Below are 65,378 nucleotides of genomic sequence, written 5' to 3'. Positions count from 1 at the left end.
AAAGGGTTGGCTGATCGAACAGCATCCCTGATCGAGCGGCTGCCCGATCGAACAGCCTGTTCGATCGGCTAGCCTGTTCGATCAGGTTGCCCTGTTCGATCGGCTTGCCTGGTTTTGAGTGTTTCGCGTCGATTTTTGATATTTCGAGTTCGATAATTGAGGAGTAGAGTAGGATAGAGTTCCTATTCAAATTACTTTCAGTCCCAACTACTATATCTAACATACAAGCATCCTCACAACCTATTTTCAAAGTCGGTTTCGATTGAGTTTGATTATCCTTCGATTCTTGATTGATTTTGATTGATTCACCACACACTTTAACATAAAGTAAGCATGCACAAGTAACACGTAAGGCACACACACACGTATAAAAGCATTAAAATTATCCACACTTGAGTTCGATGATTGATTTGATTAGCTTGATTATTGATTGACTAGCTTTATTGCATTGTTACTTCCTATCATTCACAGTCGGTCGTTGATTCACAGTTCGATTATCGGCCGATTAGTTTGATTATACAACACTTACTCCAAATAATATGAAAATCAAAATGAAACTAAAAATGAAATTAATCTTTATTGATCTTTAATTCCAATAACAGTCAACTCTTGACTTTGACTTTGACTTTGACTTTTGGAAAAACACGGGGTGTTACAGTCTCCCCTCCTTTAGGGAATTTCGTCCCGAAATTAGGCCGAGAACCGTACATCGCCGTGTGCTTTTACCAATTTGATGCTTCAGATCTATTTGAACAACTGCGGGTACTTGGCCTTCATGTCACTTTCGAGTTCCCAAGTGAACTCCGCGCCTCGTTTGCCTTCCCATCGTACTTTTACAATAGGAATGCGAGAGCGTCTGAGTTGCTTGGTCTGTCGGTCCATGATTTCGACAGGCTTTTCCACGAAGTGTAGCGACTCATTGACCTGAAGATCGTCGAGTGGTATTATTGCGTCGTGGTCGGCTACGCATTTTCGAAGGTTTGAAATATGGAAAGTCGGGTGGACATTGCTGAGTTCCTCCGGTAATTCGAGTTTGTAGGCAACTTTACCGATCCTTTCCAGAATCTTAAAAGGTCCAACAAATCGAGGCGCAAGTTTCCCTCTCTTGCCGAATCGGACTACTCCCTTCCAAGGTGATACCTTTAGGAGTACGTAGTCGCCAACTGCAAATTCGCGGGGCTTGCGTCGTTTATCGGCGTACATCTTTTGTCTGTCCCGGGCCTTCACCAAGTTTTCCCTTATCTGGTGGATCTTGTCAGTCGTTTCTTGCAGAATCTCGGGCCCAGTCAATTGTGAATGACCGACCTCGTGCCATACAATAGGCGAGCGACATCTCCTACCATACAAGGCTTCGAAAGGTGCCATTTCGATGCTGGAGTGATAGCTATTATTGTACGAAAATTCGATCAACGGTAGGTGTTTGCTCCAACTACCACCAAAATCGATAACACACGCACGGAGCATGTCTTCAATAGTACGAATCGTTCTCTCAGTCTGCCCGTCGGTTTGCGGGTGGAATGCGGTACTCAAATTCAGCGTCGTACCAAGAGCTGCTTGAAAAGTTTCCCACAATCTCGATGTAAACCGAGCATCGCGATCAGAAATGATGTCTCGAGGCGTACCATGATTCTTAATGATCTCGTCGGTGTAGATTTGGGCTAACTTGGCCACCTTGTAGTCTTCTCGTATTGGCAAAAAGTGGGCTGATTTGGTTAGACGGTCGACTATAACCCAAATACTGTCGTGACCTGATGGCGTGGTCGGAAGCTTAGTTATGAAATCCATAGCTATGCTTTCCCACTTCCATACGGGTATCGGCGGTTGTTCGAGTAAGCCTGAAGGTCTTTGGTGTTCAGCCTTGACTCTTGCACAAGTTAAACAGTTACCAACATATAGAGCAATATCCCTTTTCATCCCAGGCCACCAGTACTTGTAGCGAAGGTCCTGGTACATTTTGTCCGCACCGGGATGAATGGAATATCGGGATTTGTGGGCTTCGTTCATGATGATCTTTCGCAAATCTGTCCTCCTCGGAACCCAGATTCGGTCCAGATAATAGAATATCCCGTTGGCTTGCTCACGAGCTGAGTTCCATCGTGATAGATTCGTTCTTTCTTCAATGTACGCTCGTTAAAGCAAGCGTGTTGTGCTTCGCGGATGAGAGCTTCGAGGTTATACTGAGCCTGGATGTTTCGAACACCTATCACGTAATTCTTTCTGCTGAGGGCGTCTGCAACTACATTCGCCTTGCCTGGGTGATAACGGATCTCACAGTCGTAATCGTTGAGAAGTTCTACCCATCGGCGTTGACGCATATTGAGTTCTCTCTGGTTAAAGATATGTTGTAGGCTCTTGTGATCGGTGAAGATCGTACACCTTGTACCATACAGGTAGTGTCGCCAAATCTTTAAGGCAAAGACAACTGCGCCTAGCTCAAGGTCATGGGTTGTATAGTTCTTCTCGTGGATTTTGAGCTGTCGAGATGCGTAAGCTATAACCTTGTCTCGTTGCATGAGAACACAGCCAAGTCCAAGGTTTGAAGCATCACAATAGACAACGAAGTCATCGCTTCCGTCCGGCAGTGTAAGAACTGGTGCATGGCACAGCATGTGTTTGAGGGTTTGGAAAGCAGTCTCCTGCGCGGTTCCCCACACAAAAGGCTTGTCTTTATGAGTAAGGGAGGTAAGCGGTACAGCAATCTTTGAGAACCCTTCGATGAATCGCCGGTAGTACCCAGCTAATCCGAGAAAAGAGCGAACTTCTGACGGATTCTTTGGCGTAACCCATCCCTTGACTGCCTCAATCTTTGCAGGATCAACGTGTATACCCTGACTATTCACAATGTGACCCAGAAATTGAACCTCCTCCAACCAGAACTCACACTTGGAGAACTTGGCGTAGAGTTGGTTTCCCTGAAGCAACTCGAGAACCAATCGCAAATGCTGCGCATGTTCGGCCCTCGATCTGGAATAAATCAGGACATCGTCGATAAATACAATGACGAAACGATCTAAGAACGGTTTACACACGCGATTCATCAGATCCATAAAGACCGCGGGTGCGTTAGTCAAACCAAAAGGCATGACAACAAATTCGTAGTGGCCGTATCGGGTTCGAAAAGCGGTTTTGGGTATGTCTTCCTCTTGAATCCGCAACTGATGGTAGCCTGAACGTAGATCAATCTTGGAGAAACACTGAGCACCTTGTAATTGGTCAAACAGATCATCGATTCTTGGTAAGGGGTATCGGTTCTTGATGGTCAGCTTGTTCAATTCCCGGTAATCGATGCACATTCGGAACGACCCGTCCTTCTTTTTGACGAAAAGGACTGGTGCGCCCCATGGAGAAGTGCTCGGGCGAATGAAGCCTTTTTCAAGTAACTCTTGGAGTTGGTTTGAGAGTTCTCGCATCTCAGATGGAGCGAGTCGATACGGAGCTTTGGCCACTGGGTTGGCTCCTGGAATAAGGTCGATTCGAAAGTCGATATCACGACTTGGAGGTAATCCAGGAAGATCATCAGGGAACACCTGAGGAAATTCTCGGACGACGGGAACATCCTTGACTTCAACTTTCCTTTTCTTGTCCGTCTCTGCTACAACAATGTTGGCCAAGAAGGCTCGATATTCCTTGCGGAGATATTTGCGAGCTTGAAGACATGACATGAGTTTGAGATCTTTTGCAGTAGTTTCACCATAAACACATAGAATATCACCACTAGCTAGCACAAAACGAATCATCTTATCGGAACACACAACTTCAGCACGGTTTTCACGAAGAAAGTCCATGCCTACTATGACATCGAAACTTCCGAGCTGCATTGGAATAAGGTTAATCGGGAATATATGATTGTTGAGCTCGAGAGTACAATCACGGAGCACAGAGTTGACAGCAATGGTTCTTCCGGTAGCGACTTCTACTTCGAAGGGTGACGAAAGATAAGAGCGCTTACGTCTAAGAAGCTTCTCAAATTCAAATGACACAAAGCAGTTATCGGCTCCAGTATCAAACAAACATGATGCATATATACCATTCACAAGGAACGTACCATTGACCACGTTGTTATCAGCTTGAGCCTGGCGTGCGTTGATGTTGAAAGTTCTGGCGTGAGCGGCTTGTTGTTGAGGCTGTTGTTGTTGTTGCTGGGGTTGTTGGGCTTCTTGTTTCACCACTCTGTTCGGGCACCGGTTTGCGAAGTGGTTAGGGTCACCACATGCAAAGCAGGTCCGAACATTGTTTGCCGGGGCCTGTGCAGCTTGAGGAGCTTGAGGAGCAGTTAGCAGGGCTTGGTTAACAGCGGCTTGAGCTTGCGTTTGACGAGGACCATAGCGGCAATTCGCAGTGAAATGCCCGTAAACGTTGCAGTGGGCACAGTAACGGCAGGCCACACCCACCGGGTGATGATAAGAACATGTAGCACAGAGTGGGTGGGGGCCGGTGTACGCACGCTTAGCCGGCGGCGCATTCATCACTGGCGCAGTGCGCTGTGGTTGTTGTTGTTGTGGCGGTACTGACTGAAGAGGAGCAGCATTGGTTGCGGCGGCGCAACTCTTGTTCTTCTTTCTTCTTCTCGAGGACTTGGAGGCTTGAGCAGTAGGGTTGTCGGTTGATGTGGCAGTAACTTGATGCAACGACTTGGATGGCTTATCCCAGACACCAGCCTTAACTCGCTTGTCGTTAATCTCGGCAGCGAGTAGGTAGGTTTCCTCGATTGATGCGGGTTTGGCGGCGAACACAAAATCTGCAACACAATCCGGAAGAGCACGGATGTATTTCTTGATGGTCATCTCGGGAGTCTTGACCTGGTCTGGACAGATAATGCTCAGTTGTTTGAAACGGGCGGTGAGACCAGCGTTGTCGCCCTCCTTCTGCTTGATGGTCCAGAACTCATCCTCCAACTTTTGGCGTTCGTGGGGAGGACAGAACTCGTCCAGCATGATAGCCTTCAGTTCCTCCCACGTCAGCTCGTAGGCAGCGTCGTTCCCGCGCTTATTCCTTTCGGCTGTCCACCAGTCCAATGCCCGTGACTGGAAGACACCGGTAGCATTGAGAGTTCGAAGATGATCCGGGCATCCGCTTTGACGAAGGGTAACTTCCACAGAGTCAAACCAGTGAAATAAGCCTGTAGGGCCCTCTTCACCGGTGAACTCCTTCGGTCCACACGCCTTAAATTGCTTGAAACTGAACGGAGCTTTGCTGGATTCAGTGAGGGTTCGGGATTCTTCAGACGACTTGCTGGTGTTTTCGTACACCTCACTGACAGCTTTCGCTACCGACCTTGAGATGAGCTTGGCGAGACGTCGGTCTCTCTTTTCCTGACGGGAAAGGTTTTGGCGAGTTCTTGATGACGACGACATGGTCTGCAATAGACATCGCCATAGGGCTCAACACAACGAATTCGAATCTCGCACGTCTTAGTTTACTAAAGCTTAGAATCACGTCGCATCTCACGTCACGTAACACATATAAACACATAAGCACATAATCATAGAGGCACATAAGCACAGAAGCAATTAGGGCACATAAGCAATTAAGCAAATAGAGCACTTAATTTCCTAAACACATACGCACTTTTATCACAGAGGCTGTCAGAAAACAGAAACCTATAATCACAAGTCGAGTGTCGTTCGTTTTGCATATCGGGTAGCATCACATTGTATCGTTTAACTTAGTCGCATAGCGTAGCATAGCACACTGGTTTCGCTTAGATCACATCAACAGGGGTTTGAATCGAGGTAGGATAGCAACAAAAGTCACGCAGATTGATAACAAATGGAGCAATCAACGAATCTTAAAACACGTAAACAGGTAAATCATATAAAATCATCGAAGCAACACTCAAAATCGGAAAATGGATTGTCTGCGGCCACTAGACTTTGACTAACCATGGCAATTTAACTATTCACAGTTGACTTGTCGTCACTTTCGACTCTAGGGGACATGTTTCTGCCTCGATTCTTGGGCATTATGCATGCGCATTCTAGGCCATACTCGTGAGTTCAGGTCGTTGGAGTCCGTCAATTGCCTTGGCGAGATAAAATAAAGTCGGAATAGCTGCCAAGGTTAGGGTTTCACCCCTAGCTCAGCAATTTCTTCCTTGTTTTAAGAAAATTTAGAGGAAAGTTTTCATCAAATTACGGGTTTCAGCCCTAATTTGGTATAATTCTCCCCCGTTTGTTGATAGAAAATCGCACAAAATAATTGGCAAAATTTGTAATTTAGGCAGGAATTCGCGGGTTTCACTCCTAATCCCGTCCAAACTACAAAATTTGGCTCGGAGTTCGGATGTAATGATAGAATAGAAGGAAACAACGTAAAATAAGCACATAAACTTGGTCTCTTGGTTCCTAGCTATAGTCTAGGTCTCTAAGACAGCGATCCGGACTAGATCGTGTCTAACCTAATTCCCTATAGTTATGGCTCTGATACCAATCTGTCACACCCCAACCGATGGCGGAATCATCGGGGCGCGGCACTGAGCGAAACAGATTGTTCAGAAGTTTCCATAACAACTATCATACAATTCAGTTATATAACACGTCCCATACCGTGTCCCAAATAATAACAAGTTATCATAGAAATCAACTAAACAATATGGGAACTGTTCCGACAACTCAAATTCTTAATTATTACAGACCGAATTAAATATTGTTTTAAGACTTCTAGACGGCTAACGGTAGATCTTACTGACTACAGGTGCCAGTACAAGATCTACAGATAATTATGGCCCTGGAGCAGGTATGTGGACACTGTCCTAAGGTCACAGGCTCTTAGAAGCTTATTATTGCCTCGCTTCCCTAGCACGCTAGTAGCTTAAACACCTGTCACATACGTTAAAATAAAAGTCAATACATATAATGTAAAGGTGAGTACACAAGTTTGATATAGCATATAAAGTTCGAAAAGTTTACGCATAACCAAGCACGTACACAAGGGCAAACGATGCATGTAAATTATCAACATGGGACCATCGATACCAACGACTTCGAGTTGACTGTCCGAGACAGTTCGCAATACATGATTACCACTGTAATCCATGCAAGTAATTGTCCTTAGCAACCCCCGTGTGAACGGGTGCTGAGTCCAAACTATAGTACTACGTTGCTAAAGCAGGCAGATAGCACTCCACGTGTAAACATAATAAACAGCAATCATTTAGACAAGTAATACATGCAAGTAGGTTAGCGTTCAAATAGTTTGTGTTGTTTGTGAATTTGATAGATTACGTATGTAACACCCAAAAGTGCTGAAAGCAAAAAGGGATCGAGTATACTCACAGTGGTTGGCTGTGGATTGAAAGGAGCACAGGGAATAGGTTAGCCTGAATAGTTCGATAACACAACGATGAGTAACGCGGAAAAAAGTAAACAATGTACTTGGATCGAGTAGGCCATTCGATCGGACGGCAGTTCGATCGAGTGGGCTGTTCGATTGGTTTGAAAGTCCGTTCGAACATCCATTCGATCGGCCGGCTGGCTCGATCGGCTGGTTCCTTCAAGTGGATTGTTTCTTCCTTGGATGAGAAAGATGTGTTTGTGTATGATGGTTTGAACTTTTGAAGTTCTTGCAGCATTACCTTTCAAGTTGGCCGATCGAACGGGCTGTTCGATCGGTTAGCCCAACCGATCGGTTAGCAGCTGAGGGTTGGCAAAGTGTCACTCGATCGGGTGGCATGCTCGATCGGGTGACATTCCAATGTTTCGAAAAGGTTAAGTGTTGAAGTATAGTATCTCATGATTCGAGCAGTAATGTTCAATCGAGTGGCGTAGTCGATCGAACAGTACCTCGTCAATACTACACTTTTGTGAGTTGGTGGGTCCAGGTGCTAGTCGATCGGTTAGCCTAGCCGATCGGCTGGCGTAGTCGTTCGGTTGGGCTGTTCGATCGAACAGCCTAGCCGTTCGGCCAGCTTCTCGATTCGGTTAATCTATCACTTAACACTTGGTTATTCCCGTTAATTGTTGATGTTTTAGAGATATTTTGACTACGAGTTGAACCACAAGGCTGAAGTCCCTACTTAGTCTACTGACTCGAGCAGGAATCACCCAAGCTCGGTCAGAGACGGTTTGGAACCTAAGTTTAACGTTTAACCCGAAATCGGTATATCTCTCGGTAGAACCCGAGTCTTGAACCATGTGTTTGTTTAGATTGATTTATAAATCGGTTCAAGTCTCGTTTTCACCGTTTTGAGTGTAAAAGAGTTGAAAGATAGATGAAAACCCATCTTCCAATCCTTTTCCACCGTGAAATGTTAAGATCTTTGGTAGATTTTAGGTTATTTATGTGGAAATCGGTTAGATCTAAGCTATTCATGGTGGAATGATGTCAAAACTTAGTGTTCTTGAAGAACACCATGATGACATCATCCAAGAACACCTAGATCTTGGTGATTTCGCGGTTGAAATCCAAGTTTTGAAAGATAGAAAGATGGAGAATCGATTAATGAACAAAAACGTACAAGGATTAGAGCGAAATACTTACCGGTTTGAGAGAAATCTGAGAAATGGCGAGAATAGAAGGCTGGTCGGTCAGAGCTTTTCCAAAAGTGGAAAGCTTGACAAGGACAGCCCTATTTATAGGCTTCCAAAAGTGGAAAGGGTTGGCTGATCGAACAGCATCCCTGATCGAGCGGCTGCCCGATCGAACAGCCTGTTCGATCGGCTAGCCTGTTCGATCAGGTTGCCCTGTTCGATCGGCTTGCCTGGTTTTGAGTGTTTCGCGTCGATTTTTGATATTTCGAGTTCGATAATTGAGGAGTAGAGTAGGATAGAGTTCCTATTCAAATTACTTTCAGTCCCAACTACTATATCTAACATACAAGCATCCTCACAACCTATTTTCAAAGTCGGTTTCGATTGAGTTTGATTATCCTTCGATTCTTGATTGATTTTGATTGATTCACCACACACTTTAACATAAAGTAAGCATGCACAAGTAACACGTAAGGCACACACACACGTATAAAAGCATTAAAATTATCCACACTTGAGTTCGATGATTGATTTGATTAGCTTGATTATTGATTGACTAGCTTTATTGCATTGTTACTTCCTATCATTCACAGTCGGTCGTTGATTCACAGTTCGATTATCGGCCGATTAGTTTGATTATACAACACTTACTCCAAATAATATGAAAATCAAAATGAAACTAAAAATGAAATTAATCTTTATTGATCTTTAATTCCAATAACAGTCAACTCTTGACTTTGACTTTGACTTTTGGAAAAACACGGGGTGTTACAAATGCGTTCTGAGATTGGTGCCTTACATGCCAACCAGACTTGTCGTCTGGTTCCGTCTCCCACTGATGCCAACATTGTTGGTTGTAAGTGGGTTTATAGGATTAAGCTCAATCCTGATGGTTCTGTGAGTCGATACAAAGCCCGGCTTGTTGCCAAGGGCTTTCATCAGACTGAGGGCATTGATTATACTGAGACATTTAGCCCAGTGGTTAAACCCACTACTATTCGTCTTGTTCTTTCTGTTGTTTTTTCCCGCGGATGGGTCATCAGGCAGGTAGATGTCAACAATGCCTTTCTTCATGGAGATTTATCAGAGATTGTGTATATGTCACAGCCACCAGGTTTTGTTGATACTTCTCGACCACATCATGTTTGCCTACTGCAGAAGGCTCTTTATGGCCTGAAGCAGGCTCCCAGGGCTTGGTTTTCCAAGCTATCCTCTGCTCTTACTACTGCTGGATTTTCACAGTGTTTATCCGACGTTTCTCTATTCATCTACAGTAGAGACTTTATTATCTGCTATGTTCTGGTGTATGTGGATGATATCATTATTACTTGGAGTTCTTCAGATTTTGTTACTAGGTTGATTGAGCGCTTACATTCTCAGTTTGCGCTCAAGGATTTGGGGGAGTTATCCTATTTCTTGGGAGTTCAGGCTACCTTTTCAGGAGACATCTTACATTTATCTCAGCAACGCTACTTACTTGACTTATTACAGCTTACTGGGCTTGCTGAGTGTCGATCGTTATCTACACCGGTTTCTTCGGGTCGACAGTTGTCTCGTCATTCAGGTGATCCTTTGTCTGATCCTACACTATATCGGAGTACAGTTGGAGCATTGCAGTATCTTGTTTTGACTCGCCCTGAGATTGCTTATGCGGTTAGTAAGGTGTCTCAGTTTCTTCAAACACCTACTGATCGTCACTAGGTTGCAGTCAAGCGTATTTTGCGGTACCTCAAGGGTACCATATCTCATGGATTATGTATTCGTCGATCTAATTGTCTAGATTTACATGCTTATTCTGATGCTGATTGGGCTGGATGCCCGGATGATCGACGATCGACTACTGGTTATTGTGTTTTTCTTGGGCCCAATCTTATTAGTTGGAGTTCCAAGAAACAACACACTGTTGCTCGTTCTAGTACAGAGGCTGAGTATCGTGCACTTGCTCATACAGCTGCTGAGATTCGATGGATTATGTCTTTGTTGCAGGAGCTACATATTTCTTTATCTTGTCCACCAAGTCTTTGGTGCGACAACATTGGGGCCACTTATCTTGCAGTAAATCCCGTGTTTCATCAGCGTACAAAACACATAGAGATTGATCTGCATTTTGTTCGTGATATGGTGATAGCTCGGACTCTATGTATTCGTTATGTGCCCACTACACTTCAGGTTGATGATCTTTTGACCAAAGGGCTGTCTATGGATCGTTTTGACACTCTTAGGTCCAAGCTTCACGTTGCTGCGCCACGTTTGGCTTGAGGGGGCATATTAGAGTATATATACAGTTTGTATGTATATAACAGTTAGTGATGGTTGTTATAGTTTGTTGATAGTTGTTAGTGAGTAGTTAGTCTACTATGTATAGACAATCTTGTATCATAATCAGTAATGAGATTAATAGTTGTTCTTGATACCTCTCTTTATGGAATATGACAAATGTCACTCCTAAATTTCATTTTGTTGTCAAGGACAGTCTCAATAGAAAATTACCTTTGTTTGCTCATTTTTTATCCTAATTAGAATGTTGTAACTTATTTTGAAACAAGATAAATAAAAATCAAGGGCATATAGAGCCATTTCTTCATAGAGTGAGACTCTACTTGACTAAGGAAGTGATGAAGTATTATCAACAAATACGTAATAGTTTTGATTATAAAAATTCAAATTGCAATAATACTTTATCAACTAATCGACATCATGTATCAAACATCTCACATATTTTTTGAATGACAATTTTATTAACCTTAAATACCATCTAATCTTGCATTTAAAAGAATTTAAACTTATGCCACCTTTATAAGACGCAAACACAATATTACTAGATTGTAGAGATGCACAAAACGGTTTTTCCAGAGTCTAAACAGTTTTTTGACTGGTTTTATGAATTACATAACCTAACCCAATATTAATAAAAAACAGAGTTAGGTACTAATAGTTTAAAATCACTTTCTAGGGTATTAACTTTTCATTTTGTAATGTTTGGAGGTATTAACTTCTAGGGTATTAACATAGTTAGTCCCTGTGGTTTGCACAAAATAACATACTTAGGTACTAATAGAATATGATTTTAAACCTACAAATAACGTTAATACCTCCAAATGTTACAAAATGAAAAGTTAATACCCTAGAATGTGATTTTAAACTATTAGTACCTAAGTATGTTACTTTGTGCAAACCACAAGACTAACTATATAATTAACTCTAAAAAACAAAGCAAAAACATCCAAACAATTATATAACCTAACCCATCTATTTATACTAAACTAATTACTTGCTAAACATCATCATCATCATCATCATCATACTCAGTAAATCCCACCAATAACAAAGCTAAGGTAGGGTCTGGGGAGGGTAAGATGTAGACAACCTTATCTTTATCTCGTAGGAATAGAGAGACTGCTTCTGGTGAGACCACCAGCTCGATAGTACTTTTGCATCAAGCCTTGGACATAAGGCACATAACACTTAATAATCAGAACAAAGGCCAATTAGTGCATGTACCATTTTGTCTTTCGGCTATCAACGCCACCACATGATGCATAATTAACCATCCGCCGCTTTTTAACGTTATTTTCACGAAATTAGTAAAATAACATTAAAATTAGTGCAATTTCACTTTTACCCCCCCCCCCCCCCCGGGGCCACACATATCTACATTATATGTGCACATCGCAAGCGGAACGTTAATTACTTGCTAAACAAACTATCCTAAACCAATACAAAATCTAATACTTAATCAACCAATATAAACTCTAATACTTAATTAATCAATAAATAAAATAACTAGATAAACATATTAATTTAAACTAATAATTATATTTATGTTTTTTGTTAGCTCACTTATCTCTATCCTTTCGTTTACAATTATATGATTGGAATTAACTCTATTTACTTGGTGTGTGATTTTTTTATCAAGGAAGTGCACATGTTTCATAGATATTTCAAAACAAATTTCCCACATCACTGCCGACATAATCGGCCACAATGAACTCACATTCCTACGAGTAGATAACATGATAAATACTTCCTCTGCCCTCAACCACTTATTTTTCTCATCAAAAATAAAATAAAATATTATTTATCCGGTAAAAGCTCCGGTCTTTTCATTAAAAATAAAATAAAATATAATTTTCCCGGTAAAAGCTCCGGTCTTTAACATACATACGCCTCCTCAATTTCACATATAAAAGGGTTGCGTCCCATAATCCCACACTCAACCTCCACATCTATCTCTATATACACACACAATCTATCTCTATATTCCACCAATTCCCCAATAACCAACAAACAAAGATGACTGCTTGCATCCACAGATCATGTACACAAGTTCTTGAATTTGAATCTAACCACAACTACACCAAATTCTGCAGATCAGATTACCCTGATCAGCTATCTTGCAAACCCATCTCCAACATCACAACAACACACAAACACCAAGAACATGATGAAGAAGAAGATCTATGGCTGAAGATGAAAGATGAAGCTAAATCAGACGTTGATCAAGAACCCATCTTGTCAAGTTATTATTTCAGCTTAATCTTGTCTCATTCTTCACTTGAAAGTGCTCTAGCTAACCATATTGCAATGAAGTTGAGTAACTCTAGTTTACCTAGTGCCACACTATACGATCTTTTCATGGGTGTGCTCACAGAGGATCAAGAGATTGTTAAATCTGTTAAAGATGATTTAAAGGCTGTTAAAGAAAGGGACCCAGCTTGCATAAGTTATGTGCACTGTTTTTTAAACTTTAAAGGGTTTCTTGCTTGTCAAAGTCATAGGATAGCACATAACTTGTGGTTACAAGATAGAAAGATTTTGGCACTTTTGATTCAGAATAGGGTGTCTGAGGTCTTTGCATTGGATATACATCCTGGAGCAAGAATTGGTAGTGGGGTTATGCTTGATCACGCAACCGGAGTGGTGATCGGTGAGACCGCGGTGATAGGGAACAATGTGTCTATTTTGCATAATGTGACATTGGGTGGGACTGGAAAGAGTGGTGGAGATAGGCATCCTAAAATTGGTGATGGGGTTTTGATTGGAGCTGGGACTTGTGTTTTGGGGAATATTCGGATCGGTGATGGCGCGAAAATCGGGGCGGGTTCGGTGGTGTTGAAAGATGTGCCTGCTAGAACTACTGCTGTTGGAAACCCTGCAAAGTTAGTTGGAGGAAAACAGAATCCTGTTAAGCTTGATAAGATTCCTAGTTTTACTATGGATCATGTGCAACATGTGAATGGATGGTCTGACTATGTTATTTAAAATCTAGGTTGATTTATGAAAATTGTCTTTTTAAGGTTTAGTTTTACACTGGATATGATAGGTAGATGTGTAGAAGACCGTATGCACGTGCACTAGGCACGTATCTGTGCCGATGCATGTACGGATTTGTGTAGAAGATAGGATATGCACGTGCAGGAAAAGGGATCGAATATGTTAAAAAGAGATTATATTGTATATACGCGTGCATATTCTAAATTTCTAATCACGAAAATAATTTGAAATAATGATGTTTACTGGGTTTTTCGTCCCATTGAGAGTTAGGACTCTCTTTATATGAATTACTTTGGATATGACATCTTTGTTTTTTTATTATATCTTTGTCTCACCTGTATTGTGGTATTATATATACAATATCGTATGATGCGTTATATAATAGTATGTTGTACACATGTAATTCGGCTCAGCTGTAAATGGCTTCAGCTAGCTCCAGTTTTCAATTTAATCAGGTTGAAACCGAATAATTAACGCCCCTAATTGCCTGCTTAGACTTTTAACTATCTCTTAATATTAGTTTTAATAGAATTGGCTAAAGCCCAAAATTTAGAACATAAAGCTTAAAATATAGGCTAAAGCCCAAAATTTAGAACATAAAGCTCAAAATATATAAAAATCATATATAAGTGGAACTTGGGCTTAATATTAGTTTTAATAGAATTGGCTAAAGCCCAAAATTTAGAACATAAACTTAAAATATAGGCTAAAGCCCAAAATTTAGAACATAAAGCTTAAAATATCTAAAAATCATATATATGTGGAACTTGGGCTTAACGATTTATGATGTAACCAATTGAAAAATGGGTAAAAAAGTCAGAATCAAACCTCTAATTCTCTAAATGTGGAACAACGGCTTAACGATTGGGCCAAAAGGCCCAAGGCGAGTATGTCTTGGATCATATTTGGTAGTGGGATAATGGTTGATCATGCAACCCGTGTTGTGATCGGAAACAATGTCTCCATTTTGCATAATGTGACATTGGGTGGCACTGGAAAGAGTGGCGGAGACATGTAACCTAAAATCGGTGGTGTGATTTTGATTGGTGCAAGGACTTGTTTTTTGGGAAACATCGGGATCATAGCTAAAATCGACACGGGTTCTATAGTTTAGCAACTAATGATGTTACCTATGTAGAAGGTAGTATTAAATAAGATATACACGTTCTTGACCTAAATTTATTATCCTTGAAAATCATTTGCGATGTCGATATTTATCTCTTATAATAAGATGTTACAATACATGTGAGATATAAATCATATCTAGAAAGTGAAAAGGTGGTTCTATAAATATACCTCTTAGTCGAATCAAAAATGTTGGTGTTGATTATTATGATGAATAGAATAATTTGGAATGTTCTTGTTGTTTTGATCTTCTCTTGGGCCTTTGAGGGAAAGGTAGTGTTTGTTTTTTAAGACGTAAAATGTCTGCAGTCTGCAGACCACATCTGTAGAAGAAGAGGTAGACCAAACCTCTGCAGTCTGCAAGAAGAAGACTGTTTGTTTTTTAACGTATGTAGACTTCTAAAATAAACTGGTGGTGGTGTACAGACGGTGGTGGTGGGTGGTGGTGTTGGACGGTGATGGTGGTAGACGGTGGTGGTGGGTGGTGGACGGTGGTGGTGGTGATGGACGGTAGTGGGTGGTGGACGGTGGTAGGTGGTGGACGGTGGATGGTGGTGGTGCTGAACGGTGGCGGGTGGTGGGCGGTGGTGGTGAACGATGATGGTGGTGGTGGTGGTGGTGTTTAACCCTCTGCATACCTTAGCAAATCTTAGAAGTGGTTGTGTCAAGTCTGCACCAAGAAGAGCTCGCGCAGACGTTTTTTAATGAAACGTCTTCGGAAAAACAAACAGTCTGCGCGTGGTCTGCGCGACGCAGACAGAAGAACCTGCGCGGAGCTTTTCAGAAAAAAAAAAAAAAAAAACAAAAAACAAAACAAACAAACAACCAGCACCAAAGTCTATTGCATTGTCTTGCTGGACCATCATTTTACGTTTGATGTTATTAGTTTTAGTAGAATGGTCCAAGCCCAAATTTTTGAACCTATGGTTAAGATACAAAAAATCATAACCGATAGTCCGGTAGGAACCGTAAAATGCAATGGCCCAAGCCCAAATTCTAGAACTCATTGTTATCTATATACTATATATAAGCATTTCCCATGTACACAATTGTAATTTAACACCCATTTTTTTAAGATGGCAGCCTAAAAGTCTGAAATAAAATCTAAATTTTTTTATTTTTCTCCCCATTTTGTCCTCCTCTCCTTACATCCCCCTCCGAATATGTAGTCAATCGAACAAGCAAATGAAACGGTGGGAGCAATTAATTATGGTTAGAATGATTTTGTCACCCTCATCGATGCAGTAGTGAATGCTAATTTTAATTCTCCATTGAATGCAACAATTGAAGCATTTGTGCGTTTCCATCCCACCCACTGAATTTTAGGTATATTTATGTACTTCCCACACATATAAGATGCGATACAGAGATGTATATCAAAAGTTCGATGGTTCAATGGGGTTACGACGACAGCCGAATTCAATAAATGCATAATTAAACCAAAACGGTTTCAGGATTTAATCATAACCATATGATGGGATGGATCAAGAACATTTATATCTTTAGTCTCTGTTGGGTGCGCAAGTTTGGAGTCTGACAGAGGCTGAATTCCAATCGCAGGTTAGTAAGATTCATCACAGTTATCTTGTAAACCAATTACAATCTCTACATTGTGATTATTTAGTTGTTTTATGCATGTTTTTACTGAATTATGAAGAACTGGATATCTAGGGTTCATGTTATGTTTGTATTTTGGTAAATTAATGTGTTTATATTTGGTGTGTACATGGTGTTTTAATGAAGAAATTGGGGATTTTTATCGGTGAAAATGAAATTTCAGGTGAGATGGGAGTGAAGAATGATCTGAGTTGGTGGGCTTCACCTTCAGTCGTTGACCATGTTAGTGAGGCTGGGGGAGGTTATTAAGGAATGCGAGGAGGTTGTGGGTTGAAGAACCCTGGTTTTTAAAGAGCTTATCAAAGATTAGCTTCTTTATATCTCAGGTAAGTTTATAAATCCCGATCCAATCAATCAAATCTTTATTTGCTTTTAGTTAATCGTGTATGGGATGTTAGAATTATTTAGATCATGATTTGCAAGCTTGACTTCTTTTCTTTTTGTGCATTCAGGTTACCCAACATTCATATTTTAAAGTAATTTCATGGTATGTGTATACTCTTCGGTTGTTCTCTACTTTAAATATACTGTAATTGTTTATCTAGAAGCTAGAAGCAAAGTTACAATGCAAGCATGTTGAACAAGAGTTATATAATTAACAGGCTGGTTATAGGAATCGTAGGTTTGAGACCGGTTTATAATCCTCTACACAAAAACGGTTCCTGAGCTGAAACCAAATTTCAACCCGATCTGAAACCGGTTTGTAACCGACAAGCGAAGGAACCTATTTGAGCCGGATGGAAATCATAGGTTTGGGACGGGTTTATAACTTTACTTTGAAACTGGTTTGAACCCGAACTGAACCGGTAAAAAGCTGCTCAAAACTGGTTAAAACCAGTCTACAAACTAACATAATCCGAACCGGTTTCAAACGAAAATTGGTTTTCACTTTTCATTGACCTACCTGAACCAGTTTAGGGTTTGGAACCAATTTGTGCACATCTAGGGTCGTGTGCCTGTTCGAGCTTGATAAGTGAAGCTCAAGCTCGGGCTTGTTCACTCTAGGCTTGAGCTTATTTAAGCTAGGCTCGAATCGAGCTTTTAGCGAGGCGATCTCGAGTAGCTCACAAGCTGTTTGAGATCATTTACACCCCTCTTTTAGTAATGGTGGTTCGTAATCCTCTTTTTTTTTTTAATGTTCTATTGGTTTGATTTTGAAGAAGAAATGCATGAATATATAGATACGGATACAGATGATATTACTTTACGAATATATACCAAAATAAAAAAAAATACTTCTTTGACGAAGTGGTGTTTAATAAAGGGAAGTGCTGCAAATCTATTGCGGATGTTTTGATGTGCAATCTCGCTAAGAATACCAATCTTTGTTAATCTATGGTATTAAGTTATGAACAAGAATAATCTTGATTTTAACTATATGAAAATTCTTCTGCAGTGTTGAACAGAAAAATCGTGTACAATGAGATTGAGATATCTATGGTATGCTCCTCAAATCAGAACCGAAGCATGGAAGCTCACTTTCTGCTAAAGAGGGAAGGTTTTGATGTTTGTTCATATGGAACAGGGACCCATGTTAAAAGGCAAGCAACTTTGGTTTAGTATTTGTTTACAGTAACTATCCTTTATCTCACCTGTAAATAATGTTAAAACCTTTTGAAATTTTGATTTTAGGTAATCCATATGGGTCAAAATGAAGTAAGTTTGACCATGTTGAGAGGGGTATATTATAAGAACATGAAATGGCAAGCTGCCATTAAAGTCGATAAAAAACAAATCTATCCAGGTACAGTTGGCTCCCAACAAGAAGCTGCTTGTTTGTATGAAGGATCAAGGACGGGTTAGTTTTATTCTCTCAGAACATCAGAGACGGGTTAGTTCCCGAATGAAGTTCGAGCATCCGTCACATAACAGCAGTGACCCGCATACGAAGGCGGATCAAGGAGGAAAGAGTTTCTCAGGATCTGAAGATGTTGAGACATTGGGTTCCCGATGATTTAAAACTTTATTATTGGCATTTCTTTTGTTAAAACATTATAATCTTTATATCCATTTTTAACAAGTTTTATGCTATGACGCGCATTTTAGGAGCATACCTAAATGCTTATGTTGTACCATGCAATCGAGACCTGGCAACCGGGTCGGTTTGGGTCGGGTCATGGGTCAAAATGGGTCATTTACAAAAAAGGGTTGTTTTTGTTCGGGTCGAAACGGTTTGGGTCGGAACGGGTTCGGGTTGAAACGGACCCGGGTCAAAATGGGTTTCGGGTCGGTCCGGGTTGGTTAAAAATTGCTTTCTTTAAAAGGGTTGTTTTGATTGTTTGCGTAGGCGTATAATGAGAACCACACCTAATATATTATAATTTTTTTATTGTTTTAAGGTTTAAATTATATTTTTGTCCTGTATTATCGACTCCGCAGCAACGCGCGGGTTTCCCACTAGTAATATAAAAGTATACAAGTAGTATAAGTTGGGATAGTAAATTTTAATACTACATATATACAATACAAAAATAAACATTTCTTTAAGTTAGGTTTTAACTTTTAATGTTTCGCTAGTTTTTATTGGTGTCGCGCGTTGCGGCGAAACGGAGCAAATGATAATGTTAAACAAAGGATATTTGAAAATGAAGAATGTTGTTTCGAAAGACAAACGGTAGAATCGGTTTAGTTTATTATCGTACCGTAAAACGATACCAAATAAATACTCTAGTCTAAATACAACTTCATATTTAACAACACTTGTATCGGAATCTCCCCGGGGGGGGGAGGGGGGGGGGAATAAACACAATTGCATACTTAAGTTTTTTTTAAATTAACAAACGACAGTTATTAAAAAAATATTAAATTAACTGATAAAGGCAATATCAATAAAAATTATGAAAAACAAAAAGTTAATGAAAAAAGGGAATATGGTTTAAAAAAATTAAAAAGAAAAGAAATATGTTAAAAGTAAATATAATAATAAGGTATTATAATATTAAAATAATAAAATATTAAAAAAACTATATATTATTTTAAATTTAAAATTACTATTCATCATCCCTCAACAACAATATATATATAATGTTATACGGGGATGGCCCACATGGTGGTGCACAAAAAAAAAAAAAAAAAACTGTTTCCAAACACGAGATGGCCCACATATTAGTGCACAAAAGAAACCGGTTCCAAACACGAGATGGCCCATATATGGCATATCATATTTCTTTCTTCATCTTCAACATTCAAAACCTAATAACAGTCCTCCTGAAGCTACAGCCACACCTCACCGGAGGAAGAGTATGATCACCTTACCTTCTTTTCTTCTATTTTCTTTCAAATATGACGATAATTAAAGCGTCAAAGTATCACAAACATCATTGTTGGATATTGGTTTAGGGTCATAAACATCATTGTTGGATATTGGTTTAGAGAAAAATTTGCTTCATCGTACCCCCAGTTTAAAAAAACATGTGTCTACAGACGGGCACTGGTCGGAGGTCCTTCCCGCCCACCCAGGGCTGCCACTGGCCAAAGGATAGACGATGCAAGAGTTTAAAACGTAAAGGATGATCCTTGTCAATTAAAAGGTAAAGGACATCCACTGAAATTTGGTATAAACATAAAGAACCAAAAAAGTAATTTTTTTATATTTAATGCTAACTATGTTTAATTTAAATGTTATTTTATTGAAATTATCATTAACATTAAACTTAAACAACTAAAATATAAAGTGGGACTTAAACAATTCAACACTAGTTTTGGTATGCGGATCCAAACGATCTCACTTTTTTTTTTTGTCAAAACAATGTTTAACCGTATGCTTCTTGAGACTTGAGTTTGCCATGGCTTTCAAGAACTTCCCACAATACTTGTAACGAGTCATTTCGGTGTTTTCCGGCATAAGACATATGTCGTAGTGGGCAATGGCGGATCTATGGGTTCCTGGGTTCCTAGGTTACCAAGAACCCCCTTAGTTCCTGAGTTCCCAGGAACCCCCTTGGTTTGTAAAAAAAGGAAAAATATAGTGGAAACCATGATTTGGGAAAATAGTAAGAATTTGTGAGATTCTACCAAAAGGAACTCCCTGGAAAAAAAATCATGGATTCGTCGCTGGTAGTTGATCAAATCTCGGGGTTTCTTTTGGTTTCGAGTACCAAAACAATTTCTTCATTGTTTGCCATCGTTAGTGATAAGAATGCATAAAGGTTTGAGCGTTTTGCGTTTTAGAGTGTGTTTGAGAGTTAGAGAAGTAGTGTAATCAAACGTAAGCATTCAACACCTATTTATACTAAAGTACCAGGGTTAAAATGGTAAATAACTAGTTCCAACGGTTCAAACGACTATATTATCGTTAGGAACCAGTTCCAACGTTAAAATCCATTTTAAACCATACCCGGTTGTACCCAATTTTTGGGTAGGAGTCGACCCAACTTGTACCAGTTCTACATGGTACCCCACTATACCTCTAGTATCCGGTTCCTACAAAGACCAGGTTCTAGCTGTACCTCATTAGGCGTTAACCAATTTCGGCGGAATATCCGGCCCAAGCATCTTTAGGCCCCACCTAACCCATTTAATATATATTTTTCTTAAAAACAAAGGTTGGTGGCCTTTGCCACCAACTGAAACACCCTTGTACTTTCAAAATAGTTATTTTCAGCTCTTATATTTTTTACAAACTTTATAAATTCTCATTTTCACCCCTTTAAGTTCTAACTTTTCAAGTTTACCCCCTTTCATTCTTTAGCTTAAAATGAAATAAACCATTTTCTCACGTGCTTATTTTTATGTACGTGTCGGCATAAATTCATGTTTTGACGTAAATTTTTTCGAAAATGGGTTAGGTCAATTGTATAATTCGTTTTCATGCTTATTTTTATTACGTTTTCAACTGGTTTACGTTTTGATGTAAATTAAAAAAAAACAGTATTTTCCCACGTGCTTATTTTAATGTACATGTCAGTATAAATTCACGCTTCAACGTAAACAATATAAATTCATGTTTCGACTTAATTTTTTTCGGAAACGAGTTTAGTCATATAATACGTTTTCAGGCATATTTTTGCGTACGTTTTCGGTTGGTCTACGTTTTGACATAAACTGTGTTTGGAGATGAGTCCGGTAAAATATAATACATTTTCATTCGGCGGTATAAATTCGAAAAATTGTATATTTTGACGCCGCTAAGTCTCGATGCAAAGGTAAGGGCGGTGTAGTGGCTAGATGGAACCCTCACTAAAAGAACCAACCCGGGTTCGATTTCGTTTCTTTTGTAATCGTAATGCTTATATAGATTACACTGAGTTAGATCGAATACGTCGAGACATGCGTTTTCATGAGGTTAACGTGTCACACAATGTGCCGTCAGCTATAAACAATTAAGACGTCACTGCCGCAACACTCGGCTGATGACTGTCAGAAAGAAGACAAAAATCTATAGTATAGGAGCGAGTGTGTAACATGGTGTCATATATAAACACCGCTCTTGTAAACCCTAAGTGACTTATTTTTCAATCGAATACAAGCCCCTGTTTTTCTCTATACCGCGTGACATGGTATCAGAGCAGTGTTCTGATTCTTGAAACCACATTGCTCATCAACAATCAAACTCGGAAATTAAACAACCCAGACACTCAACCCTAAGAGCGTTCAACAAGATTCAACCTTGAAATCATTCCATCGCACAACCCTAAAACAAGATTCAAACTAGAAAACCCAATCCTAAAATCGTCGCACAGCCGCGATCAGTCAGAAATTCAAATCTGTTTTAATCAATCTTCGAATCTGTTTGTTTCGATCTTCAAAACCTTCAAACCTCTACTTTGTTTCGATCCTGTTGAAGGATTAATACTTCTTCGTCCACGAACCTTTTTGCCAACGAACATTCATTCCCACGAAGAATATCCTTCGTCACATCCAATCTTCGTCACATCCAGTCTTCCTCATTCCTCATCTCCGAACAATTCCTCATCCACGAACATTCCTTATACACGAAACATTCCTCATCTACGAACATTCTTCATCCACGAACATTCCTCACCCACGAACAATTCCTCATCCACGAACAATTCCACATTCCCACGAACATTCCTTTCTCCCGTCGCCGGTGGCTCGACGAAGAAGAGAAGACAGGCTTAGTGTGCAGGGTCGCTATCTCTCCCGGCTTGACCTCTCGCCCTAAGTCGATCTTTCGATCCTTCCATTCGCTTCCGGGATTCGGTTCTGTTCGGCCCTTTGGATCTGTTGCTAGCAGGTTCCTCTTCTCGATTGCTTAGTAGGTCTGATATTGGTCGCGGCTATCGTGATAGTGCAGCTTAACTAATTCGAATCCTATTAACCTTTCATAGAGTTGGTTCCTCAGCTCCTTTCTTCGTCAATTCCTTCTTCACCCACCTATCAGTCTTCCGCAAACTCCACAGAAGCTTCTAACAGCTCCTGTTTCAACCTTTTTTAAAAAAAAATAAAAAGGAAAAAATCAAATTTTTCGAAGATGGTTAATCAGAGGAACTATGAGTTGTTTAATGAATATCCATCAATAAGTGGAGAAGCCTATTTAACAACACAGGAAAGTAGTGATCAAGTCAATCCTTGGATCTTTGATTGTGGAGCCACTGATACGATGACGTACGAACCATCGGACTTCGTCTCTACAAAGAGACCAAACAGAACCCACATCAAAATGGCAAATGGCGAAAATGTCTTAGTAAAGGGATGAGGAACTGTTGAAATATCTCCCAATCTGAGACGGTCAAACTGTTTATATGTTCCTTCGTTAACACACAAGTTGTTATCAATAAGTCATGTTACAAAGGAACTCAACTGCACAGTTCTAATGCACCCTCATTTTTGTATCTTACAGGACATCAGAACTGGAAAGATAATTGGGCGGGGTACTGAACGGCAGGGCTTATACTATGTGGATGAGATAACTCATTCAGGGATGTAACACCCCAAAACCGAATTATTAATTTGCTAGTTTGTTATCATGTTTAACAAAATAAGGTATAATAACTGGGTTAGTAAACCTACTTAAATATCTAGCAAATTAAGTAAAGGAATGAAATTAAAGCCAAATATGATGGTGTCATGAATTTAAGGGGCTAAGGTTGCCAAACTAGAAACTTGAATTGAATAAAAATAAAAAGAAAAATCAAAACTCACACACTTACAGTGTGTGAGTCTGGACGATCGAACAAGGGAGCAGGGCAAGGTGAAACCCTAGTTTCACCAAATCCATCAAATTCAGTAGGGATTTCAAGGAAAATCGAATGCATGAGCCTCTATTCTTGAACATCTAACCTTGTTAATTGATGTGGTAAGTCCAATTTCGTGATTTGATGAATTGTAGGAAATGGGTTTCAACACAATCATGAGTTTGTAATATGATTTGTGTAAATTGGATGTTGGGACTACTCTTAGAACAGAAATCATGTTCGATTTTTAAGTTAGTTGAAATATTTTAGTATAAACCCACTTTATGAGAATATGTTATGAGTAGGAGGATTGAAATTGATATAACTATGTGAAGTTTGAACTATGATGTTTTGAGATACTTGAAATCTTAGACAAATGGGGGTAGGATGAAAGATTTCTATGAATTTGATTGATTGTTAATATGTCACATGAAGAATTAGTAGGAATCATGCTTTAAAAGCTTGTACATAATGTTTCACAAATGCGAAACCCGCCAAATGTTCGATGAAATGCCTAAGAGAACAAATATGTGAAGTTTTATGCAAGTTATAAGCTTATAAGTATAGAAAGTGATTATGATATAATTGTTAGCAAACTAACACGTGAAGTGTGTTTTAGATGGAGTTATGTGGATTTCTAGTAATAATGTATGTCGGGTTCAAGGATAGTGTCTAATTAGTTAATCTTGAATGATGATGTTGTTGTTATAAAGTTATGAGATATGTAGTATCAAAAGAATTGATTATGCTATGTGTGCTTATGTGACCTTATGGTCGTATGTGTGTGTTATACTACGCGAGTAGGAACTGTATAAAATGTCCATAGCATAACTGATTACAATAATGCGAAATGAATGCAATTTTAGAATGTGCGTTATACTAATGATGTGGTAATCGTGATGACATGATAAGTATAGGATCGTGTCAATATGGGGGAAAGCACGGAAGGTTAACGGAACGAGGAAGAGGAAGCATGTACGAAACGGACACTCGAGGTAAGTAAACTCCCGGACTCCATCTTTAATAGTAATGGAATTAATAGTATGATAATCGTTAAAGGTTATGTTGAAATTTGTTATTGAAGATGATATCTAATGAGTATATTAAGTAAGTGATTTCCGTAATCACTTCTTAGTTTGTTTGAGTAATATAATGTTTTAATTAATTAAACATGATGTTTGAGGTCAAATATGTGTTGAAGTCTTTCATCGTAAATGATGGGATTAAAGTTGACTAAAACGCCCTTGATGGGTATATTGGGCAAACGACCTTAAAAGTAGTTTAGAAACAAGCTATTCGATTAGTATAATGTATTGGTCAAGTATGAAAGTGGGGAGTATGGTTTTGTAAGTTATAGACTATTTAATACGCAAACACCTTAACGGGTCGAAATAAGCTTTTCAGCGAAAATGGGTGGAAAAAGGTGTAAGGTAGCCGGGAATGAATCTTTTATGATAGATGACCTTGAAATTATCAAGTTCATATGAAGTTAAGGTCAAACCAACAAGTTATGTTGCTAAATACATGAACGGGTCAAATAATTCGTAAAGGAATAATAAGCCGAAAACGTATAAGTCAAGAATTTCCTTAACTCGGATGTTGGATTTTAAGTTCACATGATAGAATGTTAATTTACAAACATGTAGGAAGAAACGGGATGTTAAACGGGTAAACGGTTTAAAAGTTATGCGAGTTTTAGTGCGTTCGAACGACGAAAACAACACAGCAGGAAAACTGATTTTCGAGAGGCCGTAGCCTACGCCCTAATGGGCCGTCGCCTACGCCCCCTGGAAAGTCAGTTTTTGCTGACGGGTTATTTTGCTGCCTACGGAGGTTTTTGGCTACGTGTAAATGCAAGGGTCGTCGCCTACGCCCCCTAGGGCCGTCACCGACGCCCTCCCCATGTCCAAAATGCTGAAAAATGTTATCTAAGTTGATTTATGGGTCGTGGGCTTCGGTAGGTTAACCGTGGACTACGACGGGCCTCCCAAACATGATTTTTAATCGTTCCTTTGATGATTATGGGTTATAAATCTAATTCTAAGACCCACGTAATTAATGTATGGTTATGTAAGAGGTATGCGAGAACTTGTACGTGTATGTATGGTTAGGTACATCTGTAGATGTGTGTATATATGTATGTATGAAGGTGCGTCTGAGTGTATGTATGTACGTGAAGATGTAGGAAGGTATGTACGTAGGTAGATGTGTATGCATGTATGTAAGAATGTATATATGCATGATTTAGATACGTTGAGTATTGACATTATTAATGGTCCGCCTTGAGAATGAAACGCAATGCAGGTACATGATTGAAGCCTCACCGGGGAATAGATATACAGATGAAATGCTTAAAGTTAGAAAGATAACGGAATGGGAAGTTTACATAGGTGAATCTGATTTATACATAATGTGCACTAATGTTATGAATGTATGTGGTGAGTGCAGGTTATACGAATCACGAATTATCATCACGAGGATTAGTGATCAAAGACCGAGTCACAAGATAGATTGTACGGGAATGTTGGAGTATGTAGTTTGGTAAATACAAGTGATGCTTTTATTTTGTAAAAGAGTTAATTCAAAACGAACTTTCAAGTATGTAAAGAAACTTATAATGAAAAGAAATTTTATGGTACGAATTTTCCGCTGCAACTTTTGTCAAGACGTGTCAGGGTCTTACAAGGGACCGCAATGCTTGCTCACGGTACAAAGAGTAGAGAAGCATGGCTTTGGCATAGATGATTAGGCATCCTTCCGCAGGATATCTGCACCTGTTACTTCCCGAACTCTTCCCGTCCAACATCACATTAGACTGTGAAACCTGTGTCTTAGCCAAAAGCCATAAGAAACCATTCAAACCGAGTAACACCAGAGTTAGTGAACCGTTTTCCCTAATACATTCAGATGTTCGGGGCCCAGCTGAAACTAATGGAGGTCAGAATTTCCGGTTCTTTCTACTATTTGTTGATGATTGTACCCGTATGACATGGGTGTATTTTTTAAAAAACAAATCTGAAGTCTGTGACAAATTCAAACTGTTTTACACCACGGTCCAAACTCAATTCAAAACCAACATTCAGATCTTACGATCTGACAATGGAGGGGAATATGTTAATAACCCTATGAAACAATATATTCAAGAGAAGGGAATGATCCACCAAACCACGTGCCCAAAACACCCAGAACAGAATGGTGTCGTTGAGCGGAAAAATGGCATTCTGGTAGAAATGGCCAGAGCCCTTATGCTTGAATCCAAAGTTCTTAAGTCCTTTTGGCCCGAAGCTATAAACACAGCTGTGTATCTCCTTAACCGTTTACCAACCAAAGCACTTGATCTAAAGACTCCCCTAGATACCTTATCTATATTCACTAAACTACCTCCACAATATACCCTACCACCTCGAGTCTATCGGTGTACAGCCTTTCCCCATATACCCAAAACTGAAGGATCCAAACTTGACCCATGCGCCGAGAAATGTGTCTTTGTTGGTTATGGGGTGAATCAGAAGGGTACAAATGCTATAATCCATTACGACGTCGCGTAATTACCACTGTCCACTGTGATTTTCTTGAAACAGAATATTACTATCAGTCCCATCTCAGTGGTCAGGGGGAGATAGAGCATGAGGACTCACTGAGATGGTTGAAGTGGATTCCATCCACAAGCGAAGACGAGTCATCTTATACATCCACACATACTGAGCCTGTCGAAAGTCTCACCCAAGAATCACCCAGATTGGTGTCCGAGGTAAGTGACTCTCAAAATCTTGGAAATGCGATTGAATGAGACCCTAATAATCATGAAAGTCCTGGGGTAATGGAACAGGTGGAGATCGCTGAGCAAAACAACGCAGCTCAAAGGGAATTCGAATCTAACGAACAACATGATTGAGGCTCTGGAACAACACCGGGAATATATGTTTTACCTTCGAGAGCCAATAGAGGGGTTCCTCCAAAACGGTACTCCCCAGAAAGGGAAACCAGAACTTCAAGGTATCCTGTAGCTAATATGGCTGACGGGAACTTATCTAACAGTGCGAAAGCATTTGTTACCTCTCTATACTCTGAACAAATACCAGTTCCGTAAAGGAAGCCCAAAGTCAGAAGAACTGGAAAGAAGCAATGGAAACGGAGATCATGCTCTTATGAAAAACAACACATGGGAGAAGTGCAGCCTTCCTAAAGGAAAAAAAAAACAGTTGGATGCCGGTGGGTGTATTCAATCAAATATAAATCAGATGGTTCCATTGGGAGATACAAAGCATGGCTTGAAGCCAAGGGTTACACTCAGAAGTATGGGATCGATACTATGAGACTTTTTCTCCAGTTGCAAAAATGGACACCATCAGAGTCCTCTTCTCCGTGGCAGCCAATAAGAACTGGCCTATCCACCAGTTCGATGTTACAAATGCATTTCTCCATGGAGACCTAACGGAAGAAGTCTACATGGAAGCACCCCCAGGTTTTGGAGCGGGTTTTAAAGAAGGAGAAGTCTGTCGGTTGAAAAAGTCTTTATACGGGCTGAAACAGTCTCCTCGGGCATGGTTTGGAAAGTTCACTTTGGCCATGAAAGAATATGGGTATTGTCACACCCCAACCGATGGCGGAAACATCGGGATGAGACGAACAAATTGCTCAAAACAACATAACACTAGATGTGATAATATAAAATTAATCCATTTATTAAAACTAGGGAACAATACAAAGTTTCAAATATCCAAAACATAATCTCAACAAGGTTTATAACTAAAATGTGTTTCTAAAGCCATCCTAGCTTGTTTTCTTGAATTCTTGATAAATCAACCTGCAATATGCATTAAAATAAAGTCAACAAAAACATGTTGGCGAGTATACAAGTTTTCATACATAGCATAGTACGTGTTTAAAATGTTTACTCATATCCAAATGTGAAATACAATATCATGTTAACAGTATATACTCGAAACGATGTTACTCTATGTGCCCAAACCAAAGTTTAACGCAATTAAAGTGTACCCAAACGAATTTGAGTAGGTTGACATAGTTAAACCTAACAATACCTGCTCATAGAACAGGAGGGGCGTTTCTCAACCTATAGCGCTACCATTGTTAGGGGAGGCTTGTACGAAGTTAATGAACACATAGTCATTAGGTGTTTACAGTAGCATAACATGTCTAACATGATTAAAATGTATCACATAGAGTAAGGATAGAGTGTGCATAAAATGTTTAACGTGATTGTGATGTTTGATATAGAATACATATTGCACCCAAAAGTGGAAAATAGAAAATGGGTCATGTATACTCACATTGATTGCGTTGCGCTTTTCTTGGAAACGATAAAGAATCAGGGATTTTCCAAAGGGTGTGCACAAGAGGATTACCCTATTAATTTTGAAGGATTTGTTAAATATTGGGGACTTAGAGATTAATTAACAAGGCATTTATAAAAATAATATGAATATAAACATTTCTAAAATAATATTCATATGTTTCATTTTTAATATTTGGTAATTAAATGAGATAAGTAACAATTTATATATAAATAAGTGAATGATAAATAATATTTCTAAAATTCTAGATTATATAGATTATTTATTTCTAATATAAAAATAAAAATTTCGATTTTAAATAAAGTAATAAATCTGAATAAGAATAATAATTCACATGTAAATAATAATAAAAATTCTGATTTAGAATTGATAAAATAATAAATTCTGGTTATATAAAATAAATCTGATTAATAATTCGAATTTAAATAATAATAATAATAATAAAATAATAATTCTGTTTATTATACATATATAAAAATGATAATTCTGATTTTAATAAAATAATTCTGATTAATATAGAAATTCTGATTTATAAAGAAAATACAAATTCTGATTTAAAATAAATAAAACATAAATTCTGTTTTATTAAAATAATAATTCTGAGTTTAAAATATAATAAATCTGAAATAAAATATCAAGAATAATAATTCTGAAAATTTATAAATAAATTCTGATTTTAAATTATAAGTTCTGTTATATATAATAAATCTGCACTAATAAAATAAAATTTCTGAAAAATAATAAATTCTGATTTGATATATAAATTCTGAAAAAAAAGAAATCTGAATTATAAATTCTGAAATTAGATAAAAAAACTGGAATAAAAAATCTAATTTAAATAATAATTCCGAAATACATATTAAATATAAAATCTGATTAAAATATAAAATCTGAAAATAATATTTCTGATTTAAAAAAAAAATATATTTCCGTTTTAAAATATCTGTTTAATAATAATTATTATATTAATATATCTGTTTTAATAATATTAATATTATTATTAATAAATCTGAATAAATAAAATATATATGTTAATAAATCTGATTAGTTTTAATGATTTTATCAAAAATCAGTAATAATAACACTATTAATTCCTGTCTGTTATATATCAGTTATATGCATACATATATATATACGTGTACAAGTCGGAAGAAAGAAAGAAAAAAAAAAAGAAAAGGGCTCGGAGAAGAGGTTACCGAAATCGGCGAAGTGGCGGTGCTCGGTGGTGGTGAACTCCGACGGTGAGGTGGTGGTCGGAGGATCCCGGCGACGGAGTGAACGGAGGTGAAACGAGGTGTGGTACGGTTTCGAAGTGAAGGATGGAGCCGGGTTATATAGGGTGGTGTCGGGTTGGTTTAAAAGGAAAGGAATGATTCGTGATTGATTGGGGTGATTGACATCCTAAGTTTGGTAAACCGGGAGTCACAGCCGGAGTAACTCACGCAGAACCGAAAAGGGTTGTCCAGAAAACGCGTTCTGCATTGGCGGGAAATTATAAATAGGAAATCATGTATTACGCGTATAAGGATAATTAGTTTCCATAAATGAACGAATGAGGCCAATGGCCGACCGGTTAATGCCTGTGTGTTTGGTTTGATGTGCGCGGGTTCGAGTCCCGTTTCAGTTCGGTTCCCAGGGGGTTTTCCCCTTTTTACTTATTTTGTTACAATATTTACAGTTTGGCCCCTTTAGTTCAAGGAGTTTGACTAACGTGCCTAACTGGGTTCCTCAACCCAGTTACTTGTCCTCTTCATTAAACAACTAACCTAGTTAGTCTAGTTCTTTAAGGTTTAACTAACTAGGTTAGGTTTAAACTAACTAGATTAACTAGAATAATTTTTTTTTTATAATTCTTGTATTTACTATATTAATTTAGTTAATTAATTAAAATATTAATTCTATTTATTAAAATACCAATTTATTTAATTAACTAATTTATTTAATTAATACAAATATTATATTTATTTATTTTAACTAATAATATATATTATAATTATTTGATTTAGCCCAAATTCTTGGTAATTTATCGAATTAACGTACGAATTCCCGATTTTTGTTCGGTTTAGGGTAATCTCTTGGCAACGATGAATTTAAGAGCTGAGATTTTAGATGGAATTTCACTGTTTTTACGTGCTTAACATAGTTTCAATGTGTTTTAACGTGTAATAACATAACATAGTATTTAAACAAGTATATGATCAAAATAATGCACTTTTTCATTACGATTCAAGTCTCGAAGTGAAATTGGGAATAAGCGAGAGTACAATTGTCTAAAATAGGAAAGTACAAGTCAACAAGCTATAAATAGAAAGTTCAAAAACGCGAGGCGTTACAGGTATCACCAAAGTAAGCTGATTGATATGTGCAAAATGCAACATATAAATTACATCAAATGTGGCATAAAACTAACCCTTTTTTAGTACTAATGTTGGAAAAAGTGATTTTTTGTCTTCCTTTTGTATTTTCAGGATTAAATGGGCTCAAATGAACAAAAGAAGCAAAAAGGCAGCTAAATCTAACATAAATACAAGAAAAGGAATAAACGTTGCATGCCCGACCCCTCGACAGCATCCTCCCAAGCAAAAACAAGAGAACAGAATGCTGAACACGCCCCGTGCTTAATGAGCACGGGGGCGTGCCTAAGTGTCTGCAGAAAAGACAAAGTTGTAGAAGCTTCTATCACCCACCACGGGGGCGTGCCCAGCGGACACGGGGCCGTGGTCAACTCTAAGATTCGCAGAATCTAGGAAAATCTTGATAGTACAGATACGCTTCTACACACGGTGTCGTGCCCAGCGGACACGGGGGCGTTGTCAACTAATGCAGACAAACTGCATTTAATGAAGAAAGAGAAGATGGGTGGACACGGGGCCGTGTCCGGGCTTCTGTGCATGCTATAGATAGGGGTGCTTGGCTCATTTGCAAACGATCCCTTGGCAAACCACCTCTCTCACACTTCACCCACCCACCATCACCATCACAACCCACATCCACCACCATCATCCATCATAGAGTGTGTGAGTAGTCTCGGGATCCAAGATTGATCGTAAGAGTTCTTGACAATCAAAGGCCATGTTTGCCTAAGTCGCTTACATCACTTGGTGAAGACAAATGTCTAGTGTAATACTTTTTATTTTTAATCTTTTCGCACTTTTTATTTGGTTATGTATTAATGACTTTAATAACTAGTTTCTTATGTTGAAGGTGAGTCTTCCTTATCATTTGTCCGTGGTGTCTTGGCGTTATTTTACTGTCTATATAAAATAAAAGATTTACACCATTCATATCTCCACGGTCTATATGGAGATATGTTGGTTACCTGGTCGGGGGTTAAGGGAATGGTTTAGTAAGAGTCTTGCCTTGTTCAGTGTATAGATCCTGCAAGGACCTGGGTCAACTTTAGTAGGACCTCCTTCAATACCCACTGGTATTGGATGGCGGGGGTCCGAACTCCTTGATCCCCTCATATGTAAGCTACTATTGAAACCTTAACCCAGCTGTTTAGGACTGTATCCCTGCTGACTCAGACTACTTAGCCGAGGGTAACGTCACCTTCAAAAGAGGGGCCTACCACATTACGCATTAATAACTTAATTAATTATCTTTCAATAATCCAACCCTTTAGGATTGTATCCTTGCTGACTCAAACTACTGGGTTGAGGGTAACGTCACTTTCAAAAGAGGGGCCTACTACTATAACTAAGATAATCTCTTAAAAAGTGCGAAAGTAATCAAAGGTTACACTAAACACGAGTCGGATCCAAGTGATTCATCTTGTCTATCTGTTTTTACTTTTATTTTTACTTTCAGCATTTTTAGTTTTTATTTTCTAGTTTAAAACATTTTTCTAAACTTTTGATTTGATTAGACGTTGAGGATAAACCGGTATTAAAAGCTCTTGTGTCCTTGGACGACCTCGGTATCTTACCAACACTATACTACGCTCACGATGGGTGCACTTGCCCATATGTGTGTTTGGTGTTAGTAAAGTATCGTGTTTTATAATTTTAAAACTAGACTAACGTGTAAAAAGGGCTAAAAATATACATAAAAACCTATAACACCACACGCGCATCAAGTTTTTGATGTCGTCGCCGGGGACACAAGGATTTTAAGAAAGTTAGGAATCAACGGCCAAATCGTTTTTTTTTCTAATTTTTCTATTTTTTTAAGGATTTTTTCTTAATTTTCAGCTTCTGCAGAGCTCAGCACGGGCCGTGCCTGGTCGGACACGGGTCGTGCCTAACATTGTTACTGGCAGTTTTTATTTTCCGAGTTACAGAGAGTTGAGCACGGGGCCGTGTCTGTGCAACACGGGGCCGTGTCGAGCTCCCCAGTAACAGGGATCCAGAAAACAATCACTGTATCTCCGACCACGGGCCGTGTTCATCTGAGCACGGGGCCATGGTTAAGCTTCTGACCAACGTTCTTTTTGTTTTTATTGCAGGACTTGGAACCCAGGCGCCACATCTGAACTTTTCACGCAGTGTATGAGCTCTAGTTCTAGTAGAGACATAAAAGAACCCCTAGACGAACCCGAACGTTTTCTAAGAAGAAGACTTAAAGCTAAAAACCAAAAGAAAGTTTCGGGGGACCCACTTCCAATGGCGGACCAACGTACCCTCATGGATTACCTACGACCCACTATAGGTAATCTCGGCGCCGCTATCAATGCACCGAATGTCGAAGCCAACAACTTCGAACTTCGGCTGCATTTGATACAAATGCTTCAAAACTCCGCAACCTTCCATGGGACGAGGATCCCCATCTACATATTATTAATTTCTTAGAAATATGTGATACCTTTCGGATCAATGGAGCATCAAACGACGCCATCCGCCATCGAATGTTTCCATTTTCACTAAAAGACCGAGCTAAGGCTTGGCTTAATACCCTCCCAGTTGGCTCGGTAAACACCTGGGATGAACTAGTCCAAAAGTTTCTATATAAGTATTCCCCTCCTGCTAAAACGGCTAAATTAATGACTGAAATTAATACATATTGTCACACCCCTAATTTTCCACGTGTCACCGGTGGGCCCGGTGGTAGAGTATCGTGACGTTGTTGATATCATCATAGTCAAACAACACAAATTATAATGCACAGCGGAAGCAAAAAAAAATAGATTTATTTCAACCATATAAAATGTAATATCCAGTATCACATAGTAGCTGAAATAGATCCACAGGCGGATCAATATAAAAAGGAAAAAATGTTCAACAGATGAATGGCATCCCAAGCTTGCGAGACTCTAACGATGCTAAGGAGTAGCCAGCCTATTACGTGTAGAACCTGCACTTAATCTTTTTGGGGAAAATACGTCAGTTTATACTGGTAAATACAATTTAACTGACTCATTTTGAAAATGTTGTAAAAATTGATTCAAATGCACATGGCACAAAACTTTTTATAACTTGGGATAATTAATTAAATCTAATCTTGTAAAAGAATTACATGTTTGTTATGCGTCCAGTCGCCCGGTTCATGCCGGGTTTAAGGTTAATAGACACACCACATAGTATAAATCCGCGGCGGGAAACCAACGGTTATACCTTAATAATATGGACACATTGTCGGGTGTACGCCTACACCCGCGTGTCAAGGTCGTGGCCATTTCGTAAAATGTCCGGGACATGGTCATTAAACTCCCAAAGGCGTAAAACAAACAACACCAATTTTTAAACGGGTCACATTGATAATACACAACTACTAATGAGTTAGGGTCAATTGCCCGACCAAGCGGTATTTTATATACCGTACCCCAAGCCCGTATAAGAGTAAAAATAAGTTAAAAGTACTTACCTGAGCAAGTATAAAACCACAATAAGCAAATGCAAGTGTCTTTTACTGGTCTCCTATTCTGGAGCGAAGGTTTATAATAACCTATTAGAATCCTAACGGGTCTTTAATATAGCCTAAACTTAAACTCAAATTACGCCTCATAAGGGCATTTTGGTCATTTAAAAGGGTATAAAAGAGTTAAACTAGCAATCTGAGTTATATATCTGAATAAATAAGTAAATATACTTAGTTTACCATGTTATAACAGTAGGGTACCATATAAATGTGAATTTTATTAATTATAACCATCTTATGCACCGAAAGGGCATTTTGGTAATTTCATATAAGCCTAAAAGGTCAAAACTGGAAATCTAAGTTTCAAACTTTAGTTTACTGTTATAATATAGAATTTTACTAAATATATCGGTAGGTATTGACTCTTATATATATATATATATATATATATATATATATATATATATATATATATATATATATATATATAAACTAGTTTTGACATATGCTATGTCGTAAAAATGCCTAAAAAGGCGATTTGAAGTCAATTCCGGGTTTTAAAAGAAAAGCTGATATTTTTATAATTCCAGAAGACTCAAAATAATATATTTCTCATAATAAACCAGTAGAAAAAGGTTTGAGGTCAAAAGGATTTATAAAACTCATTTTATAGCCCAAAAGGGCAAAACCGACATTAGCCGAATTAAGCTTAAAACTCTAAGTTATGCTTAGCCTAAAAATAAATAAAAATCTTTAAAATTCCCAAAATATTATTATATTTCAGTGGGTATAAGGTTTTGTATAAAAATTTGGGTTTAGATATGCTATATGCAATTTACGCCACTTAATTACTAAGAAAGTTCCTAATTACGCTAATGAGCATAACTTTAATTCTAGACCTCAAACTGATGTCAAATTTCGGTTACAAGTTTATAATTCAGTAACTAAGATGTCTACCCTTTTATATTTTTAAAAGTCATATTTTATGGACATTTGGCATAATGGTCAACATATGGGCATTTAACGGAAATTTGCATAATAATTAGACAACTAGTGAACTAAGCCGTATAATCACAGAGGGTTATACTAACATGTTACTAGGTCTAAAAGAAGCTCTAAGGAAATCTTAAACTTAGCTAAAACGGGTTAGAACTGAAAGTCAAAGCGAAAGTCAAACTATGCGACTTTCGGTTCCAAACCGGGTCTAAACAGAAAATTGTCGAGTTGAACATGTCGGGACATGTTCTTACATTAGTTACCAAGTTATATTAATGATCAAACAGGTTGCATGTATCCTACATTGCTAATTATGCGTTAATTTGGATTTAAGCATTCTGTTGACTTTTTAAAGTGTACTTTGACTCGACAATTAACATGGTTAGAGTGGGAATCTGATAATACGCTTTTAAGGGTTTGTTACCCACATAATTACCTACTTATAGGTATTTTTAATTCGAGATATTACTGAGTAATTATGAACTAATCTCGAAGTCAAACCTTAATTACGATGGTTTGACTTTTAGCTAATTAACTAAGCTAAAATGGATTAAAGAGGATTAGGATCACTTACAATGGTCCTAAATAGGATTAGAGACTTAAGGGAATCTTGGTTGCTGTCCAGAGAAGCTCCAAGGTGCTTGAACAAGAATGCAAGTGAGCAAGTCCAAATGGTCACAACTCAAGCTTCCTATATAGTGCACCTCATGGCTCAAGATCATGCCAAGTGACCCTACAATTGATGTGAGATGGTTCCAGGTGCCCCTATGTGGCTAAATACTGCCTAGCAAGTCCCTGGTTTCGAATACCATCCCTTTAAGTCGGTGTAACAGCCTGAACAGGCAGCTGTCCAAAACCTGCTGCCAGCGACAGCCTTACGGACCGTAAGCCTAAGCTCTTGCGGTCCGTAAGCTCCTCTTGCGGACCGTATGCTGAAACAGTTACGGTCCGTAACCGACCTTTGCTGAAATCGACCAGGTATGCACCTTACGGACCGTAAGCCATGACCCTTACGGTCCGTAACCAATGGTCAGAGGACAAAAATTTGCAAACTTTCAAGCCTTGACCATGCAATCACACAAGTCCAAATCCATGCCATCTTTCTCAGTTGTGGGACCTTCTTGCTCAGCCATTGCATGCTTGTAAATGCCTTACATGTTTTCCACTTCACTTTGGATTCTTGTAAAAGTTTAAGTTGACGGAAACTTCAAGGATTCCAATCTTGGATTCTCACAAAGGTTAAACATGTTTTATTTAGCTAGCTCAATTCCCTTTATACAAAGGTTTAAATCAGAATTTTAGTAGTAACAATCCAAATGATCCAATTTCCATATATTAGATGGAACTTTATTTATTTAGAAACAACCGGCTAGATGTTTATCATAATGATGTAAGGATCTTGGGATTTATGATTCGGGTCGCTCAGAGGTGTTTTAATAACATGTCGCCCTTGGGTCGTTTAGAGGTATTTTTAATAACATGACGCCCTTTTTAAATCCTACCATACATCTTTATTTGACCTGGGTTCCTGACACGTTTGTCCCACATGACACGTGTCTTTATTTTATTGTACAGGAATTTTCGAGGTGTTACATCCTCACCCCCTTAAAAGAAATCTCGACCTCGAGATTTATTGAAATAATTGAGGGTATTTTTCTTTCATTGTGGACTCTAACTCCCACGTATAATCGGGACCTCTACGGCCATCCCATTTGACCTTGACAATAGGCACATACTTCCTTCGAAGCTTCTTTACCTGTCTATCCTCAATCGACACAGGCTTTTCCACAAATTTCAAACTCTCGTCTATATGCACATCTGTGTGTGGTATGACTAGTGATTCATCAGCTAGACATTTCTTCAGATTGCAGATGTGGAACACATTGTGAATACCACTGAGCTCTTCAGGTAAGTTCAACTTATAAGCCACTGACCAAACACATTCGATGATCTCGAATGGTCCTATATACCTCGGACTTAACTTACCTTTCTTACCAAATCGCATCACCCCCTTCCAGGGTGATACTTTGAGCAAAACTTTATCTCCAACCTCAAACTTGAGGGGTTTTCGCCTTTTATCAGCATAGCTCTTCTGCCTATCTCAGGCAGCTTTCAGGCGGTCTCGAATCTGGACAATCTTGTCCGTTGTCTCAAAGACTAAATCAGGACCTGATAATTGAGTGTCTCCTAATTCTGCCCAACAAATGGGTGTTCTGCATTTTCTACCATATAATGCCTCAAAAGGCGCAGCCTGAATGCTGGTATGATAGCTATTGTTATAGGAGAACTCGACCAAAGGTAGGTGCCTATCCCAGCTACCTCCTAAATCAATCACACATGCACGAAGCATGTCTTCCAAAGTCTGGATGGTACGCTCACTCTGCCCATCCGTATGAGGATGGTAAGCTGTATTAAAGTTCAATTGCGTCCCCAGAGACTGTTGGAAACTCTTCCAAAAATGTGAAGTGTACCTAGTATCCCTATCAGAGATAATAGACACCGGTACCCCATGCAGGGATACGATTTTATCAACATACAGTTGGGCTAACATGTCCGAACTGTAAGTTTCCTTAATGGGTAGGAAATGAGCCGACTTGGTCAGTCTGTCAATTATGACCCATATAGTATCATTTCCCTTCTGTGTCTTAGGCAATTTGGTGATGAAATCCATCGTCACCATTTCCCATTTCCAAGTGGGAATTTCAGGCTGTTGTAGCAGACCCGACGGCTTCTGATGCTCAGCCTTGACTTGAGCACACGTCAGACATTTGGCTACATGGGTGGCTATAGACTTCTTCAAGCCTATCCACTAATAATTTGCCTTCACATCCTGGTACATCTTATCCGCTCCAGGATGAACGAAATATTTGGAACTGTGGGCTTCCTGAAGGATAACGTCTCGAAGTCCTCCATAAACAGGAACCCATATTCTTCCATTTAATCTCAGGATTCCGTCTTTTCCATAGGATAACTGTTCTTCAGTTACTCCCAGCTTTTCATTAGGATAGTTAGCTTCTGACACAGCTTCCTTCTGTGCAGCTAACAACCTTTCATTCAGACTATTCTTGATTTCAATGCTCTTGGCATTGATTCTGATTGGCTTCACTCTTTCTTTTCTGCTCAAGGCATCTGCGACTACATTGGCCTTGCGTGGATGGTATCTTATTTCACAATCATAATCGTTCAGAGTTTCCATCCAGCGTCACTGCCTCATGTTCAAATCCTTCTGATTGAACAGATGCTGAAGGCTCTTGTGATCAGAATAGATCACACATTTAGTCCCATACAGGTAATGTCTCCAAAGCTTAAGTGCAAATACAACGGCACCCAACTCCAAGTCATGGGTGGTGTAATTCTTCTCGTGCACCTTTAGCTGTCGTGAAGCATAGGCAATGACTTTGCCTTTCTGCATTAACACACAACCCATCCCGGTGTGTGATGCATCACAATATACTACAAACTCTTCAATTCCATCTGGCAATGTCAACACAGGAGCGTTGCTCAACTTCTGCTTCAAAATATCCAATGAATCTTGCTACTTAGGCCCCCAATTGAACTTGCTATTCTTGCGAGTTAGAAGAGTCAGGGGTGCTGCAATTCTTGAGAAATTCTCGATAAGCGTCTGTAGTATCCTGCTAGTCCAAGGAAACTGCAAATCTCCGTAGGCGTCTTTGGTTCCTGCCAATTCATGACAGCTTCAACCTTAGCGGGATCTACTTGGATACCACGCTCGCTCACAACATGCCCAAGAAATTGGACTTCTCGAAGCCAAAATTCACACTTCGAAAATTTGGCATAGAGCTTTTCTTGATGAAGCAGCTTTAGAATACATCGAAGATGTTTCTCATGGTCAGCTTGATTCTTCAAGTAGATGAGACTGTCGTCGATAAAGACGATGAAAAATTTATCTAGATAAGGCTTGCAGACGCGATTCATGAGATCCATGAATGCGGCAGGTGCGTTAGTGAGCCCAAAAGGCATCACTAGGAACTCGTAATGACCGTAACGAGTCCTAAACGCAGTTTTGTGTACATCTTCATCCTTGACCTTCAATTGATGGTAGCCTGGCCTTAGATCAATCTTGGAAAAATAGCTCGCTCCTTGAAGCTGATCGAACAGATCGTCGATCCTGGGCAGAGGATACCTATTCTTTATAGTGACCTTATTAAGCTCACGGTAATCGATGCATAAACGCATCGAACCGTCTTTCTTCTTGACAAACAAGATCGGTGCTCCCCATGGAGACGAACTAGGTCTAATAAAACCTTTGGCTAGCAGATCATCTAGCTGCGTCCTCAATTCCTTCATTTCTGTTGGTGCCAATCTATATGGTGCTCTTGCAATGGGAGCTGCTCCTGGAATGATGTCGATTCTGAACTCCACTTGTCTATCTGGTGGCAAGCCAGGTAGTTCTTCCGGGAAAACTTCAGGGTAGTCAGAAATAACGGGGATGTCTTCAATTTTGGGCTTTTGCTCATCAATGGTCACCTGTGCCATATAAATGACACAACCTTTCTTCAAACATCTGGATGCCTTTAGCATAGCTACTTGCTCAGGCAATCCATGATGTGTATCTCCCTGAATGGTAAGTGGTTCTCCAGATGAAGTCTTGATCACCACTTGCTTCTTGTTGCACATGATCTGGGCTTGGTTATGCGATAACCAATCCATACCCAACACTATATCGAAACCGGCTAGCTTAAAGGGTAGCAGGGATAAAGGAAAAGAGTGGTTCCTAATAGATATGACACATCCATCTAACACGGTCGAAACTGTTTCTATTGTTCCATCAGCTAATTCTACCTCATAATTCGCACTTAAGGCTTTAACAGGCAGTTTTAACAACTCACAAAACTTATTATCTACAAAGGATTTGTCTGCTCTAGAATCAAACAATACTCTTGCGAAAACATCATTAATGAGAAACGTACCGGTTATGACATTGTCGTTCTGGATGGCCTCCTGAACATTCATCTGAAAGACCCTGGCGTTGGTCTTCTTCCCATCTTCAGCCTTTTTCGCCAGTTTTGGGCAGTTAGTTTTGATATGCCCTTTTTCATTGCAACTATAACAAGTTGCATCTTTCAGCTTTTTGCATTCAAGAGTCCTGTGCTCAGTGGACTTGCAAATCCCACATGCCAAAGGCTGGGATTTCTGTTCATACCTGCACCTCCCGAAATGGTGCTTCTTGCAAACTTTGCACTTGGGCCTATCACTTGACTGTTGATCACCCTTCTTGGATCCCGACCCTTTCTTGTGGTCGTTGTTTCCTTTTCGCCTCTTATCTGAGCGTCGTGAACCATCATCTTCACGCTTTCTCTTCTCGGAGTCAGCATTTCTCAATGATCTCCGCCTCACTGCATCCAGAGTGAGAGACAGAGATATATCAGCTACGGATCTAAATGTAGCGGGCCGAGAGGCCTTCATGCTAGCTTTGATTTCCGGGGTCACAAGGTACGGAACCAATCTTGACAAGGTGTTGAAACTTGTGAGGTATGCCTGGCAATCCAGTTTCTTCATGACTAAAGATAGAAAATCAGACTCTATCTTTTCAACCTCATGCTGAGGGTAGTAATTTTCTTTGATGAGAGCAACAAATTGCTCCCATGACATGTTGTACAAGGCAACCTTTCTAGAGGCTTGGATCAACGACCTCCACCACGCTAGGGCTTCACCCTTAAATGACTGGGATGCAAACTTTACCATATCCCTCTCAGCACAACCACTAATGTCCACCACAGTGTCCATTTCATCCAGCCAATATGCAGTCTACTGCCCCTTTCTCCCCAGTAAAATCCCGGGGTTTACAAGACACAAAATATTTATACGTGCAACCCTTAGCACGTGGGGCATCGTCAAACACAATCTTCTTGGGGTGAACACTGTTTTCATTTGAAGAATGTCGGTCATCATCCTTCTTAGACTTAGGTGGGGTAGGTGGTGGTTTGTTGTGAGCCTCAGAATGCGTCTTTGGCTTAGCATGTGGTGTAGATAGGGTTCTACTATGGGTCCCACTGTACTCACTGTACTGCCGTGCTAAGGCCTTTGTAACCGCATCATCAACAAGCGCTTTCAGCTCCGCACCAGTCAACTGTATTCTGGCGTTATCATGGTTTTCCACCGGATGGCTATTTACTTCATCCGACCCGGCTATGTAGCTGTAATTGCTACATTTAAAAATTAATGGGCAAGGTTTTAATTAGAGGGTTTTACAGTATTTTATTAACCATGGTTTTAAATTGCCATTTTGGGTTAATTTGTTAAAATTTTAGGATCTTTATTATTACCCTAAATTATGAAATAATAGCACATAAGGCCTAGTCACAAGTACAAATTAATTCAATTATGAACCGGGAATTTACAAAATCCCGGTATTCAGGTTTGAACCACAGTTCGTCACCTGTTATTGACAGGGAGTCATAAGCTACCACTGTTCTTAGTCCTAGAGGACATTTAATTATTGCCCACAGGCACTTCGTCCACAAGGGGCGGTTATAAAATTAATGGAATTTAAATTTAACCCTTTTAAAGGATGGCCTGTGTGACTTTACTGATTCACAGTTTACCCAGAATGTTAACATACTAACAGATGTTAACAATAATTGGAATCTATTATGTGGGTCCTACCATTTAGGCCCTGTCTACAACAACATATAGGCTAGGTTTCACCTCTAAGATTCCTTTAATAATTAACGCAGAATAGTCCTAAATTGAGATGTTAATATGGATCTTAATCTAATTATAGAACTACCATCTTGGCCTTGTTTCATGATGACATTTGGCTAGGTCTTTGTCCCTTTTTAGATTTGACCACTTTAGTATAATGGCAGATCTTATAATTATTTTCATTTATTTTCATTTTTTATGCATATAATTAACAATAATAAATAAAATGAAAATTTAACTAGAACATCTCATAAATTGTTTAAACAAGTACATCATTCTCCCTAAACGGGGCTTCTATGAAAATAAATGCCCACGCAGGGGCGGAAAAACCAAACAAACCCACGCAGGGGTCAACTAAAATACATGCCCACGCAGGGGCAGAATACAAATGACAAGCCCACGCAGGGGCTGAGTACAGAAGCAAAAAGTCCACGCAGAGACTTGATTACAAAATAAATAAACAACAAAAAGGTCTTCAATGACCCCTTCTCTTGGACTTCCCTTTGAGTAGGTCCGAAAGACCCTTAAAGAAGCCTCGGTTTCTTTCCCGTACCGTTCGAATTTCCTCTTCACAGTGGTCCAATCTATCGAGGACCTCTTGCTGGCGCTCAGGCGGGATCAGCTGTGGCTGCGGCGGCTGATACAGAGGTTGAGGAGGTGGCGGATGCTGGTACCCATAAGTTGGGTAACCAGTGGTCCAAAGACCACCATAGGGTCCCTCTGGGTGACGAGCGTTGTAGTCCCATGCCTCCTGATATGGATCCACATTGGCATAGTCATAATGAGTATGCGCCGGCTGCTCGAAAGGGTTATACGCCGCTGGGCCGGCGTAGGCAGGGATTGGGTTATCGAAACCCAACGGAGGTGCCATAGGCACTGAGTTGACCTCTGGAATGGGGTTTGATGGACCCCCCATTTGCGGTTTAGTACGTGCGCGACTACACATATTTTTACAATGAAATTACACACGAATTGGTTTTAAATTTATAAAAGTGATTATTACTTTTACATCAAAACACACACGAAAGAGGCAAGTGTACCCCGTCATATATGTAGTAAAGTATCGGTAAGAACCAAGTATCGATCCACGGAAATGGGCGGAGAAATAATACTAGACCTTTGCCACTAAATTACCGGTAAAAACATAATTTGTTTTGGTTTTAATTAATCTAAAGTAAGCATAAATAAATACTTATAAAACATAGTAAATTATATATAAATAGCCTTGCTTAATACACAACCAAAGCATGTCAACTAAGTCGGTTTTGGCACTAGAAGCATTCGGTCAATTTTCCATTTTGAGACAATTAGTATCCCTTTCGGGAATCCTAACATGACAATCATTCGGAAAGTTAAAACGATAAACACACTTTAACCACCTAAAATTGTTCTTTAACATGCAATTGATAAATGTCTATAAAAATCTCCTAAAAATAAGTTAGTCATCCGTTAGGAGTTTTCTAACCTCACTTAATCAAGGAAAGCAACACCGATAAACACAATGCAACCACCGAGACAAGCATAAACTAGATTAAATCACAACCGAGTTCATTTTACAAATCTTGCACATAAATTCACCAAGATAGCAATTTTGGCTGAAACTACTAACTAAGCTAACAAATCATGGCAAGAATTCATAACAACACCATCTAACCCGTTAGAGTCCTTCCGTGAAGGCAAGCTTTCTTGATTAACAATAATTACATTTTATTAAACCACTAACCCGTTAGAGTATCATGGTGCCCACATTTTAACCAAGTTAAACTAGTTAACCAAATTAAAAGTTTACTAATACATGATTAAATAAGCTTCATTTTTCAACTATCTTACCTAACCAAGCACCAATCATCCAACATAATTACTTATAATCAAGAAATCAATATCAATAACAAGGTTGCAAACTAATCATCAAAGATAATCATAGAAAACACTTCAAAATGTCATTACAAACATAGATTAACATACTAATGGTTATAATCAAGCAAGGGATTGTTGTGTTTTTGCCCAAAGGCTACAATAATACATAAAAATAAGTCTAAATGCTTGAAACATAACAAAATTATGGAAAGATTTGAGAAACCAAACCATAAACAAGCATAAGAATGAGAATCTGGATAGCAAATGAGCAAAACCAGGCAATGTGGCTTGAATCCGAGTGAAAGCAGAAGCCTTCGGAGCCTCAAAATCACCTGCAGAGCTCCCAAAATGTCCAGAGTTACGGATAGAATGGTTCTGTTCTGTTTTTATGCTTTTTCGATGTCGCACGGCCGTTCTCCCGATCGCACGACCGTGCACTTTAAGCATTATTGGTGGTGGGCCACCATACTACATGACGTCACAGATCGTTGACTGGTCTTCGCATATGCACGGGCGTTCTTGACCTGGCACGGCCGTTCCATACCGGCATTTTGTTGCACGCCTTGTCTTGTGGTCGTTCAGTTCCGAGGTCTTCCTGGAACGTCGGATCCGCACGACCGTTCTCCATATGGCATGACCGTGCCTTTTCGGGTTGGCCTGCAATGCCTTGCACGCTGTGTTGCACGCCTCGTTCACTGCCGGCATTCATGATTTGTCGGATATGCACGGTCGTGCATGAGGTCGCATGACCGTGCAACACGCCCAGGTCAGTTTTTCCAACAGAATCTTTGCAGCTTCGTCGTTTTGTCCGGAAAGTCCTCGTTTTCGCTATCATCTTGTCTGGTATGCTGTTTTAGGCCTGTAAACAAAAATGTAGATAATTAAGTATCCGAATGACGGTTTTACGGCCGAAAACGCATAAAATAGGGGTAAAACGGGGGACTAAAATATGTGTAAATTAGCGAATATCACGGTTCCTCTTCTTCCTGGAGTGGCGGATAATGACTGCCACTCGAGGGCTGGGGAGTGCTGATGCGGACACCCCCTCGCACGGACATCCGTGCGTTTGACCTTCACCGCCTCGGTGGCTCCGGAGGCGGCTGCTGTTCCACTAGTGGTGGTGGTGGCGGAGTGACTGTCACGAAACGAGAATCCTGGTAAGGATCCTGTTGCTGTTGCTGCTGCTGCTGATAAGGAGACGAGTGCTCGGACGGGGTGAAATACCAGTCCCACTGTTTGAACCTCTCCTGGTAACTGTCGGGACCACGATAAGGTGATCCGTGGAAGGATGACCCATCGGAGATTTCGATGGGGTGGTTCGGTGTTCCGGTCGCAGGCTCCACGAGATCCGTGTCTTCGTCCATGTCGTCCGCGTGATCCCCCGAGAAGTGATCCTCAGGTCCTAGTGGGTTAAAAATTGCTTAAGTGTTCAAAATCGAGCTTATCTACGAAATTTTTACATTTAAGTGTTCAAAATTGCTCGATTTTATCAACTTCACCCTATTTTAGGGTGTTTTATTTTCTGTGGGTTTTTTTTAGAGTAAACATACTATACAATAAACTGAAACAAACGCCAGTTAAACGATTATTTTGTCCGAGTTTCAACACTAAAAAGGGTTTAAAACATACAAAGGCTAAATTTGGCTAAGTGGGCGATAATGTGGGTAAACAAAGGTAAACGGGAAGGCTCGACATGGTTAATCCTAAAGGGTAATATAAGGTGAACGGGAAGCACAACACAAAGAACAAGGTTTACAACAAAGGGGTAATCTAAGTGCCTCTATCACTTTTACACAAATTCACAAGTTCATGGTTTTAACAAGCATACTAGTGACAAGTTCTATATTACACATAACATCCGGCTCACTCCTATATCCGAAATGAACAAATATATAACAATAGGCTCAAATATGCTCACGTAACGGATGGAATGGGTAAAAGTGTGAAAACTATCATGTAAGTCTTTCTTTGTTTGTCACGCTTTCCGGTTTCCTTTTTCAAAAATATTTTGCTTGTCGAGTTTTTATCAAGTCCGATGCTTTCTAAAACACAATCAACCGGTTTATTTACTAAAATATATACAAAATACAGGTATTTTTGAATGATTTTTCTGATTTTCTGATTTTTTTTTATATATATGAGGACAAACAAAGTTAACAAAGTTAACCCCCTCCCCACACTTGAACTTCGCATTGTCCCCAATGCGAAACCCGAAATATAGAGAAAAAGGATAATAGTACTCCCCTCAAGATGATATCTGATGAATCGAGACTTCCAAAGCTGCGTCTGTCATATGCTCCGGTCAAAGACTTGATAGCCAAAATCTGCAAGTATGTCATATGTCACAGCAAAACATAACAGTAACAGAATAAACCCAAATAAACCATAATGTACATAAATACTACTAGTCCAAACAAAGACACAACATAAAGTAAAGTGTTTTAAAATACAATACAATCCGAGGGTGTTCGACATACTAAGCAAAAAGAACACCCGAAATGACAAGTACTAAGATAATAATAAAAACCACCAACGAACATCACCACCAACTCCTACTCGTCATCACCGTCATCGTCTATCGTGAAAGATGGGCCCGCACCGCCATAACCAGGTGGGTTCCACGGTGGGAACTGTGGAGGGTGCTGAAAGTAGTCGGGATATGCATGGTGCATCTCCCCGAATAGGTACGAGAATCCGGCACTCACCCCCTGGTATAAGCTCTCATGGCTCTGCCTCAGCTGATCCTGCGTGGCCCTGAGCTGATCCTGACTAGCCCGGATCTGGTCCTGGCTGGTCCTAATCTGGTCGATGTACGTACCATGCTGTTCCTGCGTAACACGCATCTGCTGGAACTGCTGATAAAACTCAGGCCAATCCTGATGCTGGTAGTACTCATGGTGCTGCGGCTGGTGTGGCGGTGTGTGGTGCGGTGGTGTTTGCGCGGTCCGTGCTGCTGCTCCTGCATCTCTACATCCTCTTCCTCTTCCTCTTCTGGGAGTGGGGGCAACGGGTCCCAGACCTCGTTGTTGAGCCCCCTCAACCTATCCCTGTGATCAGTCTCAACAATTACCCCCATCGCCTTCAGTGATCTGATGTCAACATGAACCCCCTCAGTTATCAGAGTGAGACTCTGAAGCACCTCCTCAGTCATAAGGTGTTCGTTGTACGCAAGTTCGGTCACATATTGACCGCCATGTATCTGACTGCTAGGAGTCCTCCCTGAGCACTTCACAAAGTATTTAGCCATTCGCGCCGCTAAGTTGATGGGCGCCTTCTCCACCAATGCATAAAGAAAAATCAAATCTGGTGTTGGACAGTTACCAAGACTGTCCATGCGCCCGCATATAGTGTGGCTAAACACATGGTGCATCACTTGCACCAGAGGGTCTTTAAGTCGTGAGGCCTTTGACATCCTTGGGTTGTATGGGTCCCCAACGGCATTTGCAGCCCAAAACTCATCCCGTGCTGCATCATACGGGAAGGTGAACTGATCTGTGAAGACATCGGGATCATCCATGTCTTCCCTAGTGTAGATCCCGAGTCTCCTTCCCAAACGACCAACCGACCACCTGTGCCATCTTCCACACAATCTGAAAGCTATCCGCTCCTTGTGGCCGAATTTGGGTCGTCGAGCAGCAACCGGCTTTTCGTAAGCATATGATGCAAAGAACTCTATGGTAAGCTCCAAGTAAACGGGTCGGTTGCAACCGACCAGATTTGTAAGTGGACGACTCATCATGTTTTCTAAACGGTCATACTGATTTAGTTCTTGCATTACTTCCCAATCCAGCCATCTAGGGACTCCGAATTGCCCCATCCGGGCCCATAATGCGTCTCTTTTTGGAATGCATAAAGCTTCTCGCTCATTGTCGGGGTTGAACTGAAGGAAGGGATGATTCATCTGTAATGGGGAACATTGTTAGAAAGACAGAAATAGGAGAAAATAGAATTGAAAACAGCCGAGCAGCAAATTATGAAGCTTTTGTAAATCTGATCTGGGCATCCGGCACGGTCGTGCGGCGATACGCACGGTCGTGCGTCACCGACGACGTGCACCATCTGCCCAGGAAACTCGGAATCGCACGGCGTGCGGTCAATCGGCACCACCGTGCAACACCGGACACAAGCTGACATCGTGGAATCACCCGGATCGGCACGACCGTTCCATACAAGGAACGACCGTGCGACACTGACCTGCAGATTTCAAACCCCTGAACTTTGAATAGCCTGATTTTCCCAAAATCAACAACTTTTTTGTACAAACAGGGGTCGGAAACTCAACCGGGTGTTCACGATAAGCATGATCCAAACAAGGGTTAGGGTTTCGATTTGTTTATGAAGAGAACCCTAATAGATCCCTTGTTGAATCGGAGGAAATCTACCTAGAAAGCAAGGAAACAAGAAATCTACAACTAGGAACGTACCGTGCGAAGTTGGGTGCGAGATCGTGCGAAAAATCGTGCGATTTGGTGTAAAAACCGCTCTGGAACGGCTGCAGTTGCTAGGGTTCGCAAATGAGGGATTTTGCAGCAGATGAGGGTATATATAATGTGCAAAATTACAAAAATGCCCTCAGCCTGACGCACGGTCGTTCGCCGTTTGGCACGGTCGTGCGTCTCCGACGTCTTTCATTTTTCTCGGTGATGCACCGAGGGTGCGATCCACCGTGCCAGCATCTCGGAAACGCACGGTCGTGCGGATCCTGGCATGGTCGTGCAGCAGCTGCAGATCAAAATTTTCTGCAGAAGCCATTTCCAGCAACTGTTTCGGCCGTTTTTCGTTGTTTTTTCGACACACCAACTGTTCTAACAATATTGCAACATAGAACCTTCGCTCGGCACGAATAGAAACTGTGCAAACTAACGGGAACTACCTAACTAACCTAAATTACGCTAAAACTACAAAAACATAAAAACGGACAATTTTGCCCCTATAGCGCCAAAGACGCTCCTGCTACATTTTTGTTGGCGAGTCAGTAGCGTAGACTCATGCTAAATTTTTGTCGACGAGTCGATAGCAAGACTCCAAGCTAAAACTAGAAAATAAATCCTAAATGACTAAACTACCCCTAAAGCGCAAAATACGCTCTTGCTGCATTTTTGATCCACGAGTCAGCAGCGTAGACTCTCTCCTCCCCACACTTATGATGTGTGCGGGGTTTGGAGCTCAATGACCTCCATCACCGACTCTGTCGGCCCGGCAACGTATAACTTCAAGCGATGCCCATTTACTTTGAAAATAACGCCGTCCGCGTTCTCTATTGCAACAGTCCCATACGGAAATACCTCTTTAACCGTGTATGGGCCCGTCCAACGTGAATGAAGCTTCCCGGGAAATAAGCGCAACCGCGAGTTGTAAAGAAGAACAAGATCGCCCGCTTGGAATTCTTTGTGGTCCTTCAAGCGTTTATCGTGCAATCTTTTCGTGCGCTCCTTGTACAACACCGAGCTCTCATAAGCGCGTTGTCGCAACTCTTCCAACTCATGAATCTGGAGAAACCGGGCTTCACCTCTGGCTTTTAGGTCCAGATTTGCGGTTTTTAGCGCCCACATCGCTTTATGCTCCAACTCAACCGGTAAATGGCATGCCTTTGCGTATACAAGCCTAAAGTGAGTAGTCCCGATAGGCGTCTTGTAAGCCGTACGGAAAGCCCACAAAGCTTCATCAAGCTTATCCGACCAATCCTTGCGGTTTGCACCTTGACGTGCTTGTCGTGGTACACACAAATTTAATCCCAAAAACAACTATAGATAGTGGTAAGAGGGTATCGAACTCAGGGAGTATGTGGAAAGTATGTCGATTGTATAGCTTTGTAATTAAACTACAATTACCTAAAATGCAGAAATTAAAACTCAGTGATTTAGATTGTTGTTTTGGAAAACTAAATTAAAAACTAGTTGCAAATCAAATGTTGGTTGTAAACAAATTAGGAGAGAACAATGACCATCTTAGGATTCAGTTTCTTTAAACAATTGTGTGTGTAATTCCAACTAGAAAGAGTTACATAGACATAACTCGTGTATAGATAATTGAAGTGATAAAAGGGGACAAAGTACTCGGATTATATAAACGCGAGGTTGTTTCCCGATGACCAATTAATCAATAACCAACCCTAACCCTTCCCGTGATATCTCGATTGCCAACGGCACCAAGAACGTACGATTGAGACTAGAAATTGCAATGTCGATTAACAAATTACAAGCAATTAAACATACACCATGATATTCAAGCAACGCAAGTTATCATTCTAGAAATTCAGAAATAACACACAAAAGTTTAATAGAAACATTCACCTAAGATGATCACCGAAGAGTTTAGCCGGACATGGCTTGGTGAATCATCATAGTAGCAAATCCAATGTTCATGCAAATCGAAATTACAAACCGAATGATAGCAATTGTTCAAAACCAAGCAAAACAGCCAAAATTCTCCCCCAAAATGTTCTCTAACCGTTCAATGATGAGAAATGATGAAAAGACCCCATCAAAACTAATAAAAGTGGCAGTTACACTTTTCCTGTCAGGCTCCACCGTAAATTACGGTATCACCGTAATTTACGGTGAACATAAAAGTTTTACGGTGTTTTGAAACTGATTTACGGTGAGCTCCAGATGAAATCCAGGTCCACCGTAAATTACGGTAGGACCGTAATTTACGGTGGTGAGCTGATATGTCTTCTTTGTTTCGTCTCTTGTTCCACGCTCGACCCGTTCATCTCCAAACTCTCCCAAGCTGCATTTAATCCATCTTTTAACTCCCGAACCGCACCTGAAACATAAGCAACGGTAGTTATCTAATTCAAGATAATTACACGATTAAGTGAAGGATTATTTCGTCCTTTAACATGATTAAGGGTTGTCCAACGGACCACCCGTCACATCCCCACACTTAACCGTTGCTTGTCCCAAGCAACTCATCAAATCAATTTCAAAACAAGTGATCAAATTAAACCAAGCAAAACAAGCAATCCTTTTACTAACCCCTTTTCAACACCCAACCAATGCACCCCTCTCTAAATCTCTCCTCTCGGCTACAATTGAATACTAGCAACGATAAGCTAAACACACAATAGGCAAACGGGTGGTTGCACAATCATAGGCTTGTACCTGAATCAATCCTTCTCCTATAAGTGCCAAACATGAATGCAAATCAAAGGGACTTCAAGGTTGTAACGTGGCTAGGTGTATAGGTAGGAAATGGGATATATATGAAGTAGCGAAAATTCGACCCGGTCTTTTTATTACAAAAATAAACAAACAAACAAACAAACTTAACTACTATATACAAGACAATTAAATTTCACTGTTTTTTTGACAAGCAACCGTACAATAAAGCTTCAAACAAATCTACCTCAAACTAATAAATCTACTAATACTATCACTAACACTTATAAGACCGAGTCAAATTTTGGGTAAAATTTTAAGTAAGTAGCTAGGGGTAACAATTGATAGGCTTTTAAGGCACAAAATGGGCAACTAAATGTCCAAACCCCCGCCCCTCTCGCAACCATGCTCATATATATAACTTATGAGGTCCAACCCCCCAAATCCCACACTCGCTCACACCAACGATGAGGCTACCTAAATGCCCTTATCCTTTCTACATTCATGTCTAACTAAGGACTCAAATCGCATTCAAGCACAAGTTCTAATGTACCCCACCCGTAGCCACTCTCATCAAAGATAAGCATTATTTATATACAAGTGTGGCTACAATTCTCACCAAGAATGAAAAAGGTATCAAGGGTTGCCGGTGCATTATTTGGGGTTAAATTAGGGCGTTCAAATTCTCACATCGCTTCGCTTGGCTCAAAATTTTCAAAATCTTCAAAAATTCCTCCCATCCCCACACTTGGGATACATTGACCCCAATGTATAGCTTTAGGAGGCTTTGATCACTAAATTCATTCAATCATCAACAAGAGCTTCTTCACTCAAACCACAAATTTCTTTTTGTATTTTTTTTTATTTTATATTTTTTTCTTCTTTTTTTTTTCTTTTTAAAACATGACACCACCAACAAACACCAACCCAACAAAACAACACAATCATACACCACCCAACCACCCAACCATAAACAAAATAAAACTAAAACTATGCACAAATTATACAAAAGAGAGAACACCACCTGACTAATAGTAGTGCGGTCCTGGAGGTCCAAAGATGGATGACATCATGTCATTCCATTCTCCGAATCCAAACGCGCCGCTGCTACTCCCTCCTTGTTGTTGGGCTCCCTCTTGCTGCCTCGGGTCAAGCCATTGAGAATGGTGAAGTGGTGGAGTCGGATATGAGACACTACCGTCATAAGGCGGTAACAAGGCATAATCCACATGTTGTGGATTCTCAACAACCGGCCTTCCGGCATGCCAATCTGCATGCATCCTCCTCGCTTGATCGTCATGATATCTATTATTCGTTTCCACCTCTCGGGAATACACCAATGTGCGGTTCCACGACTCTTGGCGATCAAAGCTATGTTTTAACGACCGCTCTATACTTGCACTATTCCTCGTGTTTTGATCATACAACGTCCTCTCCGACCCCAACCATATATCAAAAATAGATGCCGGAGGATGTTGACTTTCAATCACTTCTTGCATCGTACCGTTATAAGCCCAACCCGGCTCATAAGATTGTTGCGCATAGTCGTAAAACATACCACCATGACCTCCACCATGACCCACATTCAAGTTCACCCCACCTTACGGTTGCTCCTCATAATCTTCATCCCCGCTTGGGATCTCTGCTTCACTCTCGGGTTCATCCTCTTCACCCGGTAACAAATCTCTCGCATTCGCCTTAAGAGCTCTCCACCTTTGGCCTTCCGACTTTAACTTGTGATAACGCTCCGTCTGAGTATACGTCCAAACACTCCCCAACTTATCCAACGTAAAAGGCTGGTGCCTTTTTGTTACTCCCCGATCTTCAGATGTTATCGCTTTCTGTTGTTTCATCAATCCCGTAATTATTCGACAATACGGGACGATGTCTCTTCCATACTTATTCCGGCAGATCCATAAGTGGTTCATGATAAGATAACGTATCGGGAAACGTGGAGCCCCATGCATTAACGAATAAAGAACGGGTACCTCCGGAAACCTCACCTGCTCTTTGTCTCCCCTTCTTGGAAGGACATTGAGAAGACAGATTGTATGCAACAATTTAGCTTCTATCTTCAAATTCTTCCGGTATAGAATACCACTGTATTTACCGGGTAAAAATATTGCTGCCAACATATCATTCCATCGAACATGTTTCTCCGGTTTAAGCAAGAGGTCATCGAGAGTGGGAACCATGTACTCACGAGCCGGGAGACTATCATACTTCCCGAGCTTCTTCAAAGTGTCAAATGACATCTCCACCGGTACCCCGTGCACCTCACCAATCAACTTCATCTGTGACGGCTTGTTAAAATTATGACATTTCAAGGTCGCCATCCATTCTTGTATCTCGGTCATAAACAAGTTGCTTTTGTCTTTATCGAAACATTTGAGCGCCGATTCCCATCCTAGCGCCCGAAACTTATCAAACACCCCAAATTGTTGAAACTCCACTTCCCGAACCTCTCGTTCACAAATGAAGGCCGCCGCCTTATTCTTCAACTTATTCATGCAATCATGGTAGAGTGTCGGTTGCCACTCCTCTGCTTGATCATCTAATGGACCCGAATTCCACACCGGCTTTTCACTCGGATCCAACTCCATTTCTTCTTCACTCCCACTCTCGCTTTCACTTATCCGACCCATATATTGCCTTTTTCGCGGTTGTTGTTCCTTTTGTTTGCCTTTCCCTTTTGATGATGATGAACTCGATCCCGCTTGTTCTTTCGTCTTAGCCATTTCCTACACACATTAGACAATCAACAAAAGCAAACACACAATTAGGCTCCCTCCTCCTAAACATCCCCACACTTGCTTGTTACTATGGTTGTAGATGCTAGTGAACTATAATGTATAAGTTTTTTTTTTTTCAAAAATTTGGGCATGATGTCTCTACAATGTAGAAATCCCCAAAAGTTCACTACTTTAACCACAAATCCTACATCTACAACCATATCCATGTTCAAATAACCCATTTCATAATCATATCTAAGAACAAGCAAGTGGGTATGGGCAAATAACCTAAATAACCTTACTTTTTCACAATGTAGCATCAAAATACATCAAATAAGCTTTCATACCTTTGCTTGAAGATGCTAAAGTGCTTGTGAAACAAAAGCTACAAAAAAACCCCCAAATTTTTCAAACTAGGGTTTAGAATTCGGACCCTAAAACTGCGTTTTCTCTTAAGTTTCTTGGCAAAATCAGAATCTAAGTGAAAAATTAGTCAAGATAGACTCCGATTTGACTCAGTTTGGACAAGAATTGAAGGTGTTATGGAGGATTTAAGGTTGGGGAAGAAGAAGTTCTTGTGGTGGGTCTTGAGAGATATGATGGTGATAGAGATGAAGAATATATTGTGTGGATAGGGAAACTTCACGTGACCTGATGTGTTTTTGTGTTTTATTATTTTTTTTTATTTACATACGGAACCCCAAACGACGGAAACAAAATTTCACCGTACCGTAAATTACGGTCTCACCGTAATTTACGGTGAGACCTGGACTTCAATTCTCCGCCGTAAATCAGTAGCGAAATACCGTAAAGCCCCAATTTTTCCCATTCCCACCGTAAATTACGGTAACACCGTAAATTACGGTGGAAACTGGGCACATATACTTTTGCCAAAAATGGAGTTTTTAAGTGAAATTTTTAGATTTTTTAATTTTTTTTGATTTTTTATGTTTTTTAATTTTTTCAAAAACTTCAAAAACTTGTAAAAATCACCCTACCCCCTCAAAAATCCCGTGTTGTCCTCAACACAATGTTAGAGTAATTCGTGACCCGAACATCCCCACACTTGTTTCAAACACGGATTTCGAAGAAATACGGCAATTGTGCAAATTATACAAAACAAACAAAACAAAATACTACTATGTACACTACCAAACCTGGGCCTCTCATGGTTGTTCCTCATCGACCGGGCGCAAGATGTAGCCCGCTTTGTCAAGCTCCAAGTTGTTGATGTCATTCCCCTCCAAGTATGGCTTCAAGCGGTGACCGTTCACCGTTTGTTGTTTCAATGTTTGCTCGTCTTGGATGTCTACATCACCAAATCTCCCAACTCTCCGAATGACGTATGGACCCATCCATTTGCTTTTAAGCTTGCCCGCGAACATTTTCAATCTTGAGTTATACAACCAAACTTTTTGCCCAACTTCAAACGTTTTCTTTCTCAATTTTGCATCATGCACTTTTTTGAGTTTATCTTTATACGCCGATGCACATTCATACGCCTCATCTCGAATCTCTTCTATCTCGCTCAATTGCAACTTTCTTAACTTACCCGCCTCATCATAATCCGCGTTGACCGTCTTGATCGCCCAATGTGCCCGATGCGCCAACTCCATTGGCAAGTGACAACCCTTACCATACACCATCCGGTAAGGCGTTGTGCCAATATGAGTCTTGTAGGCCGTTCGGTATGCCCACAATGCATCGTCTAACTTGCTCGACCAATCCTTTCTATCCGTTCTTACCGTCTTCATGAGAATCTTTTTGATTTGACGGTTGGACACTTCGACTTGTCCACTTGTTTGCGGATGGTAAGGTGTGGCAACTCGGTGATTCACGCTATACCTTTTCAATAATTTCCCGAAATTGAAGTTCTTGAAATGCGAACCACCATCACTTATAATAACCCGCAGGATTCCAAAGCGAGAAAAGATGTTGGATTGAACAAATTTACAAACAACCGAATGGTCGTTCGTTCGTGTTGCAATAGCCTCAATCCACTTCGAGACATAATCCACCGCTACCAAAATGTATAAGAAGCCATTCGAATTCGGGAAGGGACCCATAAAATCTATCCCCCATACATCAAATATCTCAACAACCAAGATCGGTTGTAACGGCATCTCATCCCTCTTCGATATACTACCCATTTTTTGGCAATTTATACAATTTCTGGCGAATTCAATTGCATCCTTGAAAATGGTGGGCCAATAAAACCCACATGAAAGAACCCGATAGCCTATTTTGTGCCCACTAAAATGACCCCCACAAGCGGACGAATGTGCATGAGTCAAGATTTCCAACACTTCCGTTTCGGGCACACACCTTCGTATAACTTGATCCGGTCCAATCTTGAAGAGATCCGGTTCATCCCAAATGTATTGATTCACTTGAACCATGAATTGTTGTCGACGCTTTTTGGTCCAATGACTTGGGATGGCACCCGTGGCTAAGTAATTGACATAATGAGCATACCACGGTGCAACGAAAGTGGAAACGGCTAAAAGTTGCTCGTCGGGAAAACTTTCATTAATTTCACTCACATCATCGGTCCCTTCCACCGGAATCCGAGACAAATGATCCGCCACTACATTCTCACTTCCCTTTTTGTCTCGGATTTCTAGATCGAACTCTTGTAACAATAACACCCACCGAATTAATCGAGGCTTCGCGTCCTTTTTCTCCATCAAGTACCGGACCGCACTATGATCCGAATAAACCACCACTTTGTTTCCCCAAATATACGAGCGAAACTTATCCAAAGCATACACCACCGCTAGTAATTCCTTCTCGGTTGTGGTGTAGTTAAGTTGCGCTTCAGATAAAGTTTTGCTTGCATAGTAAATCACCACCGGCTTTCTATCAACTCGTTGACCCAAGACTGCACCAATAGTGGTGTCGCTTGCATCACACATTATCTCGAACGGCTTTGACCAATCCGGTGGTTGCAAAATAGGAGCTTTGACCAAATGTTCCTTCAAAACAGTGAAAGCTTGCATACACTCGTTAGTAAAATCAAATGGGACATCTTTTAATAACAAGTTGCATAAGGGTTTGGTGATAACACTAAAACCCTTAATGAACCGTCTATAAAAACCCGCGTGTCCCAAGAACGACCTTACACCCTTAACATTTTTCGGAGGTGGCAAAGATGATATTACCCGTATTTTTGCCTTATCCACCTCCATCCCCCTTTCAGAAATCACATGACCCAACACAATGCCCTCTTGTACCATGAAATGACTTTTCTCCCAACTTAGCACTAAATTTTTCTCAACACATCTTTTTAACACTTTTTGTAATTCATTGAGACAAGCCTCAAAACTAGTGCCAAAAATGGAGAAGTCATCCATAAATACTTCGAGCGACTCTCCAACCATGTCCGAGAAAATACTCATCATACATCGTTGGAAGGTTGCCGGAGCATTGCACAAGCCAAATGGCATTCGCCTAAAGGCAAAGGTGCCATATGGACAAGTGAAGGTGGTCTTGTGTTGGTCATCCGGGTGTATGGCGATTTGGTTGTAACCCGAATACCCATCCAAAAAACAGTAGTATTTTTGACCCGACAGTTTTTCAATAATTTGATCAATGAATGGTAGCGGGAAATGATCCTTAGAAGTGGCGGCATTCAATTTTCGGTAGTCAATACATACACGCCACCCGGTAACCGGTCGGGTGGCAATTTGTTCACCACTTTCATCCTTGACTACTTGAATGCCGGCCTTCTTAGGCACAACTTGGGTGGGACTCACCCAAGCACTATCCGAAATTGGATAAATAATTCCCGCATCCAACCATTTAATTACCTCTTTTTTAACTACCTCCCGTAGGTTCGGATTCAATTGCCTTTGAGCCTCTCGTGTCGGCTTTGCATCTTCAGTGGTAATGATTTTATGCATGACAATGGATGGACTAATTCCTTTGAGGTCGGCAATCGTCCATCCAATAGCTCCCTTGTTTTCTTTTAAGACCTCCATCAATGCTTGCTCTTGTGCCAACTCCAAATTAGAGGCAATAATGACCGGTAAGGTGTCATTATCCCCTAAAAACACATACTTCAAGTGGCTAGGCAAGTCTTTGAGCTCGAACTTTGGTGGTTCCTCCAATGATGGTTTCGTACCCGAATCGATCTCCGCCGGTAAACCTTCAAATTGATGAGTCCATGGCGGTCTACCTTCTTTCAACACCATCGCGTCTTGCTTTTCCTCTTCAAACCGGAGTGCATAAGCATGTACCTGTTCAGAAAAATCACACAGGCAAATATCCAAACCATCCTCCTCATACTCATGCGGGTTGCATCCGTCAACTATATCTGCCATGAAACACTCATCAACACCGTTAGCATTAGAATTGTTAGTAAAAACATTCAAACGCATTTTTCTATTTCCAAAAGCCATATCAACTGTACCAAATCTACAATCAATAATAGCATGTGCGGTGCTTAAAAATGGCCGACCCAAAATTATATTTTGTTGTTGCTTAGGGTCCGCCGATGAGTAATCCAAGACTAAAAAGTCAACCGGGTAATAAAACTCATCAATTTTCACAATTACATTTTGAACCATACCCCGAGGTAGCTTATGAGACAAATCGGCCAAAACAACCGTTGTCTCCACCCTTGCTAACGGACCAAAGTCATATTGGTCATATAAGCCCCCCGGTAAAATGCTAACCCCGGCTCCAAGATCTAGCAACGCCTTAGCCATTTGAAAATTTCCAACTTGTATATTAATCAATGGCGTGCCCGGATCTTGGAGCTTAGGAGGAAGCTCCCCATTTAAAACCGCACTCACTTGCCCGGTTATATCCACCCGCTTAGGCACTTTCTTTTTGTTTTGCCTTTTTTGTGTACATAGTTCTTTTAAGAATTTTGCATAAGCGGGAACTTGTTTTATTGCATCGAGAAGTGGGAGATTTATTTTCACTTGTTTAAACATGTCCCACATCTCCTCTTTTTGAGGACCTCTCGACACAATAAAATTTTTCTTTCCCGGGTCAAGTAAGGCTGATGGAAACGGGACTTGACTCGGTTCACCCTCAACTTTTTCATTCTTTTCGTTTTCACCTAAACCCGGTTTTTTAACAATTGTTTCTTTTGGTTTAACCGGTGAAACTTCATCATCACTTTCATTACCCGTGACATCCTCAACTACCCCCTCAACCAATTCGGGTGACACATTGGCTTTAAATTCTTTTCCACTTCTTAAAACACTAACATGATTAATATTAACATTACCTCGTGACGACCCATGTGAAGGGTTTACCTTAGTATCGCTTGGAAGTTGACCCTTGCCTTTCTTCAACTCCGCCACATCAGTTGCTAATTGACCCATTTGGGTTGTTAGTGATTGGATGCTTTTGTCACGAACCTCATCCTTTTGCATTCGCACTTCATCAAGTTGGTTCCGTTTTTGCATCTCCATTTGCATGCTCTTTAGCATCTCCATCATCTCATTTCCACCCGAAGACCCCCCTTGTTCTTGACCCGTTTGATATTGTTTTTGATAGCCTTGGTTATTTCCGCCTCGGTATCCACCTTGGTTATTGTAAACTTGGCGTGAACCAAAGTTACCTTGGCTACCTTGAAAATTCGGGTTTGCTTGATTTGAAGGATTCCCATATCGAAAATTCGGGTGGTTCCTCAACCCGGGGTGGTAGGTGTTAGAGTTCATGTTGTTGTAATTCCTACCACCTCCTCCTTGACCTTGACCTTGAACCGCATGGACCTCTTCGTATTGCCCTTCCAACATCCCTTGGCAATTTTCAGCCGCATGACCTATTTCATTACACAAAGCACAAACATCATAACTTTGGTTAGTAGTTTGAACATTACCATCATCTATGGCGTGCACTTGAGGTCGGGTAGTAGCCGGTCGAGCTCTTCTTGAGGCTTGAGCTTTCCTCTTTGATGTAGTTGCCATGCTTTCCAAGAACTCCCAATCATCGTTCTCATAATTTGTTCCAAAAGTCCCACCGGTAATAGACATCAAATCACGTGCATCTTCGGCACTCAACCCCTCGTGGAAGGCATTCATCAACTCCCACAATTCAATTCCATGGTGAGGGCAATTTTTAATCTTCATATTGAAACGCTCGAATGCCTCGTGAAACATCTCACCATGTTGTTGTTGGAAGCTTCTCAACCCCTTTCTTGCATCGTTGGTCTTTTGGGCGATGTAAAACTCATCCAAGAAAGTTTGTTGCATCTCCCCCCATGTATATATGGATGCCGAAGGTAACGTGTAAAACCACTTCTTCGCCTTATCTTCCAAAGAAAATTGGAATAATACCAATTTGATATCGTCGGCCGAAAACCCTTGACTCCCAAGAGTGTTGCAAATTGAGTCATAAGCCTCTAAATGAAAGTAAGGCTCCTTCGTTGCCAACCCCTTGTACTTTGGTAAACTTTGCAAAGAGTTGGTCCTTACTTCAAATGTTCGCCCTTGATCATTATGAGGAATGACTACCGGTGAAGGGTTTTGAGTGATTACCGGCCGAAAATGTGCTTCGATGCCCCTCACATTTTCTCTAAGGTGTCTCCTTGGTACACCATACCTACCTCTTGGAATAATAGGACCATTTGGCCTTGGTACTTGCCCTTGTGGTGCGATTGGTTGTTGAAACTGTTGTTGTCGCATCGGTGGGCGTTGAGGTGGCCTTTGGAATTGTTGTTGTACATGTTGTGGCCGGACTTGTTGCAATGGAATAGGTTGTTGCATTGGTGGCCCTTGTGGTCTCGGCCGAATGTGTTGTGGTATAAGTTGTTGTTGTGGCATTCCACCAACACTTGTCATCCCTTGAGATTGACTTTGCACATACCCAAACTCCCCTTGATCACCATAACCTCCATAAGCGTAACCATCATCATCATACCCCTCATAATCTTCAAATCCCTCATCATAACCATCTCCTCCCGAAGTTTGCCCAAATGGGATGGTCGAATACTGAAAACCCGATTGTTGTGGTCTAAAGGATGAAGTAGTATGCACAATAGTTGAATTTGGTGCAATTGTGAAGGTGGATGATGATTGACCCGTAGTTGGGGGAAAGAAGTGGGATAATGGTGGGATTGTGGTGGATGGATTGTAGGTGATGACGGGTTCAGTTTGAGTGGTGTTTGGTTGGGTGACATTGGATGGTGTGAATTCAGCGGTGGTATTAGGTAATGTGGGGTTTGGTGATGGTTGGGTGGAAGTAGGTATAAAGGATGAGGATGATTGACTCGTTGTAGGTGGAATTTGAGAATCAGCCATGATGTTTCTCGGTGTGATGGGTGAAGTGGGTGAACCAATGATCTTGTTTTCTCGTACTAAAACTCTGTTTTGTCTTAGCGTTCTTTCAATTTCCGGATCAAACGATAGCGGTGATGACCTGTGAGAGCCTCTAGTATGCATACACCTGAAGTACCTGCACACTAAAACACAACCAGCGTAAACCCGAAAATAACAAAACAAAACTATTAAACTAACACACGTTGCGCACTACTCCCCGGCAGCGGCGCCAAAATTTGACGTGCTTGTCGTGGTACACGCAAATTTAATCCCAAAAACAACTATAGATAGTGGTAAGAGGGTATCGAACTCAGGGAGTATGTGGAAAGTATGTCGATTGTATAGCTTTGTAATTAAACTACAATTACCTAAAATGCAGAAATTAAAACTCAGTGATTTAGATTGTTGTTTTGGAAAACTAAATTAAAAACTAGTTGCAAATCAAATGTTGGTTGTAAACAAATTAGGAGAGAACAATGACCATCTTAGGATTCAGTTTCTTTAAACAATTGTGTGTGTAATTCCAACTAGAACGAGTTACATAGACATAACTCGTGTATAGATAATTGAAGTGATAAAAGGGGACAAAGTACTCGGATTATATAAACGCGAGGGTGTTTCCCGATGACCAATTAATCAATAACCAACCCTAACCCTTCCCGTGATATCTCGATTGCCAACGGCACCAAGAACGTACGATTGAGACTAGAAATTGCAATATCGATTAACAAATTACAAGCAATTAAACATACACCATGATATTCTAGCAACGCAAGTTATCATTCTAGAAATTCAGAAATAACACACAAAAGTTTAATAGAAACATTCACCTAAGATGATCACCGAAGAGTTTAGCCGGACATGGCTTGGTGAATCATCATAGTAGCAAATCCAATGTTCATGCGAATCGAAATTACAAACCGAATGATAGCAATTGTTCAAAACCAAGCAAAACAGCCAAAATTCGCCCCCCAAAATGTTCTCTAACCGTTCAATGATGAGGAATGATGAAAAGACCCCATCAAAACTAATAAAAGTGGCAGTTACACTTTTCCCGTCAGGCTCCACTGTAAATTACGGTATCACCATAATTTACGGTGAACATAAAAGTTTTACGGTGTTTTGAAACTGATTTACGGTGAGCTCCAGATGAAATCCAGGTCCACCGTAAATTACGGTAGGACCGTAATTTACGGTGGTGAGCTGATATGTCTTCTTTGTTTCGTCTCTTGTTCCACGCTCGACCCGTTCATCTCCAAACTCTCCCAAGCTGCATTTAATCCATCTTTTAACTCCCGAACCGCACCTGAAACATAAGCAACGGTAGTTATCTAATTCAAGATAATTACACGATTAAGTGAAGGATTATTTCGTCCTTTAACATGATTAAGGGTTGTCCAACGGACCACCCGTCACACCTACCGACCGCTCAAGGATTCTTTTCAGCCCCCGGTTCGTGACTTCCACTTGCCCGCTTGTCTGTGGATGATAGGGCGTGGATAGACGGTGATGCACACCGTAACGGGACAAAGCTCTCTCGAGCTGAGTATTGCAAAAATGCGTCCCTCTGTCACTGATAAGCGCTTTCGGAGCGCCGAACCGGGCAAATAAGCTTTTCAAAAATCTCACGACCACCCTGGCATCATTGGTGGGTAAGGCTTGTGCCTCCGCCCACTTCCATACATAGTCAACCGCGACCAGGATGTACTTATTACCTCGTGAGGGGGGAAATGGTCCCATGAAGTCTATCCCCCAGATATCAAAGACTTCACAAACCTGAATCCAGGTCTGAGGAATTTCATCACGTGCCGATATATTTGTCGCCCTCTGGCAAGCATCGCACGCTCTAACCCAACTCTGTGCATCACGAAATATAGTCGGCCAATAAAACCCGGAATCTAACACTTTCTTGGCGGTAAAGTTGGCCCCATGGTGGCCTCCGGTGGGTCCCTCGTGACAGTGGCGTAGAATATCGGTCGCCTCCTTCCCTGAAACACATCTCCTGATCACCTGATCAGCACCAATCCGAAACAAGTAAGGGTCATCCCAAATGTAGTGCTTGACGTCCGAAAAGAATTTCCTCTTTTGCTGGTGAGTCAAGCCTTTAATCAGAATCCCGCAAGCAAGGTAGTTCGCAAGGTCAGCGAACCACGGCGACTCATCGCATATCTCAACACTCATCAAAGACTCGTGTGGGAAGTTGTCATTTATGGAATCCCAACGCGCGTCCATGATGTCTCCATGCTCTAACCGAGATAGATGGTCAGCCGCTACGTTCAACGCACCCTTTTTATCTTGAATTTCGATATCGAACTCTTGCAGCAACAAGATCCACCTGATCAGACGTGGCTTAGCATCCTGTTTGCTGAAGAGATATCGGATGGCAGCGTGATCAGTATATACAACGGTTTTTGAAAGCACCAAGTACGATCTAAATTTGTCAAATGCGAAAACGACCGCCAAGAGCTCTTTTTCTGTCGTGGTATAATGCTCCTGAGCGTCGTGAAGAGTTTTGCTCGCATAATAGATCGGGTGAAAGTCCTTTTCTCTCATTTGGCCAAGAACGGCCCCTATGGCGTAATCACTCGCGTCGCACATAATCTCAAACGGCAGACTCCAGTCCGGTGCAACTAAAATAGGGGCCTCTATCAACTTTTGCTTGAGAAGGTCAAAGGCTCTCAAGCAATCATCTCCGAATATGAACGGAGCGTCTTTCTCCAACAGACGGGTCATGGGTCTGGCGATTTTTGAAAAATCTTTAATGAATCGCCGATAGAACCCGGCATGACCGAGAAAGCTCCGTATCGCTCTAACAGAGGTGGGAGGTGGAAGTCGTGAAATGATATCCACTTTGGCTGGATCGACCTCCATACCAGCATGCGAAATCTTATGTCCCAGAACTATGCCCTCCTTCACCATGAAGTGGCATTTCTCCCAGTTCAGGACCAGATTCGTATCCTCACACCTCTTCAACATTCTTCTCAAATTTTCCAAGCAATGATCGAAGGAATCCCCAAATACCGAAAAATCATCCATGAAAACCTCCATGGAATCCTCGATCATGTCATGGAAAATTGCAACCATGCATCTCTGGAAGGTCGCTGGTGCATTACATAACCCGAAAGGCATCCGCCGGTAGGCGAATGTGCCGAAGGGGCATGTAAAGGTAGTCTTCTCCTGATCCTCAGGAGCGATAGGAATCTGAAAGTACCCAGAGAATCCGTCAAGGAAACAGTAATACAACTTCCCCGACAGCCGTTCCAACATCTGGTCGATGAATGGAAGCGGGAAGTGATCCTTGCGAGTAGCATCATTGAGCTTGCGGTAGTCAATGCAAACTCGCCACCCAGTGACGGTACGGGTAGGAATTAGCTCATTCCTATCATTCGAGACTACAGTCATACCACCCTTTTTAGGTACGACCTGCACTGGACTCACCCACACAGAGTCCGAAATAGGATAAATCATGCCGGCATCCAACAACTTAATTACCTCCTTCTTCACCACGTCCTGCATATTTGGATTTAAACGTCTCTGATGCTGTGCACATGGTTTGTACTCGTCTTCCATCAGAATCTTGTGAGTACAAAAAGAAGGATTGATGCCCTTGATATCCATGATTTTCCATGCGATGGCTCTCTTATGAAGTCTCAGAACCTCGAGAAGCTGATTTTTCTCATCCTTTTCCAATGATGCCGAAATTATGACCGGTAGGCGACGCTCCTCGTCCAGAAATGCGTACTCGAGATGTGGTGGGAGTTCTTTCAACTCCAAAGGCGTCGGATCTTCAACCGAAGGCTCTGCTTCCTCCTTTTTCACATGGTAAATTTCAAGAAATCTCTCCGGACTCTGGGAACCATCGTCACCAATCTGATAGACTGGCTGCTCGAAATCGTGGCCCTCCTGCGTAATGCCAATCAGGTCCCCACACGACAGACGTGTGTCCGAATCAATCTCGTCAATAGTACCTTGAAAATGAGAGCACACACATGCATTGACAATGTCGACGTAATAAAGCT

General features: G+C 40.6%; 2 protein-coding genes, 1 long non-coding RNA gene and 1 other non-coding gene across 4 annotated transcripts; 3 read left to right on the top strand and 1 right to left on the bottom strand.

Moving 5' to 3' along the window:
- Positions 1-12,654: 12,654 nt before the first annotated feature.
- On the top strand, positions 12,655-14,058 carry LOC110929779 (serine acetyltransferase 1, chloroplastic). Its single transcript, XM_022172955.2, has one exon. It carries the CDS (start codon positions 12,762-12,764, stop codon positions 13,728-13,730), a length of 969 nt encoding a protein of 322 aa, XP_022028647.1. The 5' UTR covers positions 12,655-12,761; the 3' UTR covers positions 13,731-14,058.
- Positions 14,059-23,605: 9,547 nt separating this feature from the next.
- LOC118490695 lies at positions 23,606-26,178 on the top strand. The gene is made up of 3 exons (XR_004889903.1): positions 23,606-23,742; positions 24,538-24,615; positions 26,069-26,178. It is a non-coding gene; the product is annotated as an uncharacterized LOC118490695 (long non-coding RNA).
- Positions 26,179-52,954: 26,776 nt separating this feature from the next.
- On the bottom strand, positions 52,955-57,321 carry LOC118490511. The gene is made up of 4 exons (XM_035988186.1): positions 56,914-57,321; positions 56,390-56,523; positions 55,360-56,257; positions 52,955-54,094 (listed from the first exon to the last, which is right to left on the bottom strand). Exons 1-4 carry the CDS (start codon positions 57,319-57,321, stop codon positions 52,955-52,957), a joined length of 2,580 nt encoding a protein of 859 aa, XP_035844079.1.
- A 2,818-nt stretch (positions 57,322-60,139) lies between these two features.
- On the top strand, positions 60,140-60,245 carry LOC118490879. Its single transcript, XR_004890104.1, has one exon. It is a non-coding gene; the product is annotated as a small nucleolar RNA R71 (small nucleolar RNA).
- Positions 60,246-65,378: the final 5,133 nt, after the last annotated feature.

Source organism: Helianthus annuus, chromosome 3 (assembly GCF_002127325.2).
Source record: "Helianthus annuus cultivar XRQ/B chromosome 3, HanXRQr2.0-SUNRISE, whole genome shotgun sequence".
Taxonomy (NCBI): Eukaryota; Viridiplantae; Streptophyta; class Magnoliopsida; order Asterales; family Asteraceae; genus Helianthus; species Helianthus annuus.
Note: the sequence above shows the minus strand (reverse complement) of the source record. Positions and strands in the feature narration are given on the sequence as shown.

Excerpts from the sequence above, each read along its gene's own strand:
- LOC110929779 (XM_022172955.2), top strand. The coding sequence starts at position 12,762 with ATGACTGCTTGCATCCACAGATCATGTACACAAGTTCTTGAATTTGAA.
- LOC118490511 (XM_035988186.1), bottom strand. The coding sequence starts at position 57,321 with ATGGTACAAGAGGGCATTGTGTTGGGTCATGTGATTTCTGAAAGGGGG. Across the intron at positions 56,524-56,913 it reads TGATTTACTATGCAAGCAAA|ATCCCAAGTCATTGGACCAA; the intron begins ACTTTATCTGAA and ends GCCACGGGTGCC. Across the intron at positions 54,095-55,359 it reads AAACATTGAAACAACAAACG|GAAATGGCTAAGACGAAAGA; the intron begins GTGAACGGTCAC and ends TAATGTGTGTAG.